Below are 60,948 nucleotides of genomic sequence, written 5' to 3' on the forward strand. Positions count from 1 at the left end.
AGGACGATGCTCCTCTCCTTTCTATCTCAATTCTTCCTGGTGTTTGAGTTTTACAAACAGAGAAGGAGGAAGGACAACTGGCGTCTCTGACTCTGAATCATGAGCCAGGCTGAAGCACTACCTCCACAGATGTTCTGCCAAGCGTTTACAGTTGCTTTCTTCTTGACCTTTGAGCTTCCTCACTGAAAAAATATCAGAGTTTCAGGTCATCCACTGCGATGGCCAAGAAAATCTTTATTTATAGGTGGCAGAGTAAAAACAGGGGTTCGCCGGGCGGTGGTGGCGCACACCTTTAATCCCAGCACTCGGGAGGCAGAGGCAGACGGATCTCTGTGAGTTCGAGACCAGCCTGGTCTACAAGAGCTAGCTCCAGGACAGGCTCCAAAGCCACAGAGAAACTCTGTCTCGAAAAACAAAAACAAAACAAAAAAAAAAAAAAAAACCAGGGGTTCGCACAAGGCAGATGCCATTATGGGAAGATGCGCAGTTAGGACTCCTCAAGCTCTTAGAGGTGTGTAGGGTGAAAAAAGGAATTCAAAACCACAGAAACTGAAGCTCTGTCCAGTCAGGAGATGACTGGTAATTCTTACTGGGCACACCTTTGGTTTAAACTACCTAGACCTTCCCTAAGCCGGCTGTGCACTGATTTTGGTGACGCTGAGGTGAGGTTTGCATTTGTGGTGCTTCTGAACCCTGTGCCATCCCTGCTCCAAACTTTGAAGAGCTTTCTTTTTGCGGAGGAGATACAGTGGTGACTCATTGCCTTTTCTTTCTGATTTTTTTCTTTTCTTTAATGCTTTCTTATGTAACCCAGGCTGGCCTCAAACTCACTATGTAGTCAAGGATGACTTTGAACTTCTGATCCTCAGCTTCGACTTCCTGCATATGCTGCCATGCCTGTTTTTAAAACAGGGGTGGGGGGAGCCAATGTATCATGCAGGCTAGTGCTACCAAATGAGCTTTGTCTCCAGACTACCTTCTCTCTAATGCCACAAAATAAGGCTTATTTCTGTAAGTCGGGGAAAGCAATCACACCAGCGTCCCAGGAATTTTGGAGGCTGATATGGGAAAATTCCTTGAGCCCGGAGTTCAAAACCAGTCTGGGACTATTGTGAGTCCCATATTAAAAATTAAATAACAAGCAGAAGTTTTAAAACCAATAGCTTTGTCTCTGTGTGTATGTGTTGTATGTGTGAATATGTATGTTGTGTTTGTTTGTATGTGTGTTGTTTGTAAGCATTGTGTTGGGTGTGTATGTGTTGTGTGTGAGAGCATGTGTATTGGGTGTGTGTGTGCGTGTGTTGGGTGTGAGCATGTGTGTTGGGTGTGTGTTTGTATGTGTGTTGTGTGTGAGCATTGTGTTGGGTATATGTGTTGTGTGTGAGATCATGTGTGTTGGGTGTGTGTGTGTTGGGTGTGAGCATGTGTGTTGGGTGTGTGTTTGTACGTGTGTTGGGTGTGAGCATTGTGTTGTGCGTGTGTTGTGTGTGAGAGCATATGTGTGTTGGGTGTGTGTTTATGTGTGTTGTGTGAGCATGTGTGTTGGATGTGTTTGTGTGTGTTCTGTGTGAGAGCATGTGTGTTGTATTGTGAGCGTGTGTGTGTGTGTGTGTGTGTGTGTGTGTACATGCATGCATACGTCAGCCAGAGAACCACTCTCAGGACTCAGTTCTCCCCTTTCGTCACGCAGGCTCTGGGACTGAACTAAGGCTGGCGGCACGTTCCTTTACCCACTGACCATCTCAACAGCACAACTTTATTGTTGTCGGTTTTTAGCTTGTTTGAGACAAGGTCTCAACATCAGCCCAGGCTGGCCTGGAATTCACTGTGAAGCCCACGTGAGCAAACCTGAGGTCCTCAAGGCTCAGCTTTATGGTGCTGAGATTACAGGTATACACCAACACTCTTGGCAACTTTGCGTTTATACATTTACTCCAAGATTCTAGAAAATAATTGTATTTTTCTTCTGTGACGATTTGGTCTTCCAAAACACCTGGTAGAGTCTTCCTATGATTTCTCAGCTGAGTTGCCATTAACTCTGGACTCACGTTGTAAACTAGGAAATAGAGAAGTGGGAGAGGGTGACTCTCTTTTAAGAGGCCTGTGCCCACCCTCCTGGTGTGTTGTCCTTCCTGAGAGTGTCTTTCTCTTGGTCCTACTGCTACAAGGCCTGGAGAGATGGTTCACTGCTTAAGAGAGGCTGCTCTTACAGAGGGACCGAGTCAGCCCCCAGTCCCCACAGCCACCCGTGAGTGCTGGGAATGGATCCCTGGTCCTCGGCAAGAACAACAAATGACCCCCACGGACTCATGTTTGAACACTCAGCTCCAGCTTGTGGCAGGTGCTGTTTTGGGAGACTGTGGGGCCTGGCTGATGGAAGGAGGCACTGAGGGCAGGTCTGAGATGCGGCCTGGCTCAGTGGCCATGTCATAAACAGCTACCTCAAGCTCCCGCCCCCTGCCTCTCCCATCATGATAGCTTAGATCCTCTCAGCCGTAATATAACAGAAGTCCTTTCTCCTCTGTCGTCAGGTGTTCTGCCAACCTACAAGAAACATAACTAATACAGATTTCTGTATTTATATTATAATTTACAATAAAGTTTAAAAAATAACCATATCCAAATGGTCTCAAATGGCTGCCCATGCTTAAGGGCCTCATCTCTCTTGACTGGGAAGGCAGCGTGCCTCGTGTCCATGATGAGAAAGGCCTGAGGATGAGAAGTTGGAAGAAGAGGGATGTCGCAGGGCTGAGGTTGTAGCCGTTGCCTCACACACTTAAGACCTTGGATTCAGTCCTAAGCATTACATAAAACCAGGTGCAGTGGCACAGGATTGAGGGTGCCAGAAACTCAAGGTCATCTTTTGTTACATAGCGAATTTGAGGCCAACCTGGGATACAGGAGACCCTGTCTCAAAAACAAAAAAAGGCCACAAATAACCCAAGACACATCCAGGAAGCTACAAATAACACATTCCTGGCCGATCTGTTCAGAAAAAAACTAGAGAGACTCTCTGTGGGCTTCCTAACAAAAGCTGTAGTTAGCTCCTGATGGGTTTTGCTGAGTGCTTACAGACAACATGGGCCCAGCTGGCCCTATAAATGCTGGTGAGTGACGATTGGGGGCAGGATAATTACTGGTTGTGCCTCATTAAGCCTGGTTGATACAGCCTTGGTAGTTCAGATCGCTCAACAACAACCTCTGTAGGTACTAGTAGGTCTACCATCTTGTGGTTTGGTTTGAATCTTAGACAAAAGCCGAAACACTGGCAGTGTCCTGGATATAACAGGGTTTGACTTTGTGAACGGCACAAAATGCTCTCAGGATGTGGCCACTTAGAACCCACACTATTCACCAGGGTGTTAGGCAGCATGCTCTCATCCCAGGGAAACTCCAAAGAGAACATTATGTTCTGACTCACAGTGCTGGAGTAGGAGTTAGCAGTTCCTGACTCGCTTTCTGAATGACAACCGTCATTCTGAGCCATCATTTCGATAATGACAACCCCCTGGCTGATGAAAATGTTTCACTGAAATGTTTGTGCCCACTGCTGTGTTGTACATGACATTCATGCTGTGAGCCTCTTCTTGCCGGTACCCAGCTCCCTATGTTTCATTTTTGCCTTTTCTTTTCCCCCTCTTTCAGAATCTCTTCAGAAAGCATACGATAAATTCAACCAACTAGAATGCTAAAGTCAGGGAAAGGTATTATTTTATCTAATGCTCCCTAAAAATGCCCGTCTCATAATTAACGCCTGGAAACTGAATGTATCAGGTTAGGTGGCAAGCCAGCTCAGACTGCAGCCAGGTATGGTGGCTCACATCTGTAATTCTCCTTGGGAGGCAGAGATGAGAAGATCTTGAACTTCAGGCTAGTCTGGGCTTCATAATAAGATCTCTGTGTAAAACAATGTTTGTTTTGTTTTGTTTTTGTTTTTTGAGACAGGGTTTCTCTGTGTAGTCCTCACTGTCCTGGAACTCCCTCTATAGACCAGGCTGGCCTCAAACTCATGGAGATCCACCTGCCTCTGCCTCCTGAGTGCTAGGATTAAAGCTGTGGCACCACCACCGCCCAGCCATAAAATAATTTTTTTTGAGACAGAGTTTCTCTGTGTAGCTTTGGAGCCTGTCCTGGAACTCACTCTGTAGACCAGGTTGGCCTCAAACTCACAGAGATCTACCTGTCTCTGACTCCTGAGTGCTGGGATTAAAGGTGTGGCACCACCACTGCCCAGCCATAAATAATTTTTTAAAGGTTGCTAACACTGACACAGTAAGTCACTAATATTTTTATTGTGTCTGTTTTGTTTTGAGACAGGGTCTCACTCTATGTTGCTGGCTAGCCTAGAACTTAAATCCAGAGAACCTGGCCAGCCATGGCCCCAGACTCATCACCGGCCAGGAATGGGATGCTATGTATGTCACAGGGGGAGGGAGCTAGAGATCAGCAGATCTGGTCTTTGAAAAGACTTTTCAGGGCTGGAGAGATGGCTCAGTGGTTAAGAGCACTGGCACCTCACCCTGGAGATCTGGGTTCAATTCCCAGCACCCAAATGGCAGCTCACAACTGTCTGTAATTCCAAAACCTGATACCCTCATATACACACTCAGGCAAAAACACCAATACACGTTAAATAAAAAAATAAATAAAAAGACTTCTCTGAGGCAGGAACTATGCTGAGTTTCTGTGACCTAAGAAACCACGCTGGTCTTCCACGAGTTTCAGACATTTTCTTTCTGACCTGGCTGTCCAGCCTCTGCCTCCGCCTCCTGAGTGCTGGGATTCAAGGACTCTGCTGCCGTCACCCAGAGAGTTTCAGGCAATATAGCAGGTGGTGGTGGTTTTGCACGTGTGACAGGGTGAGAGAGTTGTCTACCTCTTGCTGATTTGCACTTCGACTCCATCATATAAAAGCCCTCTCCTTTATAAGCTGCATCAGTCAGGTCAGGTTGCCATAGCAACATTCCAAGGACTAAACGATTGAAGTACTTTCTAAAGAACTGGAGGCTGGAAGAAATAGCCACTAAGTCCAGGTAAACAGTGAGGCATGGGGGTGGGGGTGCGGGTCTGTGGTGACTCGTAAAGACACTTTCCTACTGGACAAAGGCCTATATTAATTACTTCTAGAATATTTAACCCGTTTCAAATATATTGAGGGCTACAGCATCAATATTTGAATGTTGGGAAAACACAAACAGTCAGGGACATGATGGGACATATTGACATGAATTTGAAAACAAAGCCTATTATGTCTTTAAACAGCAAGTGCCCTAGATGTTTATTCTCCTGTTTCAGCTAAATGATCAAGAATAAAACCTGTGAGAAACGGCAACATTAAAACATTGAATAAAGACATCTTATATAAGTCATGGGTAAAATCATTTCTGCAAGTGTAAATGGGGCTTGCCTTCCCAAAGTAATAACGTTTTTAAAAAATGTTTATTTATTTCATGAGTACTCTATCTGCATGCACGCCTGTATGCCAGACAAGGGCATCAGATACCACTATAGATGGTTGTGAGCCACCATATGGTTTCTGGGAAATGAACACAGGACCTCTGGAAGAGCAGCCAGTGTTCTTAACCACTGAGCTACCTCTCCAGCACTCAATAATGGCTTTTTAATTCAAACACACTGAACCAGGGCACAGTGGCGCACACTTTAATCCCAGCACTTGGAGGCAGGGGCAGATGGATCTGAGTTCGAGGCCAGCAGGGTCTACAGAGTGAGTTCCAGGGCCGCTAGAGCTACACAGTGAAACCCTGTCTTGAAAAACAAATAACAACAACAACAACAAATCAAACACATTAAATGTAAGCATTAAATATTAATTAATGTCAAATACATATTTTGATTTATACTGCAGTGACTTGAAAATTGGGGCAACAGACAGAAATTTGTGTACTTTCTCAACCCTTCCTTCACATGCATCAGTGTAGCCGAAAGGATTTCTAAAGAAGCTGTAAACGAAATGGTCCCATCACACCCACTTTAAAATCTGTCAAGAACCTGCAGAAAGCATTGTCTGCAAAAATGATACTAAGGGCCGGGCGGTGATGGCACATGCCTTTAATCCCAGCACTTGGGAGGCAGAGGCAGGTGGATCTCTGTGAGTTCGAGACCAGCCTGGTCTACAAGAGCTAGTTCCAGGACAGGCTCCAAAGCTACAGAGAAGCCCTGTCCCGAAAAACCAAAAAAAAAAAACAAAAAAAAAGATACTACAGTACGCTGTGTACAGTGCAGTGACTGCAATTGCCCTACACTGTACACGCGTGTGCAGTGACTGCAATGACTCTACTGTACACTATACACGTGTGCAGTAGTACTGCAGTGACTCTACTGCACACTATACATGCGCGCAGCGCACACTATACATGTGTGCAGTGACTGCAATGACTCTACACTATACATGTGTGCAGTATTGTAAACTATACACGTATGCAGTGACTGGCCATTGAGAGTACTAAAAACTAGACTGGAGGCTGCTCTTAGGTCCAGCAGGAGACTCACTGTCATCTTGTGTAGAAGGAAGGAATTCCCAGTGAAGGTGGAGCTAAGCACCCACAGAATCCAGATGAGCTGGCAAAGGTGGGGAAAGTGACTGATTTGTCATCAGTGGCTCCACAAGGCAAACTGTAAAACACTAGTGGGCAATGCATTATCTTTCCAGCGTTAACTGTTCAATGTCCTTGAGGAAACAGTAAAATAGCCTACAATTAAAATGACAGATTTTAATGTTCTGTAATTTAGTTCATTGATTCAGACTGCTTCAACCCAGTTGGCTCAAACTTAAACAGTCTTCACCACCAATACAGTGACTTATTTATTTTTATTGAAAATACAAAAAAATTCAATAAATTTCAAACCAGTCCGCATCTCCTTACACTAACACCTTGAGTTTATTGAGCACGTTACCTTCCGCATGCATAAAGGCTCTACAGTGGTGATCCCGTGCGAATCCCAGTTTGCACTGTGCTTCTCTGACTGAGCACAGGCACATCACACTCCTACAGTCTTCCACATAGTGATTCTCATGGCTCTATACACCATCATTTCATTAGTACACTTTCTTTAACATAGATTTCTTCACATTGTTGCTACTCGTTATAATGCAGACATAAACATTCTCATGCATTTATATTTTCATCATTCTCTAGTTTAAAAATAACGGGAGATCACAGGGCAGAGAACACAGAATAAAAAATTCTAAATTCACTTCCATTGTGTGTGTGTGTGTGTGTGTGTGTGTGTGTGTGTGTGTACGTGCATACATGTGGCACACACAGCACACATGTGGAAGGCAGAGGACAGCTCTCGGGAGCCCATGCTCTCCTTCCACAGTGGGTTCTGAGAATCAGATGCAGGTCTCAGGCCTGCGGAGTGAGCACTCAGACCCCTCAGACCCACTGAGTCATCTCACTAGCCCCGTATGGTCACTTTTATGACTCTTTATAAAAAACCATATAGTTACCATATAGCAACTCCAAAGGGTTGTATCTATTTAAAATGCTATCTTAATGACATAAGTATTAAATAGTCTTCTTAAAAGTTTCTTTTAAATCAGAAGTAGTTTTATTTAAAGTAAAAAATAAGTATTATCTCTTAAAAAAAAAAAACAATAAACCCAACGTGCCGTGGGGCAGATGATCCCACAGCTCACTCAGGTTTGGGTGAAGTAGCGTTCCCCTCCCCTTAAGTTATGGCACATGTGGAGGCGCCGATAGGCACACAGAGGAAGCTGGAAAGGGGGATATCTGGTCCAGAGGTCACCCAGGGCTCATCTGGCTTCAAAGGTTGAGGGGCTCTTGATCTAGACAGATCTGTGTCTCAAAGTGCCAGTGTATATGGGCCAGGAAGCTCTAGTCACAGATGGGTTCAGAAAGTGAAGTCACAAAATCTGGTCAGGAGCAATGATGGCTAATGAACGCAAAATCTTCTTGTCAGTGCATTTTCTACTGCATCCCCACTGCTCCGCATGCTTTCTGGCTGTGGGATCCAACTTTATATGCAGACATTTAACAATAAAGAGGATTTTCCAGCATGCTTAAGCCAGACGCCTAAACTAGCAATTTATACCTAAGCTAAAAACTAAATACGGCCCTTAGCATCAGCAAATATTTGATTATTTTCTCTCAGTTTACAACTCTTTTAAATTGTGTTGTAAACTCTTTGAACAATCTTTTGTACAGTGTTTAGTACAGCTCTGATAGTAAATAGAATACTAGCAATAAATTATATACACCGCAAAGGGAAAAGACGGTAAGTAATCCGCACTCCGAGGAATTCTAAAGGGAAACATTTTAAAGTGTTAGCTTTGTAGAGGTAGAGAAGGTTCCCTCTTTACATTTCAAATTCCTGCCAGCTGGAGACCTGTACTATGCACAGGTACCTCATAGGCTTTTAAAGACAGGTTCTTACTGTACGTAGCCTTGGCTGATCTCGATCAGAGATCGGCCTGTCCCTGCCTCCCAAGTGCTGGGACTGAAGGCATGCGCCACCATACCAGCTATATGGTAGGTTCTTAACAGACATTCCTAACACTGTATGGATGATTCTGACTTATACCCAGTGTTGATGCTACCAGGAAGAGAAGATTCAGAATTACAAAGGTGTCCCACCTTTACCAAGTGTCAGATACCCCAGAGATTCTAGGAGGGGTTAGCTCTCTTAATTGAACTGTATACACACATACATAACATTTATCTTATGTTATTCCCATACATCACTGGGTCTGGGAATCGTGCAGGGTTAGAATTAAAAATTTCCAATGCCCTAGCATGTGCCAAACTGTAGTAACAAGGTACCCCAAACTCTGCACTCCTTTTACTGTGCCCCAAGTGATGACCTGGTTAGGCCCGCGGACTCAATCAGACATTATACACACAAACACATCCATGAGACCGCATAGCACTGGGGAGATTGCCCACTATTTCCCACTTATTAAGATCTGGGTCATATTTCTCAATGCTCTGGAGATACGTCCCCTTCGAGTAGGAGTACCCGCCGGTGACATAGATGCATCCGTTCATGATGACAGCCCCACACTCCATCCTCCTCTCCATCATGGGCGCGGTCTCTCGCCACTCGTTTTGTTCTGGGTCATAGCACTCTGTAATGGTAGTCTGCCCACCAACTAAATAGAGCTTGTTTTCAAACGGAACTGAGCACAATCCATATTCTTTTGGGAAGGAAAAAAAAAAAGAAGAGCAAAATTTTAATTCTGATAACAAAAGGGCTATCACACTTTGGGTATAATAACTCTGCAATTTAGAACACAAGAGTAGGGACATGATGACATTTTGATTCTGTCACCCTCTTTTGTACACTGAGGCTTAAAATTCAATCCCTGACAACTGACTCAGATGGCTGCTGGGCCATTAGGCCCCCCCCGGGGAATAATCACCATTGATGCTGATTCCTAAGATGGCTCTGCATGGTGACAAGAAGCCCACCCCTCACACCACCGGCTTTCCGGGAACTGTCCAGCATATGGAGCTCTTCGTTGACATCCATCGTCACTCTTGACAGCTGTCAGCTTTCTAGATGACAGCAGCAGTGTCCTCCTGACAGGACATGATACTAGGTAACTAGGTTTCCCAAGGTCTCCGCAACCCTGCGACCAAGGACAGACCGCCTGAAGTGTCAGCTACCACTCGCTTCAGAGGATGGCCAGGCTAGCTCCCCTCACGCTGCAGTCCAGCCAGGGGCACAGGAGAGAAAGGCAGACATCCAAGTTCATGACTATCATACTCGGCCACCACGAAAGACGTCCCCCAGCAGAAGGTTGCTGTGGGGCTCAGGGCCCTGTGGGACCTACCTCACCTAGACCGTCAGAGAGTTTTCATTTCCTTTCTCTCCTTCTGCTGACTCTTCTAAGTACCATGATATGAGACAGGCCAGGGGCAAGAAAAACAACATACAAGTGCTTCAGTCTGGGATGTGAGCAGAATTGGAAACACCATGGTGAGGTGGAAGGCATAAGCCTCAGCTAACCAGGACAGCTACTCCCTGGCTTTCATCACTGCTGCCAGGAGGGAATACTGTCACGCTGCCAGAACTTACAGAACTTACCACTTTTTTTTTTTTTTTTTTAAAAAAGGCCCCAAACCACGATTTTTGTTTGGAATCTTCTGAATTCTAAATTTTGGTAACAAGCCAATCAAAAATAGTTTAAGACCTGTGGCAGCCAAAAACATCATACTGTGCAAGGTGCTAATTAGTATCTTTAAAAATTATCTCATCAGGAAAAGTTTAATATAAATGAAAACTTCACAGCTACAACTGCACATTTCTATTGACTTGTACTATATGGGGGTCACTGAGTTTCAATTTCATGTGCCTTCTAACACTAGGCTTAAGTAATATTGCCTTTTAGACTCTTTTAAGTATATAATAAACCATATGCAACTCATTGACTTTATGGGACACTTATTTTTTTATTTTTTAAAATTAATTTTTACTTTATTGTCTATGTGTGTCTGCATCTATGTACATATGTGGACCTTGTGCATGGCTGGAGCCCACAGGGGCCAACACATGGGTACTAAACCTAGGTCCTCTGCAAGGGCAGGAAGCACTCTTACTCTCTGAGCCAGCTCTCCAGTCCTAGGACACTTATTTTTAAAGTGATCCCTGTTTGGTCGGAAGCATCACCCCAGCTCCCTAACACCCCTTTACACAAAGAGTCGGGATTGTTTGCCTGGGGGCTTCACCCCAACTCCATTTCAAGCCCCACTTCCCTTGGAGTTGCCTTAGTCCAAACTCCACCTCCGAGAAAGCCCAGCAAATGGTAGCCCTCCCCAGGGAAGGTCAAGACCTCTCCCACAGGCTACTTAAATTGCCCCCAGAGAATGACCACGTGGTCTCCCCCCCCCCTCTCCTTCCCTTTTCATGTTTTCCTGGTGCCACCTGGGAGCATCTTTAAACATGGGCATCTTTTATTTGGTTTAATTTGGTGTTATTGGAATTATTTGCATCAGTGGAGAGACTTATCTTAAGAAAAACTTTACAATCCCCCTGTTTCATGCACATTAAATATATTAATGTAAACAACTGTTTTCTAATTGTTTTGTTGTTGTTCATTCTATTTTTTTTCTAAATTGGGGGGTTCGTCTTATTTTGTTTTTTTCAAGACGGGGTTTCTTTTTGTAGCTCTGACTGTTTCCGAACTCTCTCTGTTGACCAGGCTAGGCTCGAACTCAGAGATTCACCAGCTTTAGCCTCCTGAGTGCTGGGATTAAAGGCTTGCACCACCACTGCCTGGCTGTCTTTTTTCTAAATTGTAAATCTGATTCTTCAAGTATTGAGTTTTGGAAGGATAAGTGTGACCACCAAATAAACAGATTAATATGGGACTCGGGATTTAACATGGTGTTCAAAACGGGGCAACGATGGAGAGCATGGGCCCTAGAGAGGCTACTTGGGCTAAACCTCATTTCTAACAAACATTAGATGGCTGACTTTGAGTAATGTATTTAATGTCACCACTTCAACCACCTGTTGAACCAGTAAGCAACAGGAGCACCCTAACTCACAGGGTTCCTATAAGGTTCAAATATGACAGTGTGCTGGGAATATGGCTTCGCAGGTGAAATGCTGACCATGTGTGGTGGTCTGAAAGAAAATGGCCCCCAAAGGGAGTGGCACTAGTAGGAGGAAGTGTGTCACTGTGGGGGCGGGCTTTGACGTGTCTTTTGATCAAACTTCCCTCAGTGGGACTGTCAGTCAGCTTCCTGTCGCCTGCAAGATGTAGGACTCTCAGCTTCAGCACCACGTCTGCCTGCACATCACCATGCTCCCTGCCATGATAATGGGCTGACCCTCCGAAACTGTAAGTGAGCCACCCTAATTAAATATTTTCCTTATAAGACTTGCTGTGGTCATGGTGTCTCTTCACAGCAATAAAAACCCTAACTAAGACACGATGTATGAGGACCAGAGTTCGGAACTCTAGAACCCCAAATACAACCCCTAAACCCTAACCCTGCAGGGGGCAGAGAGAAGGGGATCCCCAGCGTAAGCTATACTAACCTAAATAATGAGCTCTGGGTTCACTGGGAGACCCTACCTCAGTATATAGTGGAGAGCAGCCAAGGAGACAATATCCATCTCAGGCCTTCACATGCAAGTTCAGTGTGCTTGTGCACAATGTGGACACACATACCCCCCACACAAGCATGTACACCACACACACAGTGTGGACACACATACCCCACACACGAGCATGTACACCACACACAGTGTGGACACACATACCCCAAACACAGCGTGGACACACATACCCCACACACGAGCATGTACACCACACACAGTGTGGACACACATACCCCACACACGAACATGTACAACACACCACACACAGTAAATAAATAAATATATAGTGCTATGGTTTGAATATGGGTAGTATCCCCCAAAGGACTACACATAAAGACAGTCGCTAGGACACTGATATTGGGGGGCGCTATGGATTATAAGAAGGTGGGGCTGGATGAGGGTTCCTGAAGAGTACTCTTTGACTCTGGCTACCCCTCCCTCTGAGCTAACTACCCACTTTAACACGCTTTCATCAGAGACCAGACCAAAGAGGCACCCAGTCTTGGAAAAGAACCTCACACTGTGAACTAAACAAACCTTTTCTAACTAAGTTCGTTGCCTCAGGCATTTCATTGCAATATTGTAAAGTTGACACACATAAACAGATTAATACACGGGAAATGATTGAAATAGTGTGCCTAGCCAATACCGAGTAAACATTAGCCATTGCTCAGAATGCCCTAATATTATTACTTTCCACTATGATTTCATTGTTCGCAACAGAAAGTGATGGAGTATTATCTAGACTAGACAATATGTCTGGACTACTAAGATCAGTGTCAGAGCCAGGGCAGCCTGCAGCTGAAGTCTCCTCTCATGTGAAGATGTCAGCATCCACAGAAGCAGCACCAGACGCAGGAGAGGTGCGGGAGCAGCTACATGGGATGACAGCAAGAAAGGCTGCTCCACTAAGCTGAAGCTGGTTACTCAGTGATCACATCGCAGATGATGGACTTTGAGACGGGCAGAGTGCGGGTACTGGGCCACCACTTTCAAAATGTGATTGTGAAAAAGTTTTCTAAGTTACCAACCCCTCATTTCCAAATATGAGAATCAACGATAGACAATACCTGTGCACAGAATTTCAGTGAGAATGGAAGATAGTGACGCATGTGAAGGGCTTAGACACTCCCTAAGCTACATATTGTGCACTTAGTTAGTTAGCTCCTGCTGTTAGTCACAGATATCTCAAGCGTGCAGATTTTAATTTCCCTCTACAGTAACCCCCAGAAAGCCTGATGCTCTGCAGAAAAAAGTGGTTCAAAATAGTAAGGTGACGTGATGCAAGTTCATCCAAATGCAGACTCTTAAACACATGGCATAACTGTAACAGTCTGAAATATTCTCTTTTCCACAGTGGGGCTGAGCCAGGGCCTACCCCATGCTAACCGCAAGCAGAATCCCTGGACTGTACGCCACCCCCTGAAATAGGTTAAGAATAAAGACAGCAAAAAGGAGCCAAGGACCTAGCTCAGTGGATAAAGCACTTGACATCCAAGTGTGAGGCCCTGAGTTCAGACTCCAGCGCTCACATCAAATGCTGGGCTTAACAAGCATGCCTAAAATCCCAGGGAGGGAATATGGAGACAGGACAACCTAGGGACTTGCCAGACAGCTAGTCCAGCCAAGTAGGTAAGCTCCAGGTTCAGAGAGCAACCCTGTCTCAAAAGATAAGGTGGTGAGGCAACCGACCAATACACCTGAGGCCTTCTTCTAGCCTACACACACACACACACACACACACACACACACACACACACACACACACACATCACAGAAGCAAGGCATCTCCTTTGATAGACAACACTTTCCTATATGACTGTTAAGGAAGCACACAGACAGGGCTCTGCATATCTAGGAACAGGTGTTGGATAGTCCCAGAATGCAGAGCAAGCATGCTTCTAAAAGAGAAGAAACACTTGCCCAACCTTAAACTCTATGCACTGTTCCGACAATCCTAAAGACCAGAATTATATACTTGAAAAAGGATTCTTATTACCTGGGTGTGGGCTAGCGGTAATGAGGCTCCATTCATTGATGTCTGAGTTATAGCTCTGCACCTTGTCATAGGTGCAGCTTCCTCGGTAGCCACAGTGGCCGCCAATGACATAGATAACTTCATGCAGGACACAGGCAGTAGCATTTCCCACACCTGTAAGACAATTAAAAACCACATCTTAGATTGCTCATGCTTTTCTGAAATGAATACCAACCTTTTGTTATTGTCTTTGTTATTAGGGAAGATAAATGCAAAAGCACCGTGTTAGGTGCTGAGGGGTAGAAGTGAAAAAGGAAGACTTCTTGGGCTCTCTCGGGAGTACAAACAATTAGAAAATAGTTAGAGGAGGGGGGAAATACCATGAAGAGAGATACTAACATTTGTCAGGTCTAAGAGACATTGCTTTGGACTGGAGAAATGACAGCACGGGGGACATGATTTGCCCTGGGCCTGGTGGTTAGGACTCCGCAGCAGAGGAAGGCGGAGCTGCTGTGCACAGAGCAAAGCCCCACAGAGGCACATCTGGCAATGCCAAGTAGGCGAGCACAACGGGACATGAGAATTTAGGACAGAACGTAAGTTGACGCTACGTCTGGGCTACATTCGGCAGGACATTTCAGGCTTATAAACAGAGGCAGGAAGAGACTGAAAAGGAAGGAGAGGACTCAGAAAGATTCAGGTACCAGCTCACATAAGGACTAGCCGGTGCTTTGGGTGTGAAGGGAAGGGCAGGGGTGAGAGATGAGTCAAGCAGATAGGCTTCAATGACAAGACAAACCAGGCTGATTCTGAGTCCTGAACAGGGAAAACTGAGAGACTCTAAAGCCACAGAAAAATGAGGAGGCGAAAACAGGTTGGGCCAGGCAAGAAGGGAGGCTCATTTTCCTTAACAACACGCAGCTTTAAGTCTTTCAACCAACTTTGATTAACACTGTTAATGTGCCTGGTGCATCTCCTTGTTGATCTCTACTTCAGAGGAACAGTGGGTTTACAAGCAAGGTAGTTATGAAAAAGAAAGACCCAGGGGTCCCAAAGAAGCCAATTTCTGATCTGTATATCCCTAAATGCCCTTCCCTCCAAAGAAAATGAAACCGAAATTTGACTCTACTCAAATCCAGTTTACCTAACCAGAAAAGGTGTTACTTAACTTCAGAATGCAAGTAAAACCAACTGAGAAAACTTAATATTATTCTTTCTACTGGAAAATGGGAAAGTAAATTTTTGGCAATAGCCCACCCATAAGAATAGGTCAAACAAAGTTGCAGGAGCTGACGCTGAGTGATACCCTCCCCTGGGTCACCCAGGCAGAAACCAAGTTTTCAAATGGAAGTCAATACACCTCTGCTCCTGTCTGTGGCTCACACTCGTAATCCCAGCAGCTGCGAGGCTGAGGCCAGAAGACCGCGGACTTGAGGATAGCCTGGGCTACATAGCAAGACATTGTATCAAAAAAATAAAAGAATGAATCTCTGTGATTTCAAACACCAGCTGGCATTTGGGAGAAAATAGCAGAGTACGGAGATTTCCCACACCACCAAGGCTAGGGTAAAATCACAAGGCTTTCTTTCCCAATAGCTACAGAGGGCTAGTATTCCACCCCACCTTCATCAAGCAGTTTCAAATATAACTCTTAAGATTTTCAACAGAGTAACAAATTTTCATCCCCAAAGATATATTATCTATAAAACCTGTCAGTTGCTACCATTAAGAAATAAAAACAGTAACACCTGCAGGTTTAAAACTGCTGCTATGTACTTGAACCTGGCTTGTTTCTTCTGTGGCAGAGGAGTCTGAATGGTCAAGATCGGCCTCTCAATCAGTAAACCCTAGGCACATTCACGTAAAGCCAAAGCCTATACAGGGGCAGGCTCTCTGCTATCTTCTCCTCCCCCCCCCCCCGCCCCCACACACATGCAGCTGCCTGTGAAAAGCAAGCCCGGTACCAAGGCTTCCCGAGTGCAGCCCTCTGCTCGCAGTGGGCTATATGAACATGGACCTTCAGCTTTCTCAAGAACCCCAGCTAGCTGATGCTGCTCTCCCTGTCAGACAGATGGCAAACCTGGCCAGAGGGGCCGAATCACTCGCCCAAGTTCAGCAGAGGAAGTCAGAGCTGGGACCCAGGCAGTCTGACTTCAGAGGCAGTGTGTGATGACAGGACCATCTGCCTTTAAGCTTCCGGCTTGTCATCCAAGAATCACATCAGGTCAATTTCTGGTTCGGGTCACATTCCCACACCCTCACCAGTGTTAAAAAAGCAACAGAAAGGCCTGGGAAGAAACATTCGGGACAAAATGACACCAGCTTGTTAAGAATCTACCAGCTGATTTTTTTGTTTGTTTTTTGTTTCTTTTTGTTTCTTTTCCCCCCAGCCCTGGAGGGAAGAAGAGCTAGGCTAACTAATCTCAAAAATACAGTGTTTATCAGGCAGACCCTGGGATTCAGTGTGCTTGGCTCTGTGGCCACAGGAAGTAAGACTACTTTGTCTCTGTTCTTTCTTTATTTGGAAACAAGCCTGCATCCCAAAAGCACGGTTGTCTGTCTCTGGTTCTCAGGAGAACGAACAATGTTACATTCTGAAGGCATTAGCCTTACATAGTAAGAGACCTCATAGATCTCTTCTAAGAGAGAAAAGCTGGCTATTGAAAAGTGGATCGATACCAGATGTGGCGGTGCACACCTTTAATCCCAGCACTTGGGACAAAGAGGCAGGATCTCTGAATCTGAGGCCAGCTTGGTGTATATAGCAAGTTCTAGGCCAGCCATGGCTACATAGTGAGACCTTGTCTCAAAAAATAAGATAAAATAAAAACAAAGCAGAATTGAAAAAAAACATTTTAAGAGCAAATAAAAAGGAAAACCATGAATTAACAAAACTAGTCAGGTCAGTCTGAACTGGATATAAATTAGGACTGGGGTAAGATCTAGAAGGATGACGTAAGGAGCAGCTTGAATTATACTATTTCCTTACACTAAAACGCTTTATGCCATTTCATTAAAAAAATTTTAAAGATAGAGTCTTACATAGAACTCACTACCTAGGACTTCTCATTGTCTTGTCTCTGCTTCCTGAGTGCTGGGACCATAGGCGTGAGCCACCAGACCAGTTTAAATGGTGCTGGGGATGAAACCCAGACTCAGCGTGTGGAAGGCAGGCACTCTACTGACAGTTTTTTGTGCAGCTTTCTTTAAGTCCAGACAAGCTGGTGACTGTTTTTACCCAGACAATGCTGGGCCGAATTGCTTGTGTAATCTCCTGCTGTAGTTCCTCCGGATTCTCTCGGTGTGCTGTGTTCTTCCTAAGATTGCTTCCCAAGGAGAGCAGATGGCGGCCTGACCTCGAGCGTGTAAAACCATGGGACCGGTCAAAGCTACACTTACCTTTAATCATGTTTGCGATAGGAAGCCACTTCTCTTTCAGCGGATCATAGAACTCGGCTTCTTCTGCGGGAGCCCCTTTTCTGTAGCCACCCAGAGCATAGACGCAGCCCCCCAGGGTGACTGCACAGTGGTAATACCTGGCATTGAGCATGGGCACGCCTTCGGTCCACTCGTCACCCTCGCTGTTATAGATCCACACTGTGTCAAGAGCATCTATGTTGTCTGTCCTGTACCCTCCAGTTACATAAATGTTGGGTCCTAAGCATGTGACACCGTAACTCTCCCTGGTATAATCTGGTATTTCTGCTCCCTGAATCCAAACATTTGTCAGAGGATCCCATATGTGGACCTCTGATAAAGGATGCCAGTAGTAGCCTCCAATAATATACATGGTGGCTGTGGACCTCTGGGAAATCTCTCTATGCATGGGGTTCAAGGCATTGTAGATGAGGGAGCGTATCTTATTCTCAGTTAGCAGGCAGCTTCTCTGAAGGCCTAAAGCTGTCTTTAAGTACACGGGGTCTACATCTATGTTGATGTAGCTCAGCAGATCGCACAGGCATTCGATTCGACTCTCTACATCATGAGCAGTCCACTTAATGACCGGCTCTATGACAGCTTCTTCCTTCCAGACGTTGAGATTCTTTCTGGACAAGATAAAGAGAAACTTTTCAAGGCTGATTTCCAGAAATTCTTCTTGCTGCCACACTTCCTTAAACCGCGAGCACAGGATTCTTCGGGATTCCTTCTCTAGTTCTGAACACACGTGAAATTCTGCAAAGGAGTGCATCCCGATACAGTTATCAATATCCAGGTGCCTAACCAAGAACTGCTCGCAAGCCTTCTTGACCGAAAGGAACTGCAGCAGATCGGCTGCTTCAAGAAGGCTTTGTACATTTCTTTTAGTTATCTCAATTTGGGAAGTATATGCATAATTTACAAGGCCTTCCAAGATGTCATGGTGGATGCCAAACAGTTTGATTTTACTTTTAAATTTTTCTTTCATGTCAGCTGTGAACATGGCCTTAAAATAATTGCTGCAGGCAGCTAAAACGACTCGGTGACAGTGGAAGATTATGCCTGAAGGGCACTGAAGGGTAATATCAGTAAACAATCCATCCAAATAAAATGTTCTGAATGCATCCAGAAAATCGACTGGATGTGCCGAATCCTTGAAGAGATAAATGTAATCTTCTTGTCCTTTCAGAGCCATGGCTGCAATGGACATAAACAAAAACATTTTCAGTCTTGTGTGGCACCACTAATAATTAACGTTAAATATTCCAATCATCAGACATTGATGACATCAGGCGTATTCCAAAACCAGACTGCAGTCACCCAAATACCATATGCAAAATGTGCTGAACTATTTATACGATGGTCTATTTAAATTCAGGATAGCTCGGAGCCCTAAATGAGGCCCCTGGATTTTTCAGTTGTCCATTTGCTAAGACATCCTTACTGCCCCCGGTTGCCCAATATCTGCAATCTGTCCCAGTCTGGCAGTTCCTCAGAGTTCACACTCCGCAGGCCAAGTGTCCGAGGGGGTCACCCCGCAGCAGCTCGGCCCCAACCCACCGCTTCTCTCTCGATTTCAAAGCACACCGAGATGCCACCAAGATTGAGAGACTCTCAGAAAAGGGATCCCTGCGCCCCGCCGCTGGCTGACAGCAGAAGAGCCGCTCGGCCCCGAGCTCGGTTCTCCAGCCCGCGCTAGCCTGGGCCCGGGCCGCGTTCCCGCCGGGAGAACGCCCCGCCCCGGGGCCCCGCGCGAAGGTTCGACTCCGGGGCGTCGCGCGTCCCCGTTGGCCGCTTTCCGCGGCCTCGTCCAGGACGGGAGCGCAGGTGTGGACGACCTCCCCACCCCCGGGACCCACGCGCCCGCCCTCCCACCCGGCCCCGCACGGCCATTGTCTGCGCTCCGCTGCGCGCGGGCTCGAGGGCGGCCTGGTCTCCCACGCGGCCCGCTCGTCCCTCCGGCCGGCCCCTCCCGAGCTGCTGGGCTCCGACCTACCTCGCCGGCGGCAGGGGAGACGCGGACCCGGGCTAGCGGCCGGCGGGGGTGGGGACGCCTCCCGACCCTCTGACCATCTTTGGAAACGCGCGGCGGGGCGCGGCGGAGGCCGCCTGCTAGTGCAGCTCCAGCCCACAAGGCGCTCCCGCTTCGGCGGCCCGCGGCTCCCCGCCTCCGCCCGCAGCCCCCCGCAGCCCCCACGCCGGCTCCCGCAGCAGGTGGGCCGCGTCCCCGGGTCAGCCCCGCTCGGCTCGCGCGCTCACGCCCATCGCACCGCCCGCTCCGGGATAAACCCCGAGTCCCCAGTTGACGCCGGCGGGGAGTGGGCACGGGTACCTTCTCTCTCCCTGGAGACCTCCTACCAGCCCAGGTCCGAGGGCACGGTGCGGGGGTGGGGGAGAGAGCGCAGAGAAGGCGGCGAAACTAGGGTCTGGGATTAGGGCTGCCTTCAGATGCCACAAGTAGCCGCTTTCGCACAAACTCCATGCTGCCTCCAACAGAGCGCGCAGGAAGGAGCCTTGGGGCTGCTCAGCACACCAAGAGTTAACCTGGAAGCTTCCAGGAAAAGTGGGGGTAGCCTGGGTCAAGGCTTGAGTCCAGACACTAAGATTCAAGCGGCTGTAAGGGGCAACCGCCAGCCTTCTGTTGATGTCCATTGTGCTACACTCGAAAGTCCACTTTCTTATCGCAACAAAAGCTGAGAATCACGTTTTTATCAGCAAGATTTTGAAGAATTTAGGAGCATCTCATAAGGCTGGGAACTGGTAATCGGGTATGAAAAGATAGTCCACGGCTGTCACCCTGGAAGGTCAGGGTGAACTAGAGAACTGAGAGAACGCGAGAACTAAGGTGGTTCTTAGAGTATTGCAAGAATGAAAGCGTGTACAGACATATAGTGGCCATACCTTACATGATGGGAGAACTCTGAACACTTAAGCGCAGAAAACCGAGCCACAACCTCTGCTGAAATTGCACCAGAACAGCCAGGAAGCCAACTTCTGTTTCTACCCCCACTTCCACTTCTGGACCAACCCGGGAAATATAAATATGTCAAAACGGACCACAGGCGTTTGTAGCCCACCCCCAGCTTTCCCAGCCAACTCCCTCCAATCAGACTTCTAGGGTGGCAGAGGTGGAGGCAGCTCTTGCCCCGCCTCCTTGCTTCTTCCTCTCCTTTTTCTTCTATTTTTATACACCCTTCTCATGTCCCTGCCTGCTTTGAGCCTCTGGGAGGGACAAGTGATGATGATTGGCCCTCTTGCCAAGCAAGCTCTGAACAAATGCATGCTTGTTCTCCTTTGAGTGGTTTTAGTTTAATTCCACATCCTAGTGTTGATGCCGGGTACTGGCTGTGTAGGACCTCACAACCTCCACTCCAGATTTCGGAAATCTTCATTCTGTTGAAGAGCACCACGTGATATTTAGAAAAAATAAATTGGCCAGAGTCTGGCCAATGATTTAATACCACAGTAAGAAAGCAAAGGAGGCTTTGATAAGGGGTCTAAAGTTCACTGTCACTTACCTAACACAGCCTCGAGCAAGCACGTGCATACGCGCGCGCATGCGCTCACACACGCATACACTTGGGGAGGCGTATAATTTTTTTTTTAATCTACTCACCTTTGCAGTGGTCTCTCTGGTTTTTATCTGTGATTTTGCCCTGCTGGGAAATGAACCAGCAGTCTCTTCGATAAAGCACCAAGTGAAGAGTAACTACTCTTGCAATATGCCCCAGGGTTTGTGTTTCTCTATGCAACAGACAGCCTTGGCTATCCTGGAACTCGCTCTGTAGACCAAGCTAGCCTCGAACTCACAGAGATCCACCTGCCCCTGCCTCCCAAGTGCTGGGACCAAAGGCGTGAGCCACCACCACCTGGCTGAGGGGGGGGGTGAGTGGGTGTGTGTATACATCACGTGTGTGCAGAACCTACAGAAACCAGAAGAGAGACATTGTTGGATCCCCTATCACTAGAGTTACAAGACCGTGAGCTGCCATGAGAATACTGAGAACCAAACCCTGACCCTCTGCAATTGCAACCAGTTCTCTAATGCATGAACCATCTCTCCAGCATCCCACAGAAATACATCATAAGAAAATGCGTATTAATAGGTTCTATACCTAACTGGTAGAATCATAACAGTATACGATAGATAACTCTTGAGTAGAGAGGGTCACTATACTGCTATGTGTGCAAAATTTTTGCAGATTGTTAAATTAGAACTTTTGCTTCCAAGCTATCGGCGATGCCTCGCTCCTCTCATCTGAGCAGAGTCGGCTAATGCGAGAGGATTCTGAGTTTGAGGCCACCCTACAGAAAACAAAAAGACCCTGTCTCAAAACGAAACAAAACTTTTGCTTATTGTGTCTAATGCTCCCTAGTTCTGAATTATTGCTTAAAAATATGTTGCCTGAGACTAGGGATAAAGCCCGATGGCTAAGGTGCTTGCTGCACAAACACGAACACTCGAGTTCAACTCTCACAACCCACTTAGACAGCTGGGCACAGAGACCTGTGCTTGTAATTCCAGCACTCAGAATGCAGAGACAGATGGACTCATAGGACACAGGACAAGCCAGTGCAACCTCAGCCAGGAGCTGCGGGCCCCAGTGGGAGACACGGTCTCAAAAATCAAGGTATAGAGTTCCTAACTAACGACGCCAGGGGTTGACCTCTGGTATCTATGCACACACATCACATGTTAATCAGCCTCACCTTGCCAAGAGAAGCCTGGGGCATATTGCAAGAGCAGTTATTCTTCACCTGATGCTTTATCAAAGAGACTACAGGTTCATTTCCCAGCAGAGAAAGACCACACCAAACAAAAACCAAAGAGACCCCTGCAAAGGTGAGTAGATCTGAAGCCTTCCAGACCTGTGAGTAGCATCCATAAAGAAAACAATGTCAGGAAACAGACCACCCAGGTTCCAAGTCCTAATGAAATATGGGCCCAACCAGAGATGAGACTAAAGGATTCTCAGCAGATATAGAGCTTGGCATGGAGTTGACAATGAGTCCACATCATATTTCACCTTTCGAAGAGCTCCTGGCTTCTAAACATTATTTTTACTTCATTAAAACATCACTAAGTAAAGCCCTTCCATTAAATGCTAGATATACTAATTGTGGTATCCTTATCAGCATGAGTAGGTGGTAGGCAAAGAGAAATTTTTATAGACTTCATTTACATATCAGTCATTACTGATAAAAATGGTAGGTATAATTTTATAAGGCTGATGCATACATGTATTAAATTGTACACTACTTCCAGCTCAAACTACCCAAGGAAAGTTCAAAGTGCATGCTTTGTACAGTCCACAGAGGTGTATCTGTCTGGCTGTCCCCAGGAGCTGACATGTCTTGGCAAGTTCTCTGAAAGTTGTAGTGGTATTTCATTTGTATTTTAATAAATAAAGCTTGCCTGAAGGTCAGTGCAAAGCAGCTATACTAGCCAGCCATACAGGCCAGGCAGTGGTTGCATACGCCTTTAATCCCAGCAGCCACATTAGTTAGCCTTAGAGGCCGGGCAGTGGTGGTACACGCCTTTAATCCTAGCACTAGAGAAGAATATAAGGCAGGATGACGCCGTCTTTCAGTCTGAAGATTTCAAAGAGGTAAGAGCTCTCTTCTAGTGGCTTGGCTGCTTTGCTTTTCTGACCTTCACGTTGAACCCCAGTGTCTGTCTCTGGGTTTTTATTATTCGTGCTACAGGAATTCTTCCTATAAAGTAAGGAAGTGATCCAGGCAGTGGTGGCGCACTTCTTTAATCCCAGCATTCGGGAGGCAGAGGCAAGTGAATCTCTTGATCGGAGGTCAGCCTGGTCTACATAGTGAGTTCTAGGACAACTAAGACTACACAGAGAAACCCTGTCTTGAGAAACCAAAATAAAATAAAAAGTGAACTTTATGGGGTTGAAAAGATGGCTGAGTACAATGTTCGTGGCACAAGCATCATGCCCTGAGTTCAGATTCTCAGCATGAAGAACCAGGCACAGCTAGGCACCGTGACACACACCTTTAATGCCAGCAGTGGGCAAAGGTGGGGGATGGTAGGAGGATCTCAGTGAGTTCAAGGCCACCTGATCTTCATAGCAAGTTCAAGAAGAGCAGGGCTCTGTAGAGAGATCCTGTCTCATAAAAACAAAACAAACAAAAACAAAACAACAGGCACAAGGCCAGCACTGGAGAGGCAAAGATAGCCTAGCCAAATTGGGGAACTCTAGGTCCACAAAGACCTGGTTTCAAAAATAGGGTGGAGAACAATTACGGACACACCTGACATCAGCCATCAGTCTCCACACACAGGCCAGTCAGGTGCACACATTCCAACACACCTGCAATGACCCCCACAGACAAAGACATTCTAATGACAAATATTTTTCAAGTCAGAAGGTGTGGCGTTTTGTCTTTGGTTGCCAACTCTCCAAAGCCTAGAATCAGGTGGGAAGGGAGGTTTTTTAGTTTCTGTCATGTTTGCTTTTGAATGTTTAGGTAGGGTCTCACTAGATCAGGCTGTCCTGGAACTCACAGAGATCTGCCTGCCTCAGCCTCCTGAGTGCTGGGATTAAAGGCGTGCATCACTATGCCTAGTTCCGTGTAATTATTTTTATTTCAATGAATAACATGATGAAACACTACTTACTATTATACAGTACACATATGTATGTCAGTTCTCTTCAAACTTAAAATTCTCTAGAGGGAGCTGGAAAGATGACTCAGCAGCACTGGCTGCTCTTCCAGAAGACTTGGGTTCAGTTCCCAACACCCACATGGTTGTTCACAATCATTCATAACTCCATTTCCAGGGAATATCATGCCCATTTCTGAACTCTCTGGGTACAAGCATACACATAGTACACTTACATACATGTAGGTAAAAACACTCATACACAAAAGAACTAAAATAAACCTTTTTTAAAAAATCTTCTGCAAGGCATTCATCTTCATGAGATATCTGACACTCAGACTCTGGTATTGTTTGGTAGGTATCCCGGAAGTATTTGGTAATTAACACCCAAAACTGTGCAATAAGGGTATTATCTGGATTTAAACATGCAAGGAACCATCAATAGTTTTCTCGGGGAATATACTTTTGTACTGAATTTGATTGTAATCCCAACACTGAGGGCAGAAGAATCTTGAGTTCCAGGTCAGCCTGGATGACAAACTAAGATCCTGTTTCAAAATTTTTAAACATGTGTGGGGTCAGGGAGATGGCTCAGTAGATAAGCCATCTTACCTACTGCCTGTGTGCCTGAGTTCAAATCCCCAGCACCCACGTAAAGCTAGGCAAGGCTGCAGGCTCCTATAATGCCAACATAGGGTTGGGAAGGCAGGCACACCCCAATAGCTCATTGGCCAGCCAGCCTAGCTCAAACAGCAAGCTTTCAGTTCATTGAGGGATTGTCTCAAGGCAAGAAGGCAGACTATGGTGAAACAGAAGACTCATACCGTGTTCTGACTTCTGCATGGGTTCATGTGTGCCCCACATATTCATGTGCATGCACCACACATACACGCACCCCCCCACGCACACAGTGTATGTTCATATTGAATTGAAGATAAAATATTGTTTGAAACTGGTGAAAAGAATGTGACTTTCATATTGCAACAAAATCGAGAATATGAGCCATCAAGATGCCTCTGCCATCAGAGGCCCTTGCCACTATTTCTGATGGCCTGTTAAAGCCCCAGGACTCACAGTGTGGAAGGAGACAACCAACTCCCTCAAGCCATTCTCTGACCTCCCCCCCCCACACACTGTGACATGAACACACACAATTATATAAATAACTATAAATGTTTAAAAATGCCAGACTATGACTGTAGAGTATTAGAAAAAGGTGAATGAAAGCTAGGTGGCAGTGGCAGCACGTGCCTTTAATCCCAGCAATTGGGAAGCAGAGGCAGGAGGATCTCTGTGAGTTCGAGCAGCTTGGTCTACAAAGCGGGTTCCAGACAACCAGGGCTACACAGAGAAACCCTATCTTAAAAAAGAAAAAAGAAAAAAGAAAAAAGAAAAAAGGAAGGAAGAAAAGAAGGTGAACAAGCAAGTTTTTTTTCTGCATTGGTTATAAAACCCTATGTAGCAACCAGTATTCAGTTTTATAAATATTTTTGATAGCTGCTTACATATACAATTGAAAACCTGTCACTTAAAAGTAAAAGAGAAACTAATTTTTTTTCTAAGTAACATTTTCCATAAACAATGAGAGTCTCCAAGAATTCCTGTTAGGAAAACATGACTTGTTTCCATATGAACCATCATCACATAGACACCACTCTGCATAACATGAACAAGAATAGATTTAGCTCTTGGCTCCGAATAATTATCCCAGAAACCCTCACAAAACACATCTGAAAATGCCCACAGCGGAGCTAGCACAGCCGCGAGGGCAGATTAAATGTGGGTAGGAGAGTTTGCTCGGTTCATCCCTCTGCGGCTGCATGTCCTCTCCCTTTATTAGTGCACGGAGGACCCCTTCTCCCGTGCTCTAAAGACAGTCTGTCCTGCGCTGGGTCGGGAAGTTACTCTCACCCCCAGACCTACTCACACCATTAACAGAAAATGCTGTACCCATCCAATGGCTCCCTGCAGGTAGCTTACTGTTCTTTCTTTCTTACCTTGAAACAGTGTATGAGATGTTAAAGGGAAATCTCTAACTATCCCCTAGAGCTGCTTTCAACAAGGAGATAAAAATTTACATACTGTAAAAATAATGAATACGTGGGTGGAACAGAAATAGTATTGGGAAAAGTACACCAGAGGTGTAATTATAGCTCGCAATACAAATGGCCTTTAAAGGCATAGTTTTGATTTTATTTATTTATTTTTTTTAAAAATTGGGTTAAGGGGCTGGAGAGATGGCTCAGCAATTAAGGGTGATGGTTTCTTTTCCAGAACATTCAGGTTGAATCCCCAATATCCACATTGTGGTTCACAACTGCCTGCAAATCCAGTTCCAATGTGTCTGATGTCTCACCTGGCCTCTGAGAGCACTAGACATGCGCAAAGAGAAATCACACATAAGCACTAAAAAATTAAATGTAATAAAAAAAACCCCTGGGTATACGGATGCATGCCTGTAATCTTAGCACTCAGGAGGTAGAAGCAGGTGGATCAGAAGTTCAAGATCATTTCTGTCATAGCCGGGTGGTGGTGGCACATGCCTTTAGTCCCAGCCCTTGGGAGGCAGAGGCAGGAAGATTTTTAGGAAACCAGTCTTGTCTACAGATTGAGTTCCAAGACAGCCAGGGCTACACAGAGAAATCTTATCTCAAAACAAACAAACAAACAAACAAACAAACTACCTCTGTCATAAGAAGTAGGTGACTGAATTATGTTGTAGGATATTATTTTAAGGTGTGTTACTTTTGTTTATGCTGTGAAACATTTGTTTAATGAGATAAAGATGTATCGCTTTTACTTATACTGCATTTGTTTGACTCCGTGAACCTATGATTCTTTACCTGTCTAAAACACCTGATGGTCTAATAAATATAATAATGTCTAATAAAGAGCTGAACAGCCAGTAGCGAGGCAGGAGAAAGGCTAGGTGGGGCTGGCAGGCAGGAGAGTAAATATAGAAGGAGAACTCTGGAGAAATGGGGAGGAGTAAGAACAGGGAAAGGAGGATGGCAAGGGCCAACCACCCAGTCACTCAGCCAGCCATGGAGAAAGAGGGAAAGTAAGACATACAGAAGTAAGAGAAGGAAAAAGCCCAGAGGCAAAATGTAGATGGGATAAGTTAAGAAAAGCTGGTGAGAAACAAGCCAAGCTAAAGCCAGGCATTTATAAGTAATAGTTAAGCCTGTGTGTGATTTATTTGGGAACTGGGTGGTGGCCCCCCCCCCCCAGGAATAAAAAAAAAAATAAAAGCCAAAAAAATCAAAGACCTGGAGTAAAAAAAAAAAGTAAAACAATCAACATCAGAACTATGTCTCAATTTATTTTTAAATTTTTACTATGTATATATAGGTTTGTCTGTGTGTGTTCAGCTTCTCTTGGAACTGAAAGAAGGATTTAGGTCTGTGGAAGATGAGGCTATAGTTGAGATACCCAATGTGGGTACCAGGAACCCAACTCATTTTATATTCAAGAGTACCAAGCCTTCTCTCCAACCCAAAATATTAAATACTCACGTGAAGACTGCCATATCATGGCAAAGATATAGACAATATGATAAGGAATTTTGTTATTGTTTTTTGAGACAGGGCTTCTTTGTGTAGCCTTGGTTATCCTGGAACTCACTCTGTAGACCAGGCTGGCCTTGAACTCACAGAGATCCACTTGTCTCTGCCTCCCAAGTGCTGGAATTAAAGACCTGTGCCACCACTGCCCAGCTAAAAATTTTCTTAATGTATAAATATTATTCCAAAATTTGTAAGATGAATATATAAATGTATTTAAACTTCCTGTCATGATATTAATGGTCATATAAAGTACTAACTGATTCTAGAATAGGTTTCATTTATCTTCCTGTACATGATTTCAGGATTGAGTCTGAATCAGGTAAGGAAGAATTAAATTTGTGTACCCCGGATGTATTTAATAGATTGTGGTTCTTTAATCTCTCTGAGATCTACTGCTTATGACATTTAAAATGTTTAAGTTTTCTCAAGTGAACTGTGACCATTTCTAACAGCAGCCTCTGGAGTCTCTGAAAGGATGATGAAGCCCCACAATGATTCCACTTGGATTGTGGGAAAGCCATTGTGTCGACAAACACCACCCAAAGGTCTACCTCGGACTAAAAACCGCTCAGAGCATTTTCAAGGTGGTTAACTGAGATGGTTCAGCCTCACAGACCCCTCCAACCAGGGCTTCAGATAAGACCTGCCCTTTCCTATCACACCGAGACTGGACAACAGCCAGCTCTTCCAGGCTTGACCATTATCTCAATTTTCTTAGGGTCCCCTAAGGATGCTGTTGCCCCCAGACAACAGGATTCTTAGGGTGCCCTGAGAATGCTGCTGCTGCCAGACAACAGGAAGTAATTTTAAGAACATGACACCCATAGTCCCAAGAGTTGGGGTGGGTGGTGCTTGTGCAATCAATTATGGATGTTTGTCATTGTTTACGGGGGATTGGCTACATGTTGTTATTGGTCATGGTCAGGGAAGAAACTAAGAAAAGGAGATTAGATTCAAGGATTTTTATTCTGAAAATAAAATAGGGGGCCTATAAGAATATAGGTATATAGGGATAACAGGATAGATTACTGAATCTTCTTTAGCCCTAAAAAAGCAACTACTAGTCTTAAATATTTTACATTCATTTAGATTTTTGTACATTGGTACAAGTTTAAGGTTATTTTTGTTATACTATATACATACCTATGTGTGTGTATATATATGTATGTATATGTACATATACATATATATGTACATATACATACATATATATATACATATATTTCTACTCTTTTTGGGAGGATTTCGAGAAAGGTTTTCTCTGGGTATCTTTGGCTGTCCTGAAACTCACTCTGTAGACCAGGCTGCTCTCGAGCTTGCAGAGATCCACCTTCCTCTGCCTCCTCAGTACTGGGATTAAAGGTTGTGTCACCATGCCTGGCTTATAGTTCTACTCTTGTTTAAGGTATTGTTACCTATTCAGCTCATTTAACAAACTATTATTACAAACTATTTAGAATAGTTAAGAGATATAGCTTAGTGTTAGTCATCTAACAATCAACCTTGTTGCAATGTTAGGTATGTTTCCAAGGTCAAACAGAGATATTTTCAATAGATAGAAGTTCTTTAAACACGTCAGAGATCTACAGAATACAGGATTTAAGATGTTTTAATAACATAAGGCCTCTGTGAGTTCGAGGCCAGCCTGGTCTACAAGAGCTAGTTCCAGGACAGGCTCTAGAAACTACAGGGAAACCCTGTCTCGAAAAACCAAAAAAAAAAAAAAATATCATAAGGCTTTTCATGACTGTGCTCCTGGTGGTACCAATCTACTTCATAGAAGATGATGGGCATCGAAGAACCTCCATATGGAGTTGGCTTTCTTTGTGGCAAAAGTTAGCCACTGGGCAAGAAACTGCCTTGCCTTGACTGCTGACAGTATGATGTACAAAATGAGTAAGCAGGACACACAAAAAGGTGACTGCCAAACTTTGCCAAGACAAGATAGGTCAGCCCTTCAAAATTCCTGCTTCATAGTAAAGTCTGTCAGATATTCTAGGCATGTAGGCCAAAGACAGATGTCCCAACATTACAGAGGAACCTTGGGTGATTGTCAAGACGGCCAGATGTCTCTGTTATTTCTATAGCTTTGGAAGTTGTTTGGTCGCACTTCCTGTTTACTCAGGTAATATGTCTTTCTTTGATCTCTGTTGGAGCTGAAGACAAGATAGTTACAGTTACAGTTTTTCTTGTTACCAAATCCAGAAAAGAAACAAAGAGATGTAAAGTGTATAAGGTTGAGAGACATAAAATCTTACTTGTTTATCTAAGAAAATGCTTTGAGTTCTAAAAAGATTGCTTTGGGTTGTTAATACAACCCAAATATAATGTTAATATAGGAAAGGAAATCAGGTACAAAACTTTTGACTCACCAAGATAGGATAGATAATGGAATATTTTCTCTGATTTTGCCAAATGCAAATGGACTGGACATTGTGAATCTAATTCTTACATGATAATTATTCTTATTTTAAAACTTTTGCTGCATTAGAGTTAAAACTGTCCCTTTTTATTTAGACAAAATGGGAAAATGTTGTGAGATATTTTGATCACACTCTTATTCCCAAGACTACCAATATACTTTACTTTGAACCAGGGGGAGGAGCTAGCTACCAACTGACCAAAACTAGCCATAGAAGTTTTGGGTGACCAAGGACATATGGAGAGACACAAGAAGAAGTAGGAAAGCATTTAGGATGATTCTTGGCCCTTTTTGGATTAAGAAAGGAGAGAGAGAGGAGGTCACTGGTCACTTCACCACCACTTCTCTCTGGTCATTAAGTTCTTATCCTGATACCTGACTTGTGAGCTCTTATTGATAAAGAATAGACAGCTGGGCAGTGGTGGTGCACACCTTTAATCCCAGCACTTGGGAGGCAGAGGCAGGCGGATCTCTGTGAGTTCAAGGCCAGCCTGGTCTACAAGAGCTAGTTCCAGGACAGGCTCCCAAGCTACAAAGAAACCTTGTCTCAAAAAACAGTTAAAAAAAAAAGAAAGAAAAAAGAATGATTAGATAAACACTTCAGAAGTGTGTCACTAGGAGTGTGCTTTGAAGTTTCAAAAGCCATACCAAGCCCAGAATCCCTCTCTCTCCCTACTGATCATGAAGTCACTCTCAGTTACTGATCCAGCACCTGCATTCCACCTTGCTCCCTAACATGATGATAATGGACTAAACCTCTGAAGCTGTAAGCAAGCCCCAGTGAAACGTTTTCTTTTCTACGAGCTGTGTGCTCATGCTGTCTCTTCACACTGACCAAGCTTTAACAAATACAGAAGTACCAAAGCAATCTCTCGTATCAAATCAAACCATAATGGAATAAAAGTAAAATCCAATAGCAAGAAAAACTATATACAAATACATGGAACTGATCGGTCTTGAATAATCAGCAGGCTACAGATCAGTGCAAAGTGAAACAGATAACGAATTGGAGAATAAAAGTACAACAGCCGCAGGGGGGAAAAGCGATTAAATGAACAACTGGTTCCCTGGAAAGATAAACAAGACCAACAAACCCTTAACTAGGTTAACCATAAGACAGAGAAGGCCTATATTAATAAAATTAAAGATGACAAGACTGGAAAAATGGCTCAGCTATTTAGGATGCATACTACTCTTCCAAAGGTCCAAAGTTCTGTTATCAGCATCTATATGGGTGACTCACAGCCAGTTGTAAATTCAGCTCCAGGGGATCTTGTGCCCTCTTTGGCTTCTTTGGCATCTGTACTCACATTGCACACATTCACACAAACAGCATATACAGAAGATAAATCTTCAAAAGAATTCAGAATTAGAGACAAAAAAGGAGACCTTTCAACAGAGATCAATGAAATCTAGAGGCTCATTCAAAACACTTTTACATCTTTTTATTCTAGTTGAAAATATATAAAAGAAATATATAAATTTCTAGACACATATGACTGACCAAACTTAAATTAAGAGGATATAAACTAAATAGACCTATAATGAAAAATGAGCTTGAGGCAATAATACAGTATCTCCCAACCAAGGATTCCTGTGCAACCCTTAAAGAACCAACAGTGTCTCTCAAACTATTCTATAAAATAAAAAGACAAGGTGTGCTATCAACTCAGTCTAAAAATCCAGTATTAGCCTCATAATAACTGTTCTAAAACCTAGTTTGATATCAGATGTAGGTAAGGAGGGACAGAGAGGTGGCTCAGCAGGTAAAGGTGCTTGTTGCCAACTCTGAAGACCTGCATTTCCTACAGTAAGACCCTCTTTCCAAACACAAAACAACAGAACAACACAAAACCCCCAATCCAAACCAAAACATAAAAAAATTACATTATATCTACTGAGTATTTATGATTAATTATGAACCTATGGATTAGCATGCATTTATAAAAATGTGTAGATCAGCAGATATTTGGCTAATATTCCTACATCAAAGTCTCTTTACTGTTGAGTATTTATACAAGTTCATACTTTTCACAACTGAATTGCCAAATATATAGTACACTATTTAAACTGGCAAGCTGAAGCCAGGCATGGTTGTATACATCTGTAATCCCAACACCTGCATACAAGCAGGCAGGACTGAGAGCCTGAGGTCTGTCTGGTTTACACAGCAAGACCCTGTTTTGAAACAACAAAAATAACAGCATATCATAGTAATTATCTATGATGCTATGATGCAAACATAAAACATGAAGAAAATATGTATTTCAATTTAAAAGGAAATTCTGATTGATGAAAACTTCCAACAAGAAATACTACATTGGGGCTGGGGAGATGGCTCAGTGGTTAAGAGCACTGGCTGCTCTCCCAGAGGTCCTGAGTTCAATTCCCTGCAACCACATAGTTGCTCACACTGTCTGATGGGATCTGATGCCCTCTTCTGACATAAAGTCTAAAGAACAATCATATACATAAATAAATCTTTTTTAAAAATTACATAATGGGATGGTTAGATGGCTCAGCAGTTAAGGACACTTGTCACCAACAGTGATGACCTGAGTTCAATTCCTGGGACCCACATGGTGGAACAAGAACCAACTCCCATAGGCTGTCTTCTGACCTCCAAAACATGCACCATGGCGTGCCTCAACCCACACGAATAAATAAAACCTAAAGTACTGTACCCTTATTTTAAAAATATAGATTTCAGAGGATATTATATACATTTGAAAGCCTTTTATTCTTTTTTAAAAAGATTTATTTATTATGTATACAGTGTTTGGATGCCTGCAGGCCAGAAGGCACCACATCTCATTACAAATGGTTGTGAGCCACCATGTGGTTGTTGGGAATTGAACTCAGGACCTTAGGAAGAGCAGGCGGTGCTCTTAACCTACTGAGCCATCTCTCCAGCTCCCAAAACCCTTTTATTCTCATGTGAATAAAGTATCCAGGTTTCCTTGGTGGGGGTGGGGGATGGAGAGAAAATAAGCTGATATTTCTTGCATTTCAAGGACTCTTCAATGGCATCTTTAACACGCTGCAAACAGTTTATGTGGTTCCCTCTCCTGCTTTCAGAGATGCCTAAAAATGCTCCTAGTTTGTCATCAACCCTAATTAGGTGATCTTCATGCTCAGCACAAAGCTCTCCACTGACTGGACGCACATTGGCTCATCACAACTGGGTTCAAGCATGCATGTGCCTAAGGCCTTGGGCTCTGTGTAATTCCCATGTTGGGCCACCTTGGATGAGTGTTACTGGGATGGGGGGGGGGTGAGGACGTGAGTCAAAGAATCTCAAGCTAACTCCAAAAGATTTTAATTATATTTTTTTATTATAAGGGGCAAACTCACGGAACAGGAATGAGAAGTCCAACCTCAGGTGTGTAATACAGGAATGAGAGAGAGGGGGAGGGAGGGGAAGGGGAGGGGAAGAGGGAGAGGGAGGAAGAGGGGGAGAGAGAGAGAGGAGAGAGAGGGGAGAGAGAGAGAGAGAGAGAGAGAGAGAGAGAGAGAGAGAGAGAGAGAGAGAGAGAGAGAGAGAGAACGCACCCTGGGCAGGCCAGCGGTTTTTCTCTGGGTACCCAAAAGGTCATGCCCTAACCTGGTCCAGCCTCTTAAAGGTTATTGGCTGAAGAAGGTTTCCCATCAGATGAGGGCAGTTTGCAGCACCTCTTGCAAGGCAGTGTTAGCACCCATCACACCTCCAGCACTAATGCCTTCCTCAGCAGTGGGTTATGGGTGAAGCTCAACCTTGAACACACACATCTCTATGACTTGCTCAGCAGAGGATGAGCGCATCAGGCTGTATTCAACATTTCTAATTACTGGAAATAATTTATTTATTATGTATACTGTTGTCTGCATGTATATCTGCAGGCCAGAAGAGGGCACCAGATCTCATTACAGATGGGTGTGAGGCACCATGTGGTTGCTGGGAATTCAACTCAGGACCTCTGGAAGAACAGCCAGTGCTCTTAACCTCTGAGACATCTCTACAACCCCTGGGTATATTTTTTAAATAAATGAGCAAAACAAGGCCACCTTTTCCAGGAATAAGTTAAAAAAAAATACAATTCACTAACCATCCTTAGTATAGACCACAAGTTCCATCTACTTCAGTTATGTATTTTTTTCCACCTTTTCCTAGGCACACGGCCACCTGGAATGAATGTTGTATTTTGCAGTTAGGGAAGGCACTGACTAGTTTTTGGCCAATGGTATTTAAACAGAACTGCTTGGTACAATTGGAAACTATCCTTAAACAAAGGGTTACAACCCCCACTGCCCTGGTTTTCGCTGGCCAGAATGTTTGCTGTGAGGACACTGACTGGAGCCAAAAGCTCCAGGTTGGTTAAGCAACAAAGTGCCCTAAATATACCAGAATTCCTTAAAGAGGAAAACCTCCCTCATTTCTACAGGTACTAATATTGGGGGTTTAGTTTTATGTTAGTGAGCCCAATCTTAACTAATACACATTTCAATGGTTGGCACATTACTCCTTTATTAGAAATTGTAAATGAGAAATTATTTCAACACCTGAAGACCAAACTACAACAGCAGATTCCATAGGCTCAAGATTTTGAGACATTCTGGCAAGAGTCCTATGTAGAGTGTAACCTTTCCGTGGCATGGCAACATCATTTTTCCTTAAAAAGGTAACTGGACAGACATCATTTCCACCATCTCCTATATAAACAATCCGTGCATATCTCACTCCCTTCTCTAACTGTTTATCTATAAAGTCTACCAAAACTGCATTTTTGCAAAGGTTCTTTGGACACCTATTGCAAGAATGAGCATGGCAATTTTTCACTGTGAGGCGACCACTGTTATCAAAAGCTGCTGGATTAGTAAACACGTTATCAAAGACATCGTGAAAATCAGCAGCTTCTAAAACCCAATCTATGAAGACTGAGTTTGAATCTGAAATAATGATGCAATCAAATTTATCCTTATTCATCCTTAGAAAGCTGAAAAGCTCCACCATCCCCGAAGTGAACGGCATGGATACCACTGTTCTTTTCATTTCATCCTCTTTCACCCCTTCATCTCCCAGATACTTAAAGACTCTGCCCATAAATTCTGTCCAGAACCCCTTCTGGTAAGAATCTTGCAGTTCCATGGGAAGCTTTTTGTCTGGAGCACACTGTACAATCCGGGTGTCACTATTGTCATCTATGATTGTATTGTCGAAGTCAAACACCAGCAAAACTTTCATGGTTCCAGTAACAGATTTGGGTTACCCTGCAGAAGAAGAAATATTATCCCTAACCATACTGTGTTTATCTATCTATTACACTTATTTAGGATCTGAAGGAAACGTTAACCTGCTAAGAGCTAGGTCTGGTAGTACATGCTGTCATCTCAGCACTTAGGAGGCTGTTTTAGGACTACCATTTATTTTCCTAAGATAAGTGCCACACTTTATTAGCTTATAATATTTGTAATAGTCCTCATATCAAGTAACAGGCCATAATATGTTATGAATATTCTATATACTAACAAAAGTTCTGAACAAATTTAAGTTCATGTAACTTTATAAAGTAGAAAATAATTTTTAAATGGCGTTCAGATTGAACTCAGTGTCAGAGTTTGACTAAATGATTGGCTAATGCTGCACCTGAAATTCTAAAACAGTTATCTGATATATGGAAGTCAACTCAATTCTCCAAAATTAGTATGACTTCTGTTAAAGGTTTTGATACATTTATTTGCATTTTCTCTAAATCATTTAGTCTTGAGGTACCAAATGTTAACTTGAGTAAACACACCACATATAACAGGACAGATGTCTTTGTTTTCATTAGAATGGAAGTGATTAACTTATAAATCTCCAAAAGAAATGGAAATACATAATAACAGTTATTATGGGTGAAAAACTATCACACTAAAAAAACAGTAATCATAGAAAATTCCAAGAAAAAGATAAAATTGGTACATGTAAACAAACAAAAAAGAGATGATATATTTTTGAAAGATCACTCAAACATCTCATCTAATTTCAATACCCTACTACGTAGAACTGCTGTCACTCTCATCTTAAAGATCGATAAAGCAATTATTAAAGAGTGGAATTGTGGTCTCAGGTCAGCGTGGTTCCAGTTTTAGGTTTTTGAGTACAGTATTCTAGGTTTGGTTAGTGGCAATGCCTTTAGTCTTGGCAGGCAGGGGCAGGAGTGTCTTTGTAAGCTCGAGGCTAGCCTGGTTTACATAGCCAGTTTCAGAACCCAAAAAATATAAAACCAAACACAATTAATTAAATACAACGGTTTAATGCCTAAGAAATAAGATATTAAAGCTATTTATTAATTTATTTCTTTGAGACAGGGTCTCACCATGTAGAAGTCTGCTTGGAGCTAATAGCGATTCACCTGCCTCTTAAGTGCTGGGATTAAGCATGTGCCACAATATTTATTCATTGCTTTAAAATAACCACCAAGTAGGTAATTTTTGTTTGTTTTGCGTATCCCTGACTGTCTTGGTAGAGGAGGGTGGCCTTGCACTCCACCTGCCTCTGCCTCTAGAGTGCTGGGTACCACCCCTGCTCTCTTAACTTTTAAAAGAACACAAGAGTGAAATAAACACACATTCAAGGTTGATCTAAGAGTATTTTTTCTCAATTTTAGAATTTCCCATCTTTTTAATATATTTTTTATTAAAATGACTTACCTAAGATGGCACTTGCAGTCCAATTAATCTTATTTCAGCACAGAGCTTAGTCATTAAAATCTTTAATTTGCCAGCTGTCTTTACACATTACTCCATTTCTGTATGCAGAGAAACTACTCTGATGTACAGCGAAGGAATGGAGACTTCTTAACTCCTAAAATTAATAAAGTATTTTAAAAGCTTAAATTTTACACTTCCTAATTGACTCCCTTTTCCTCATATAAAAAAAAAAAAAAACCCATGTACTGGCAATGAAGAAACAAAATTTGATCATACACATAAATTTGAAATAAATACAAAAAAGAGACTATCATAAGGAAATATTTGATCTAGTTAATAAAATCACAAGTGTTAAGTCAATTGAATTTCATCATTTCAGGTTTTCTTGTTAAAAGGGAAACACATACTTTATTATCAATAAATATAGAGATACTGGTAACATTGAAAATAAAAATCTACAAAAATTAGGGAGGTGCACAGACTGGCTTTTAACAATGTGAATTTACGTGGAAACTCTTTTTTTTAATATCTGAAACACAGACCGGGCGTAGTTGCTCATACCAGCAATCCCAGTGTTCAGGACCTGGAGCAGGTATTAAGTTGTGTGCTGGAGCCCAGTTTAAGTGACAACGTGAAGAGGCCAGCGAGATGACGCAGGTGGTGAAATACTTGCTGACAAGCCTGACAAGCCACGTGTGACCCCTGCAAGCCACTCTTGAAGGAGACAAACCCACAGTGGGCAGAGAGGATTCCTAACGGTTGTCCTCTGACCACAGTACTGCTGTGTTCACTTGGCACACGCACATAAAGTTTTGTTGAAAAAAGAAAACCAAAGCTGGGCAGTGTGGTGCACGCCTTTAATCCCTGTACTCAGGAGGCAGAGACAGGCGAATCTCTGTGAGTTCAGGGCCAGCCTGGTCTACAAAACAAGTTCTGGGACAGCCAGGGTTGTTATACAGAGAAACCCTGTTTCAAAAAAACAAACCAACCAACCCACCCTACTCTCAGGACTGAACATATCACTGGTTAGAGTGTATACTGCTCTGGCAGAGGACCCAAGTTCAGCTCTCAAGACCCCTGTCTGGTGGTGCAACTTCAGTTCTAGGGACTTTAACGCCTCACAACTCCACGGTATCCACACACACACTAGATAAATAGGCAAACAAATAAATAAGGGGCTGGAGAGGAGGTTCAGCTGTGAAGGCCCAAATCTGAGTGGCTAACCATCACCTGCAACTCCAGCTCCAGAGCGGTCTGACAGCTCTGGCCTCTTCAGGCACCTTCACTCATGTGCACGCACCCTCCCACACACACATATACAAACACACACATAGTTAACTATAATAAACATAGCTTATGTGAGAACGGCAGGGTCTTATCAAGTGGTTCGATGGTTAGTTTTCCTTGTGACCTTGTGTTTAAAATGTCTACATATTAACTTAAATTCTGCTTCCAATTAGGATACAAATGCTACCTTCTTTCAATTTACCTCAACAAAACTCAGGGCAATGAGGCAGAAAGCAAGTAACCAACTCTAGATCAGCTTGTATGTAAAGACTGGAGGTTGGAGGAGCAACTAGGAGTTTAAAGTCAAATATCAGACCTTTTCAAATTATAAAATTACTGACACTTGATGAAGTCCAGCAATTGCAACTACTTTAGTTAAAGTACTGAGGGTTTTCATCGACGGACATGGCCTCTACTGCTTCTGTCTTCTCTGTAATGTACTCCATGCCCCACTGCTTCAAGGATGCTCCGACAGGGAACAACATTAAAAGGCATGCATGCTGTCACTCATCCTGTCCTATAACGCAACACACATCACATTTACGTGACTTCCTGCCAACTCTGCATCACCCTATGGGGACAGGGGCTCAGAAAAATTAAGGCACAATCTGCTGAGGATGCAGCTACCGCTGTAATTCATTGATCCCTCACTAGGCGTCGCGGAGCTCAAGCACAACTATGCAAGCTGCTGGTTGCCTGTGTTACAGTAAAAGCCCCGACCTTTAAGCTATGACGCTTTTGACGCTTTAAGCTATGCTTCCAAATCACTCGTATGCACACAAAGTTCTAGTAATCCTTCCGTACTTACCAGCATTATTACAGTGGAATATCTGACAGAAAACCTGAAGCGAGACAGCACAACTGTGTGTTAGAACTTTCATTATTGAAAATCTTACTTGTTTTCATTGTGAGGGGCAGCAAATGTTGCTTAATTGATAGTCCAACTATTCAGGAATGAAATCATTTGTACATCGGTGGGTCAGAAAAGCCCCTTTAGAGATCCATTGCCAGCCTACTTGAACTTATTCTGGTGTCATGAGAGACTGGTTCCCAGGCACACTGATTATAATTTACCAAGCAGTTTAATATCTATTAAAGGTCTTAACGTGAATTTCCTGGGGACATTTCACGCTTTAATAGTTTTATGTAATAACAATAGAGAGGGTCTCATCTAGTCCTGGCCAGGCCGTACAAACCAAATAATTTAAAAACAGCTTTTATGTTCCTTAATCCCTGGGGGTTCTGTGGTCAAGCGGGTTCTGTCCTTCACCTCAGCCCGCGAGGACTCGCACCGAGCCTTGGCCTCGACTCGCACACCAGCCGACTCCTCACTAGCGCAGCGGGTGCGGAAGGGGACACCGGCCTGGCGGAACCGAGGGCTCCTCACTGACCCAGGCCCAGGTCGCAGCCCGCAGGCAACATCCGTTCCAGCATCCGCCGGTTGGTCCTCGAGCCAGACGGAAACGCGGGATCGCGACAGCCGATTCAGCCCAGCCGCTCTGCACCGCGCAGGCGCCGCGCCTGACCCGCCGCTCTGCACCGCGCAGGCGCACTTCCCGCGTTTAGCTTCTCCCGGCCGCGGACTGGGCACCTTCCTGATTCCGTGATGGCAAAACGTCACTTCCGGCGTGGTTGCCAAACAACCAAACGGTTTGGCAACAGTTCCTCTGCTGAAGTTGGCGTGGCGACAGTCTCCTCACCCGGTCTGCCCTCGCGGAGCTCAGCTAGTTAGAGATGCAAGTGCGCTTTGGGCGGCGCTCCGGACAGACAAAGGGGAGCACAGGTGAGCTGCCGTGGCCCCTTCCGGAGCTGGGATTGTTTCTCGAACCCCTATCTAGGGTGACAAGTGAGGGCTTCGGTTGCCTTTTGAAATGGGCTTTGCCAAGTCGAAAGCATTCCCAGCAAGTATCCTTGGAAGTTAGTCAGGTTTGGCCTTCGGAGGAATGAGTGGACTGAGGACTGAGGCGTGCGTAGTAGACTATTCACAGGAATGGGGGTAGAAAAAGCAGAAAGTTAGATGCCCTCCCAACCCCCAAACTGCCCGGCAGGTCCGATACGGGAGTCTGAGTTCTTAAGCTCTGTTATTCGTTGAGTAAATTTTGGAATGCCGTTTGGAAATGTTATTGACCTACTAAGTCGCCATTCTGTTGCAGACCTGCAGAGTAGCTCAAGGGATTAACTCTTTCCACTCTAAAGTTAAAACCCACCCCAAGTCAAATGCTTTGGTAGTGTAAAAAATATGGTACGTAAAGTAAGGTGACATAAGATTTGATTTTATCATACATGTGGACAAGTAGGATTCTTTTAAAAAAAATCTTTTATCAACTCCAACCACAACAGTTTAATTGTCATGGTAACTGTTATGTTAGGTCCTTGGAAATTTGAACCTTCTTCATGTTTTGCCTGAAGCTCTGTAGCAATGGCGCTGCCCCCACTCCAGAGGACCTGAGTGACTACCTGTTCAGTGAGACTATTACATATCTTTCCCAAGTTTACACGTGAAGGAAATCACCAAAGATTCCATCAATTTCCTCTGATTTCGTAAAGCCTTGTGTTCCCCTCAGCCATCCTTAAGCCACACATGTGAGGTAGTTTCCAGACACCACTCCACTACAGACATATCTGAGAAAAAAAAAGCACGTGAACTCTTCCTGGACAAACGTTTAACCTACTGTTTAATGCGACAGGAATGAAGAACTCTGAAAACGAAGAAATTCCCTATCCACCTCTCCTGCCTAGCAAGGTAGATCTCCAGCAGGTCACCATAATCCCCCATGCCGAGTGGGAAAGGATTCGGGATAGCCTCGGCAGGCTGACGAGAGAAGCGGCAGCCCTTCGTGCGGAAAGAACAGCAAAGAAGAAAATGCATGTCCAGTCCCAGGAACTGGTAAAACACTGGACCAACACGTACGCAGTAAGTATCAGCCCCCCTCGAAGACGCATGCTTTGAACACTACCTGTGGCTTCTTAGTAGTGTCTTGTACCTTTTTTGAATCATTTGATGTTCAAACTTCATAAATACAATGGCACACGGTTTCAAGATCTTTAAGTCACATACTGTAAATGACACAATTAGGGTCAACGTTTTGTTAAAATTTGGTGCATTTATGCCTCTAAAACCACCATTACAGTTAGCATAATGAACATATTCATTGCCTAAAACTTCCCACGGCCTGTTTAAATCCTTGTCACTCCTCATAAATTATAGGTCACCACGCATCTACTATTTATTATTAGAGATTTTATTCAACAGAATCTGAGACTTCATTATGTGTTAAATATACTCTTTGTATTGCTGAGTAGTAGTCTAGCGTTTAATACAGTAAGTTTATTTATCTGGTCACTTGATGGCATGGAATCAACCAAATGTTGACATCTGAGTGTCTCCATCTTTTGACTGTTATGTAAACAGCTGTCCACCTAAAAAATTAAATTAAAAATTAATTCAGGGGTGGAGAGATGGCTAATAGTTAAGAATATTGACGTCTCTTCCACCTGGGTTTGAGTCCCCGCACACACAGTGGTTCACAGTGTTCTGTAACTATAGCCCCAGAGCATCTAGCCATCTCTTCTGACCTCCTCGGGTCAGAAGCATGTGATGCACAGATGTGCATTCAGACAAAACACCCATGTACACAAAACAAAGAAACAAATTCAAAGTGTAAGTTCATGTTACTAATGAAGTATGCCAGCACAAAAATTCATAATGAAATTCAAATGCTCTTATAGTGATAATAACTTTTTGGTCAATCAAATTGATACATAAAAGCAAAATACTGCTTTTGGGTTAGAGTAACCACAAAGCCTGGGTTTGATCTCCAACACTATTTAAAAAAAGAGAGAGAGAGCCAGGCGATGGTGGCGCACGCCTTTAATCCCAGCACTCGGGAGGCAGAGGCAGGCGGATCTCTGTGAGTTCGAGGCCAGCCTGGTCTACAAGAGCTAGTTCCAGGACAGGCTCTAGAGCTACAGTGAAACCCTGTTTTGAAAAAACAAAAAAAAAATGAGAGAGAGAGAGAGAGAGAGAGAGAGAGAGAGAGAGAGAGAAAGATTGATTATTTTGTCTTTTCACAGGGAATGAAAGAACAGAAACTTAAAGCCAAGCAAAAGCGTGACGAAGAGATTGAGGCTGAAAGACAAATTCTTGATTTGGAAGAAGAGATATACAAACAAGGAGAACGGAAAAAGGCCATTGAAAACGCAAAGCAGTATCAGTTTTCCCAGACAGAAAGAGTGAAAAGCTTTCATGTACTGTCCAGCTTCTCTCCTATCTATAAATATGTATATTTAGCGTGCATAGTTAACAGTTTTCTCTAATTATATACTTTTTTTAAAATAGTGCAATTTTTTTGTAGTCAGGACTTCTTCTCAGTAGAGTTATGAAGGAGCGCGATGCCCAGATTCAGTTTAAAAAGAATTCAGTCAAATCAGACAAGAAATGGGAGGAACAGGTGAGACTCAACGTGGAAAAAGCTATTAAAGAAGAGCAAGAGAAAGAAGAAAAACAGCGCAGAGAAAGATGTGCCCTTGCTGAAGACCATCTGAAGCAGTATGTATATGTGAGCTTTTACGTGTCTTTCTCATAATGGGTATAGCTTTTCCCCTGATTTTGAAATTAATGTATGTCAAAATACATGATAGAAAAAATACAAATAAAAAGATTAAAACTAGGGCTGGAGAGATAGCTCAGAGGTTAAGAGCACTGCCTGCTCTTCCAGAGGTCCTGAGTTCAATTCCCAGCGACCACATGGTGGCTCACAACCATCTATAATGAGATCTGGTGCCCTCTTCTGGTCTGGTGGCATACATGCAGACAGAACACTGTATACATAATAAATAAATAAATCTTAAAAAAAAAAAAAGATTAAAACTAACAACTAGAGTAAAGTATGGTGATACATCCTGTAACCATAGCACTTGGGAGGCTGCAGCAGGAGAATCAAGAATTGGAAGCAAGTCTGGTTTATGTAACAAAGACTACTGAGATGCTCAGTGGGTAAAAGCATCTGCCACACAAGCCTGACATGTGAGTTCAGTCCCAGGAAGGAAAGAACTAACTCCACAAAGTTCTCTGACCTTCACAAGTGTACAACTCCACATACTTCATACAGGCACACACTCTTATTTACACATACCCACTACATTTCTCTTAAAAAGACAAAACGAGGGGCTGGAGTGATGACTCAGTGGTCAAGGGCACTGGCCACTCTTGCAGAGGTCCTGGGTTTGAGTTCCAGTATCCACATGGTGACTCACAACCATCCAATTCCAGGGGATTTGACCCCTAGATGTAGTGCACAGACATACATGAAGACAAAATACCCATACATACAAATCAAATTAAATTTAAAAAAAAATACAGAAAAACAGGGCAGTGGTGACATACACCTTTGATCCCAGCACAGATAGGCAGAGATAGACAGATCTCAGTGAGTTCAAGGTCAGCCTGGTCTACAGAGTGATTTCCAGGACAGGCAGAACTGTTACACAGAAACCCTGTCTCAAAAAAGACAGAAAATAAAGAGAGCTCAGTAATAGAGTGCTTGCCCAGCATACATGAGGTCCTAGGTTCAATTCCCAGCACTGTAAATAAAGAAAAAACAAAACCTTAACTAATTCTGACATTCCTAATATATTAATTAGTTTATTTTAAAAATATGATGCTCATTTTTTAAATAGTCATTATTCTAATCATGAAATATAAAGTACATTTTTTTTCTTTAGAAGTTCCTAATCTGGGAGAGTAAGGTACAGAATGCATAAACAAATTAGGGTATGATAAATACTTTGGAAAATATATGGAGAAAGGTGTGTGTAAAAACAATGGATGCCTGATTTAGTCTAGAGTAGGTTGGCAGGAGAAGTGGCTTCCACTTTAATTCTGGACACTGAGTAGAGTAAGCCATGAAGAGTTGGGTAGACTCTGAACAGATGAGATGGGGTGGGAAACGGCCCATAAGTGAGGAGAACCAGGTGGATTAGGGAGCTTGTGTAGGTAGAATGGCTATAATATAGAGGATTAAGGGAACATTGTAAAGATGAAGTTATAGCTGGGCAGTGGTGGCGCACACCTTTATTCCCGGCACTTGGGAAGCAGAGGCAGATGGATCCCTGTGAGTTCGAGGCCATCCTGGTCTACAAGAGCTAGTTCCAGGACAGGCTCCAAAGCTACACAGAGAAACACTTTCTTGAAAAAAACAAACAAACAAAAAGTGTTAATAAAAATAAGCAAAAATAAAAAACCTTCTGACCCCATGCCTAGAAAAGTAAGACATAGAGCAGCATTGTAAACAGTGTCTAGGCACCAGACCTGGGCAGGCTAATCTGTGGCGCTGGAGCCAGTTTGAGAGTGTATCCTAAAGACAGGGGAAATAAGAAATCGTGGAGACACCAATGCCCAAATAGAGATTTTAACCAAGAAATTAATACCTATTGCAAAGAAACATAGCCAAGTATCTATTGACAATACATATTTCTTGTTCCTTTGTAGGTAGTTAATCTTTTCTATAGAAAGAGCCTCATTGACCTTGCTTAAGAAAGTTTTACTGTTGGGATTTGTGGTGCATACTTTTAATCTCAGTATTTGGGAGGTAGAGGCAGGCAGATCTCTGAGTTTGAGTTCAACCTGATCTAAATAGTGAGTTCCAGGCCTGCTAAGGCTGTAGATACAAGTTTCTGTCCCTTCATTCCCAAAGAGACACATAGAGGGTTATACTAATTATAAACTGTTTGGCCTATTAGCTCAGACTTTTATTAATTAGTTCTTACAACTTAAATCAATCCATAATTCTTATCTATGTTTAGCCATGTGGCCTGGTACCTTTTCTAAGTAAGGTGTTCTCATCTTGCTTCCTCTGTGTTTGTCTTGTGATTGTATCTCTGCCTTCCATCTTCCTAGAATTCTCCTAGTCTGGTTGGTTGCCCTGCCTATACTTTCTGCCTGGCTACTAGCCAGTCGGTGTTTTATTAAAACCAATACAAGTGACAAATCTTTACAGGGTACAAGAGCATTATCCCCCACACAAGGCTCCATAGTAAGGCCTTGTCTTAATTTTTTTTTTGCCTAATGACTGCCTGTGAATTCTATTGGGCTTGCTTTACTTTCCTCTGGATAAGTTTATGAAAAAGGACAGAAAGAGAGAAGAGGGTCAAAGTGATTTTACCCATCTTAGAGCTCTCAGTCACTCAGCTGACTGCATCGTAAGACTTTTTTTAGTATTGGTGATGGTAAATCTTGACTCTCAATTTGATTAGATTAAAAAAACATTATATTTATGTATATGTATACATGTCTGTGTGTATAAACCACACAGTATGTTCCTACAAAGGCCAGAAGAGGGCATCAGACGCCATCGTTCTGTGTAATTACAGGGAGTTGTAAGCCTGACACAGGATGTGCTCTTAACCAACAAGTCGATTTCTCCAGCCCAAAAGCTGCAACTTTAGGTATTTTTTTGTTTTGTCCTAAACTTAAAAAATAAACAATTTTTTTGCAAAATTAGATATTTTTCTACTATTCTCTAGATCTTTGTTGTCTACTTGTGAATCTGCATCTTCAGTGTGATTAGTAAACATAAAATATAACAAAATCAGCCAGTACAATTTTGAAAACTTCATTTAGGACCATCGTTAACCTGGTGTGACAAGGGCAGCACCGCCCTTAGTTTCCCTAGTTCCTCCTAAAGAGAATGCCCTGACCACGATGTGACTTTGTGTGTGTGTGCTAAATTTCTTGGCCTACTTCTCTGGTAGTCATCTATGGCCTAGTAGAAGGGAGTTTTCCTCAGCTGTTGCAAAAGACTCCAGAAATGTTTGCTTGATGATGTGTATAGGGAAGTCCAGCTCATTCTTTAGCCGTCTGCTCAGACTGTTGACTTACCCTGAGCTATCTGTTTAGAATGAAAAACAGTCAGTCAGACTAATAATGCATGGGCTTTCCATGCCAGATTTGTTGGACGTGAACAGTCTTGCTGCGTGCTTGGGTACCCGTCAGGTGAGGGACCCCAGGGATCCAGGTCTGATGGGAACTCTTGGTAATGATAGTGATGGGGTTTGGGGAGTGAACTGAAGAGGTGGTGTAAGAGAGAAACCTTCCAAGATCAGGCTGTGCTGTTATGCCGACCTTCGATATCCCTGAAGAACCCATCCATGAGCCCTGCGAGTCAGCAAGCATTTAGAGCTCACCACTCAGAAGGCATCAGTAGCCAACTAGCAGGGAGCACCAGACCTAGGCAGGCTAATGTGTGCTACTGGGGCCAACTTGAGAATGTATCTTGTACTAGCATGTTTAATTTCTTGGTTAAAGTCTCTGTTTGGGGATTTGTGTCTCCATGATTTCTGCACTGGAGCCCACGAACTTTCCCAATTCTCTTAGTCAGCTATCAGTCCTGTCTAAAGACAAAGAGCACTTGTGTCTGCTATCTGGCTTCTTTTCTTCCAAGCAGTCGGGTTTGGAGCCAGACAGTACGGGCAGTCCTGGGTTGCTCAGATTGTCTTTGCAACTGCCATTTCATGTTCTTTTCCAGAAGAGAATTCGATGTCCTCTCACCCCCAGCTTCAAACCTGATTCTTCTCTCTGAAATGTGACCTACTTGTCTGTCTGCTCTTACTTACACTTACTTTAGAATAAAGCAACATGAAGAGGAAGAAGAAAAAAGGAAAAAAAATGAAGAAAAAGATGCTGAGGAGATAAAGCGGCAGAATTTGCTGTATGAAATAGAAATGAAAAAGAAACTAAGCAAGAAACAGGAAGAGATCAATGAAAGCAGGAAACTGTTCTTTGTAAGTTGAAGACGCCATAGTGGATCAGTTATACAGGCAGATGCCTCATTTAGGAAACAAGTCTCCAGCGAGCTGTGTTCCTGAGAGACCCCATGCTAGGAGTGATTGTGTTCAGTACAGTTCTGTGTGGGTGTGATTTCATGCAGGAAAGAAAATAAGACGTATTGAAATGAGTTTCCTTAAAACAAAAGCTTTGAGGAATGAATGGGGGTGATGTATGTTTAATTTCTGTTGTGATTCTTATGGATGTAATTTATTTGATTTCATGTTTTTATACTTTTCTTTAGCATTTTACAAAGGTCTTATGTGTGTGGGTGTTTTGCCTTCATGTATGTCTGTGCACCACATGTGTGTTGTGCCTGCAGAGGTCAGAAGAGGGCGTTGGGTCCACTGGAACTGGAGATGCAGATGGTTGTGAGCCTCCATGTGGGTGCCAAACCCACCAGGGTCCTCTGCAAGAGCAGCTACTGCTTTTAAACACTGAGCCATCTCGCTAGTACCAATGTTTTTTTTTTTAATTTTTTTTTTTTTTTTTGGTTTTTCGAGACAGGGTTTCTCTGCAGCTTTTTTAGAGCCTGTCCTGGAACTAGCTCTTGTAGACCAGGCTGGCCTCGAACTCACAGAGATCCGCCTGCCTCTGCCTCCCGAGTGCTGGGATTAAAGGCGTTAATTTTTAAGTAATACATATACAAAGTCAACACATTAAACTCCTAGAGGCAAGCGTTATCAGATTTGTTTAACTTTTTCTTTTGTTGCGCAAAGGTATTACGTATTATTTTATTTTGTCATTATTTGTATTACATTCACTTATATATGTGTATTTGTCTGTATGTGTGTTTATGGTGCATGGGCATAGCACAGGGGTGACTTTTGGGAGTCACTTTTCTCCTACCATATGAGTCCTCAGGACTCAGACTGTAAGGCTCAGGTGCCCTGGCTTCTTGAGCCATCTTGCCAGTCCCTATATTTAGTTTTTATGTTAGTTAGTGCCAGCCATTCTCTGCCCCTTGTCCTGGCTGAGGAGCGTTTGGCTCTCGTCCTTTGTAATGCATTTCCATCTCCTCCTCAGTAGTCACCACACTTATGCCATCATCAGGATTGTGTAATTCTTTGTCTCTGCAGATCCAAGCTATACACCTCAATGGCCCTAGTTCTTTCATTACATGAATTTTCATTTTGTCTTAAGACAGGGGCCCCTATGCAACCCTGATTGGCCCCAAATTTATGATTCTCCTACCTTAGCCCCTCCCTCTATCACACAGATCACAGGTATGCATCACTATGCCTACCGTTACAAATGCTTACTTTTCTACCTTGATTTTAATTTGTTTAGTGACTACATTTTTGACCTTTTTAAAATTTTATTTTGATGACTTTTTTCTATATAACCAATAAATTTTGCCAAATGTTTACTGATGCTAGTTTTCAATATTTGACTAAAGAGTAAACAGTCACCTGTGTTCTTTTCTTAGAGCTTATCCACAGAGACCCCTCCATCTCCTCTCCTTCAGGGCTGCTTGTTCCCTGGGCCTGCCTGCTGCCTAGCTGTCGTCCTGGGGCTTTCCTGGCCCCTCTGTGGGCACAGGTCTTACTCCTGACTCTGATGTCTTCTGTTTCCTGTTTAATCTCTCTTGCTGAAGACTATCCTCAAGCATCTTCCTAAAGAAGGGTGCTGGGGAAGTCAGTGGCCTTTTAGTTATTTAGCTAAGTTCTAAAGATTCACGTCACTGAGATTACAATTTACTTAACCATTTCTGCATTATTGACTACTTATAGATTGTTTCCAATACTTTTGTGTTATTAATGTAAATAAACTTGATATACAGTGTGTGGACATAAACATCTATTCAAGCTTCTGGTTATAGGGATAAATTTTCAGGAGAGAAATGACTGGGTGAGAAGCCATGACCATTTGACAGGCTGTCGGTTGATGTGTTGGGAAGCGTGCTGTTACAAGCCATGTTTCTTCCTCCAGGATCATATGCATGACAAAAACATCATCCAAGCTGTAGAGCAGCAGCAGCAGGAGGAGGAGGAGGAGAAGATCAGAAAGTTTATCAAAGCCAAGAAACGCCTCATACAGATGAGGCAGGACAAGGAAGCTGAAACCAACAGGTAGGATTTAAAAACACTTTTTTGGATTTCTTTACCTTATGAATATGAATGTTTTGCCTGCACGCTACATCCATGTGTGTGCCTGTTGCATTCCTTGGAACTGAGGTTGTGGATTGTGGTGAGCCCTCATATGGGTGCTAGGAATCTAACCCGGGTCCTCCTCAAGAGCAATATGTGTTCTGAACTGAGCTGTCTGCCCAGCCCCAGAGGTAGGATTTTAACATAACATGATTACTAAAGTGCTATCTGAGATTGGTTTTCTTTGGGAATTGAAGTCTCATAGATGACTAGGGTTTTTAATTACATGATAGTTTCAGTTTGGGGCATGAGAGTTGAGCTGTACTCATGGAATGTTCCAGAACTCTCTGTGGTAGACTGTTGAAAACACTGGTATCTTCTAGAAGAAATGCTGAGCTGGAGGAGGCTCTAGGAGATGTTGGGCTATACATTTCCTTTTCTCATTGCCGTTCTCAGCTGAACACCTGACAAAAGACAGCCGAATGGAGGAAGAGTTCATGTTAACTCACAGTTTAGGATATAAATAGCCCATTATGGCAGAAAGTCATAGTGGCCAGTGATGGAGGACTCTCATTGGTTAATAAAGAAACTGCCTTGGCTTTTTGATGAGGCAGGATTTAGATAGGTGGAGTAAACAGAACAGGATGCTGGGTAGAAGGCAGTGAGGCAGATGCCTCAGATGCCATGCCTCTCCTCAGTGAGACAGTCGCCATGAAGCCAGCCACCAGGTCAGACATGCTGAATCTTTCCTGGTAAGACACCACCTCGTGTTGCTACACATATTACTAAATATGGGTTAAAGCAAGATGTGAGAATTAGCTAATAAGAGGCTGAAACTAATGAGCCAGGCAATGTTTAAATGAATACAATTTGTGTGTTGTTATTTCGGGGCATAAGCTAGCCATGTGGCCGAGAGCCGGGCGGGATGAAAAACAGGCCTGCTTGCCTCCTCGCTACAGGCCAGATCTGCTCATGGCTGTGGAGGCAGAAGGATGAGGCTGTTTGTTCACATCTACATGGCCCAGAAAGCAGAGAGAGCTGAATGCTGGTACATGGCTCAGTTCATTTTCTCTCTTACTCTCTTTATCCTGTCCAGTACCCCAGCCCGTGTGGGCCTTCCTCTCTCAACCCCATCTGGAAATGATGTACGGATGAGCCCAAATATGTGCCTCACCAGTGTCCTGGGTCTGTCTTCTGCCTTCCTTTCTTTCTTCTTATTTTCTTCCCTCCCTTCCTCCCTGTCCTTCCTTTTCTTGTTTTGTTTTTTTATTTTTTTGAGACAAGATCTTTCTACATAGCCCCAACTGTCCTGGATTCTACTTTGTAGACCAGGCTGGCCGCTAACTCACAGAGATCTTCCTGCCTCTGTCTACCAAGTGCTGAGATTAAAGGCGTGCGCCACCATAGCCCAGAACTCTTAGATCTTTATAAGTATCACATTTCCATTGAGAATTTTCAAGATCACCTCAATTAAAAATTGTATCTTCTAGAATAAAACCCAAAAATACAAAGTGGAAATAAAGAAAAACTGCACACTTTGTTAGTCAGCTTTCCGGTATTGTAGACACTCCTGCTGCTTTAGCCCAAAGAGAGGAAAGTTTTATTTGGATCCCAGAGTTGGAGGCTTCTGTTCATAGGCAGTTGGCCTTATTGCTTTTGAAACTATGGCTGAGCAGTACACCAGGAAGGCAGTGCGTACCGGGGCCAGCTGACCACCTCCCATCAGGAAACTGGTGCCGTCATTGAGATGTGCTGACGAAGGTGGAGTATGATGGAAAAAGTTTGTTACTGGAGACGTGCCCCGGGGCTATAGCTTTTGCTAAGCCTTTCCTTTTTCTGCTTTTTTTTTTTTGTTTTTTTTTTTTGTTTTTTTTTTTGTTTGTTTTCGAGACAGGGTTTCCCTGTAGTTTCTAGAGCCTGTCCTGGAACTAGCTCTTGTAGACCAGGCTGGCCTCAAACTCAGAGATCCGCCTGCCTCTGCCTCCCGAGTGCTGGGATTAAAGGCATGCGCCACCACTGCCCGGCCTTTTTCTGTTTTTAATTCTTAAAATTAGATTATTTATTTTATTTTATGTGTGAGTGCTTTGCCTGCATATATGCCTACATACCACATATGTACTTGGTTCCCGCAGAGGTCAGAAGTCAGGGATGGTCGTGAGCCACCATGTGGGGCCTCTGGAAGAGCAAGAAGTACTCAACAACTGAACTGTCTTTTCACACACCCCTGCTTTTTCTTTATACTTCTTCCTGGCTGCCATTTTCCTGTCCTGTTCTGCTATTCTAGTCCCTCCGTGAGCTGGCACTTCTGAAAACACGGGCTGAAGTAAACGATCCGTCCTTTCAAGTTCCTTCCATTAGGCATTCTGTTATAGCAGCGAGAAGACTCCTTCTCATGGCCTGGGCTGCCACCTTCCACATGTGTTTGCACGCATGTCTCTTTTCCACTTCAGACTCTACTTTCTTTCACCCATTCACAGTATCTTCTTCATAATTTCTCATACAAAGTTTCACAGCCTCTCAAAAAATTAGTGGACTTGTCATAACTAATTAAAGTATTTCTGTTTAAGTCTCCTTCCCTCAGTCCTCTAATAAAATGCACTTACTGTGTATGATGCACCAGACACATACTTGGCCCTGGACTAGAAAGAGAATTATCCAGCCCTGACCTCAGAAACTTCACAGGGCCAGGGACATATAAACAGATGAAATCAGCATGTCTATGAACAGATGAAGTCAGCATGTCTATGATTTGGCTCTGGGTGGGATGTAGTGGTAGTGTGAGTTGTTTAGTACTTGGCTAACATGTTAGTTATTTCCAAGGTTTTATTTAAAGAAAGGGGTTTTATAGTGTAAATCCCAGTGCTACAGCAAGCAGAATAGTCCAACAAAGTATTCCAAAGTCTGTTCTGGGCCTCACGAGCTTTTGGTGGTGCAGCCAACCCCAGTGCCGTGGAGGGAAATAAGTAGATTCTGAAGGATCGCTAGCCAGGCGGTCTAGGCAAAATGTTGAGTTTAAATTCAGAAAAGAGATCTATTCCCCTCCTCCCCCCACCAAAAAAAGCTAGGCATGACGATGCTCACCTTTCATCCCAGCTCTTGGGAAACAGGTGGGAAAAGTCTCTGTAAATTTGAGGTCTGCCAAGTCCACAGCAGTTCCAGGCTAGCCAGGGCTGCATAGTGAAACCTTGTCTCAAAAAATAAAAATGCTGGGGCTAGAGAAATGGCTCAGCAGTTAAAAGCACTGGCTGCTCTTGCAGAATTCCTAAGTTCAATTTCCAGCATCCACATGGTGGTTCACAATCATCTCTATTGGGATCTGATGCCCTCTTCTGGCATAAAGGTGTCCATGTAGGTAGAGCACTCATATACATTACAAATACATCTTTAAAAAAATAAAATAAAAATGCTGAGAGCTACAGGGAAGACACTGCAAAATCATCCTCTGGTCTCCACTGTACCCACCCGTACACTCATGACCACAGGCATGCATGCACCACACATACACACAAGAACAATATTTTCCTGTGTTATGGAGAATCTTAACACCTTTTTCTTACACAAGTATACATGCACACACACATGTGATTATATTGTACACATTAATCACTTGGAAAATTTTAGAATATATGCTACTTTGTAGTTATGAGATTAATTTCCTTATTTAGCTCAATATTAAAACTTTAAAATTAATTTACACACACACACACACACACACACACACATATATATATATATATATATATATATATATAAGTTTTGTAGATGACTATATAACACCTCAGATTCCCTGCTGAGAGTGTTTTAGCTCCATTACAGTGCTGTTCTGGATGAATTGGCAAATGTGGTTCTTCTGTTATAGGCTGATGGAAGAGCGGAGAGAAAGAATAAATAACTTCCTAAGTGAACTAATGAAAGAGAAACTTGATACTGAAGATTTGATTATTGCTAGAGATATTGCTGAAGCTGAGGCTGAACTGGAGAGAAGAGAAAAAGAAAAATACGAAAAAAATCAAGCAGAGCTGAAAGCAATTGCAGATCATAGAGCCTCTGTGGTAAACAATTCGGTTCCAGTGCATAGTGTTGAGACTTCCCTGCTGTGGCTACTATCTCTTTGCCTCTCTCAAAACAAGCAGAGATTTGAGAGACAGTTTGCAAATTGTATTCCTATGTTCTTGAAACATTTTTTTATTTATAAGCTTTATTTAAAAAAAAAACTTTGCAAATAAACAGATCCTACACTGAAGTTAACCAGATGCAAAATCCATTCATCCTGATGAATTTCTATACATTTGTCATGACCATTAGGAGAAGATATGTAGCTCTAAACTGGAGTTTTACACTTTGATACTGAATTGATTTGTATGCGCTTATCCTCCACCAAAAGTGAAACTCCATGGCAGAGTTGGCACTGAATGAACAGTTGGCTTTGTATTTTCTTCATGACTCATTAATTGTACCCAGTCCTTCCTTGTCTCCTGTTTAGCTTTTCTTGTTCTCTTTCCTATATGACACACATGTACATTTATTTATACATATACAAATATTCTTTGCTGTGTTCACATATAAAGGAAAATGTGAAACTTTATTTCTTTGGAGATTGTGTATCCTCACTTGAAGTTGTACATTCTAAGCACCTCCCACTCCTCACAGATATTCAGGTTGCAGTTGTCTTAGACTAAATGCAGCAGATTTCATCATCCACTCATCTGCCGATGGAGATTAGGTTGAGTCCAATTTCTCTAAAGATTTATTTATTATGTATACATGTGTCTACACGTATGTCTGCAGACCAGAAGGGGGCACCTTCTGCTTATTTACATTTCGTTTGCTTGGTAATTTGTTTTCCATCCTTTGATATTAAGTTTTAGTGTATTTTTCTAACTAAATGTGATTCTTGGAGACAACATAGTTTGTTGTTATTTTTTTTTAATCCAGTCCATTAGTCTGAGTATTTTTAGTGATGAGTTGAGGCTTAAGGATTTATCATAGAAAGGGTTTGTTATTTTTTTAGGTTTATTTATTTATTTATTTATTTATCTATTATGTATACAACATTCTGCCTGCATATATGCCCGCACGCCAGAAGAGGGCACCAGATCTCATTACAGATAGTTGTGAGCCACCATATGGTTGCTGGGAATTGAACTCAGGACCTCTGGAAGAGCAGTCAGTGCTCTTAACCGTTGAGCCATCTCTCCAGCCCAGGGTTTGTTATTTTGTATAAATATTGGATGACATTCTGTTTTGCTGAGTTGCTGGTGGTTTTCTTTCTCCCATATTAACTCTGAGGGTTTACTTAATTGCTATGTTGGACGTGTTGTTTCTTTCCCTAGTCTGGTTCATCTGTGGTCAGGCTCTTTCATCTTTTCTCCTGTGAGGTGCTCTACTGAGAACTTTCTATAGTGCTGCCTTGGTTGTCATGAATTGTCTTCATTTCTGTTTGTCTTAAAATACCTTTATTTGGCTCTCATAGTTCCTGATGAAGAGTTTGGAGTAAGACTGGTATTTCTACCTTTCTGTGAGTTGATGTATTTCTCATCCTGCTTTTAGGAATATTTCTATACTTTGTATTTTTGACATCCTGACTATAATACATCATGGGGTTTCTTCTCTGGTCATGTGTAAGTGGAGTGCCATATGCCTTCTGTTTGGGTGCTTTATCTGGAAAGTTTTCTGCTATGATTTTATTAATTAATCCGTCTATTCCATTTGGTTCTTAACCTCCGCTCCTTCTACACCATGTATTCTCAGGTGTGGCCTCTTGAATGTATCCCAGACATCTTGGAAATAGTTTATGCTCATTAATTTTTTCCCTGAATATATTAATGTTCAGATTGTCTCAGCTTTGTCCTCTAGCCTTGAAATTAGTTTTTCTGCATGTGCATATTCCTGTCTGTTAATGATGATATCTGTTGTTGTATTTATTTAATTGACCATCCTTCATCTTAAGTATTTCTGTTTGATTGTTTTTTTTTTTAATATTTCAATCTCCTTGCCAAATTTTTCTTCTACATGTTGAATGTTTGCCTCTAATATAGTTATGTTGACTTTGGAGATTGTCTTGTCAAAGTATTGAATAGATTTCCTTAAGTCATACAACTTTTTATTTGACTTTTTACATGGTCATTAATTCTTTTGAACAGTAAGACTAATTTTTTTCTCAGACATTTCAGCACTCTCTGTAATTTTTGATTCCCTCATTGAAAATGGAAGCTGTTCATTCATTTTCCAGCCACCCAGACCCAAATAATTACACAGAAACTATATTAATTTCAACACTGTTTGGCCAATGACTCAGGCATATTTCTAGCCAGCTCTTACATCTTGAATTAACCCAACCCATTTCTATTAATCTGTGTATCGCCACGAGGCTGTTCTTACTGGGTAAGGTTCTGGCTGGCATTTTTCTCCTTTGGCAACTACATGGTGTCTCCTGACTCTGCCTATTCTCTCTATATATCTCTGTTCAGATTTCCTGCCTGGCTATACCCTGCTAAGTCATTGGCCAAAACAGCTTTATTCATTATCTGGTAAAAGCAACATATATACAGAAGTACATCCCACATCACCTTATCAGTTGGTAGGTAATGGGGTATGTGTGGCATATCCCACTGTCGATTTGTGTGTGTGTGTGTGTGTGTGTGTGTGTGTGTGTGTGTGTTATACATTGGTTGACATGGATTTGTTTTTGACTTCATTCTCTTCTGAACCTATTAGGGTATTCTGTTTTCTGTGAGTTATATCTCATAAAGCTCAGCTAGGGGGACTGGTGAAACTTGCTGTGGAATATCAACTGAGTTGGTGAAGTGACTGACCCTTCCTGTCTTGGCTATGTGACAGCAGGACCAAGGGTAGGGCTGTGTACTAAGCAGCACAGTGACCAGCTAGAATCAAAACTTTGGTTGTCCCTTGGATTTTGTGAACATGCTGAAGGCAGGGTACCAAATCAGACTCGGTGAAGCTTGTCTCCTATATTGTGATGTGGTTATAACCACAGGCCCAAAGTAACTTCTGGGACCACATCAACATAGACTCCAGACTCTGCAGTGGAATCCAGTACCACTGAAACCATGGAAAATCAGAATTCTGCAACCATAATGACCTCAGAGACTCATAGAACCAAGACTCCAGTCTCTCAAGGGACCCTGGGCATATTGGAGCTGACCTCTTTGATTAATAGTTACAGGATACTCTCTGGTCTGCAGACACTGGAGGCCTAGTTGGCCAGTGTGCTCTGGTTGCAGAAAAACAACGCTTATTTTTAGAAGATAGTAAGATCATCAGTGACACACAAGTTGTTTTTTAAAGGCTATTTATTTAGTTTACATGTATGGGCTTTTACCTGCATGTACATCTGTGCACCATGTGTGTACCTGAGTGCCCATGAAAGCCAGAAATAGGGCATTGGACCCCCTGGAACTGGATGGCCTATGAGATGGCTATGAGCCACCGTGTGGGTGCTGGGTGCTCGTCCTCTGGAAGGGCAGCCACTGCTCTTAACTGCTGAGCCATTTCTCCAGGGCCCCCCACCCTGCAGGCTATTTAAGGATGCAAAGTTCTTTTTCAGAACCATCTTAAATGACAGGATTGTCTTTTATACTTAGTTAAATGTTTTAAGAGAAGCCACATAAATTACCTGGTTGCATTTCTGTATTTCTTTTTTTTTTTTTTTTTTTTTTTTTTTTTTTTTTTTTGGTTTTTCGAGACAGGGTTTCCCTGTAGTTTCTAGAGCCTGTCTTGGAACTAGCTCTTGTAGACCAGGCTGGCCTCAAACTCAGAGATCCGCCTGCCTCTGCCTCCTGAGTGCTGGGATTAAAGGCGTGCGCCACCACCACCTGGCATTTCTGTATTTCTTAATCTTAGAAATGGATCCCCACATTATTCCCTATATGTCATCCTAATATTCAAATTACATGGCTCAAACATTGTAGCAGTTAACATATCAGTATTTCTGTACTCCAAGATCTTGCTTTTCTTGTTCCTTCTTCCTACTCCTGCTCTTCCAATCCTCCTGCCACGCGGTTTCACTACTGAGCCCAGGCTCCTCTTGAATTCATCATCTTCCTGCCTCAGTGTCCCATTGTACTGCTGGGTTATAGACGTGCACTGCCATATGCAGTGATTGTTGTCTTTAACCAAAGAGATTGGTTTATGTGACTCTCCTTACATTTTCATTAAGTCTATCTCTCATATTCAAGAGAATAAAACAAAGCAACCCAGCCACAGGCAGTTTCCTGGCCTATGTTGCTCCTGGCTCTTTACTTGAAGCATTCTGAGTTCATTTCTTTTTAATGAGAACTGTTGGCTAAAACTGATTACATTTTTTTCCTTTGTCATTAAACATCTAGATGAAAAATAAAGAGGAAGAAGAAAGGCAAAGACAAATAGAGTCTAAAGAACAGTTGCTGGCTGTCATGAAGGCAGACAAGATTTTCCAGGATCTTGAAAAGGAGAAAAAGCTCAAAACCAGCAAAAAGAAACGAGAAATTCAAGATGCTCACGTTCAGCAAATGGTAACTATTCCTACTTTTACAGGAATTATAAAAGTAAATATCTTGGGGAATTTAAGAATGACCCATGTCGCTGTCTCTCTGTCTTAGCTCCTTTACGGTCAAAAAATTCAAAGAAAACACAATAATACAAAGAATCCAGACTCTATGTGAGTTTCATTTTTACGTGGTTTATTTTTATTCTATCACTTTATTTCATTCTGTCTCTTTAAAGACTTTACCCCCCTTTTTTTGGCATTAATTTGGGACCTCCAATTGCCAGTTCCCGATATCTTTTTTTTTCCAGTTTATTTATTTTTTATTAAAAATTGCCATCTCCTCCCCTCCTCCTCCCCCTTCCCTCCCCTCCCCTCCACCCACACCCCCACTCCCTCCCTCTTGAGGCCAAACAGCCATCAGGGTTCTCTACCCTATGTTGAGTCCAAGGTCCTCCCAACTCCCCCCAGGTCCAGGAAGGTGAGCAACCAAACTGACAAGGCTCACACAGAGCCCGTCCATGTCGTAGAGACCAAGCCCATCGCCATTGTCCTTGGCTCCTCGGTCAGACTCCACCATCAGCCACCCTCAGAGAGTCCGATTTGGTCGCATGTTCCATCAGTCCCATTCCAAGTGGACTTGGTGGTCTCCCATTAGTTCTGTCCTGCCGTCTCAGTGGGTGAATGCATCCCTCATGGTTCTGACTTTCTTTCTCATGATCTCTCTCCATCCGCTCCTCATCAGAACTTTGGGAGCTCAGTCCGGTGCTCCTATGTGGGGCTCTGTCATTTTCTCCATCCAATGCCAGGTGAAGGTTCTATGGTGATATGCAAGATATTCATGAGTATGGCAATAGGATCTGGACATTTCTGGCACCCTCTCCTCAGCTGCCCAAGGACCTAGCTGGGGGCATCTTCCTGGACACCTGGGAACCCCTCTAGAGTCAAGCCTCTGCCAACCCTAGAATGGCTCCCATAAGTAAGATATATAATTCCTTGTTCCCATATCCACCCTTCCTATAGCCCAACCATCCTATTCCCCCAAGCTCTTCCCATCCTCCACACTTTTCTCGCCCCATCCCCCCTCCCCCCATCCCTCCCCACCCCTATGTTCCCATTTTTTGTCCGGCAATCTTGTCTACTTCCAGTTTCCAGGAGGATAACTATATGTTTTTCTTTGGGTTCACCTTCTTATATAGCTTCTCTAGGATTTTTACGAATTATAGGCTCGATGTCCTTTATTTATGGCTAGAACCCAATTATGAGTGAGTACATCCCATGTTCATCTTTTTGGGCCTGGGTTACCTCACTCAGGATGGTGTTTCCTATTTCCCTCCATTTGCATGCAAAATTCAAGATGTCATTGCCTGGGACCTCCAATTGTCTTTTCGAGCTCTGTGCGCTTGAACCCAGTTCGCAAGCTTCGGGCAAGAGGCTAGAGGTTAAAATACACAAACACATACAGACAGAGAGACAGCGACACGGGTCATCCTTAAATTCCCCAAGGTAAATATTTAATAGAGACTTCACTTTGGTTTTCTTTCTTTTACTTATGCTTAATGCGCCCCAGATTTGCAGCATGCACCACGTGAGCCGTTATAACCTCTCCTCTTTCCTGTTGTCGTTGTCTTAAGTTTCACTTTATTCTCCCTGGCCCCTCAGTGTCTTTCTGGAAACCATTACCAAACAAGGGATCTCATAGTAGCTTATTACCTTTGGTGAGATTGCTTTAACTTCTGACTTCCAGTCTTACTGAATACTATTTTTTAAGACTAGATATTTTTGTCATCAATTCAACAAACAGAACTTAAACCTTACTTTTAGAACCCAGTAATCATGTGCCTTTCCCTCATAGTTTCAGCGAGTAGAAATGACTGGATCTCATGTTGAAGTTGTAGCTCATCAAGATACTTCCATGGATGTTAATGTATAAACATGCAGAAAACAACTTATATTTAGAAATTCAGCATTTATTAAATGTTACAACTATAAAGTAAAATCTGTCAATCAAAATTTCACAGAAAATCCATTTAAAAGATCATAACATTATAAGACAAAGACTTTCTAAAGTAAAGTATTTAGGAGACTGCCTGTAGTACTTCCTCAGTTCTGAATAAATTTTCATAGATTAATGTCACTCATTGTTCTGACTCCACATTCCTGGGAAATAGAGTGATCAGTTGCATAAAACTTAGGTAGTTTAGTTTTATGTTGACTGACAGGAACAATAATTATTTTTATGCTGTTTAACCTACTGGATACCACATATGTAAATAATTGAAAAAAAATTGTAAATTTAGTTGCCTGATTTTTATCTAAATTTTATGCTTATAATGATTTTGCTTTGTTGTGTGACTATATGAGCTAAACATGTTTGATTGATCCATATTTTGAGTATATTCTTAGCATAGAAGAATTCATGAGTTATTAGCATAATTGTAAAATACTGAGTTTATAAAATTACAACTACATCTTAAAATTATATGGATTTTTGGAAAACTGATGTTTTGACCAATATTAAAATGTATTTTTCTTCCCAATAGGCCATAAATAAATTTAATGCAAAACTATCAAAAGAAGAAGAATTAGATTACTGGAGACTTACTGAAGCCCTTGCAGCTGAGAAGGAGAAAGAATTTCAAAATTACGCCAGAGAAGTAATTGAATCTGAATCCGAATCAACAAAGAAATACACTTACCCTCTGGTAAGAGCTGTACAGGAAGGCGTGGGAGGTGGACGTGGACCGCCCTTCGTAGGCAGGGGTGGGATACGACCAAGCTATCAGGCAAACGATGCCACTGGTGTCCAGCTCCCCTTTTATAGCTGTCGAGGATCAAAGTATAATGATTTTCAGAAGTCGAAGAGGAGGCTGGGTTTTACATGGTAAAGAAGTTTATTTTTATGATTGATAAAATTTATTGTAGCAAGTATAAGCTACAAATATAATGGAATTTCTGATAATAAAGCCACTCATCTCTATAAAATGTGTTGCCTGATTTGATTCTTTGCAGTTTTTCCACTAAGAACACATATAAGATCCAGCATCTGTGCATGTGTGTGTACAGATTCCAGGGACAACCTTCCATGTTTTTTTTTTTCATTGCATCCAATGTTTTTAGAAGACTGCATCTCTTACCGGTCTGAGACTCAACAAGCAGGCTCAGTTAGTTCCATGTCCACCTCCTCAGCAGCGGGCTTACAAGTGTGCACTACCACACTGGAGTTTTCTTTAATGTGGACTCCAGAGATCAGAGTCAGGACTCATTGTGTTGAGTGAGTTACCTCAGCCACACAATGTCAGCCTCATTTAGGACACGTTCATTAGGAATGAAAACTCTGTCTACAAGGAAATGTGAAGTGCATCTGCAGGATTGTAAAACTGTGACCTTGTACCTACTGAGCAGCACCTCCCCATGTCTCCTGCTCACAGCCTCTGCTTTGTCTGTCTACCCTAGTTCTGTAAATACAGCCCTGCTGTGGACGTCAGTGGA

General features: G+C 43.0%; 3 protein-coding genes across 6 annotated transcripts; 1 reads left to right on the top strand and 2 right to left on the bottom strand.

Annotated features, from left to right (window-relative positions):
• Window positions 1–7,410: 7,410 nt before the first annotated feature.
• Klhl23 (kelch like family member 23) lies at window positions 7,411–20,597 on the bottom strand. Of its 3 annotated transcripts, none has more exons than XM_038337781.1 (4): window positions 20,390–20,597; window positions 17,471–18,685; window positions 14,093–14,245; window positions 7,411–9,178 (listed from the first exon to the last, which is right to left on the bottom strand). In XM_038337781.1, exons 2-4 carry the CDS (start codon window positions 18,681–18,683, stop codon window positions 8,868–8,870), a joined length of 1,677 nt encoding a protein of 558 aa, XP_038193709.1. In that variant the 5' UTR covers window positions 18,684–18,685; window positions 20,390–20,597; the 3' UTR covers window positions 7,411–8,867. The 3 variants fall into 3 exon arrangements, with proteins under 3 accessions (XP_038193709.1, XP_038193710.1, XP_038193711.1); XM_038337782.1 differs by lacking the exon at window positions 20,390–20,597 and adding an exon at window positions 19,821–19,976; XM_038337783.1 differs by lacking the exon at window positions 20,390–20,597 and adding an exon at window positions 19,485–19,557.
• Window positions 20,598–34,576: 13,979 nt separating this feature from the next.
• On the bottom strand, window positions 34,577–39,624 carry Phospho2 (phosphatase, orphan 2). 2 transcript variants are annotated; one of them, XM_038337465.1, is made up of 4 exons: window positions 39,449–39,624; window positions 38,866–38,899; window positions 36,771–36,924; window positions 34,577–35,345 (listed from the first exon to the last, which is right to left on the bottom strand). In XM_038337465.1, exon 4 carries the CDS (start codon window positions 35,317–35,319, stop codon window positions 34,594–34,596), a length of 726 nt encoding a protein of 241 aa, XP_038193393.1. In that variant the 5' UTR covers window positions 35,320–35,345; window positions 36,771–36,924; window positions 38,866–38,899; window positions 39,449–39,624; the 3' UTR covers window positions 34,577–34,593. The 2 variants fall into 2 exon arrangements, with proteins under 2 accessions (XP_038193393.1, XP_038193392.1); XM_038337464.1 differs by having other exon boundaries at window positions 39,328–39,624.
• A 79-nt stretch (window positions 39,625–39,703) lies between these two features.
• Ccdc173 (coiled-coil domain containing 173) lies at window positions 39,704–60,441 on the top strand. The gene is made up of 9 exons (XM_038337462.1): window positions 39,704–39,840; window positions 40,745–40,971; window positions 42,132–42,305; window positions 42,413–42,606; window positions 46,682–46,838; window positions 48,814–48,953; window positions 52,831–53,023; window positions 57,320–57,484; window positions 60,000–60,441. Exons 1-9 carry the CDS (start codon window positions 39,792–39,794, stop codon window positions 60,342–60,344), a joined length of 1,644 nt encoding a protein of 547 aa, XP_038193390.1. The 5' UTR covers window positions 39,704–39,791; the 3' UTR covers window positions 60,345–60,441.
• Window positions 60,442–60,948: the final 507 nt, after the last annotated feature.

Source organism: Arvicola amphibius, chromosome 7 (genome assembly GCF_903992535.2).
Source record: "Arvicola amphibius chromosome 7, mArvAmp1.2, whole genome shotgun sequence".
Classification (NCBI taxonomy): domain Eukaryota; kingdom Metazoa; phylum Chordata; class Mammalia; order Rodentia; family Cricetidae; genus Arvicola; species Arvicola amphibius.

Coding starts and splice junctions, on each gene's coding strand:
- Klhl23 (XM_038337781.1), bottom strand. CDS start 18,683: ATGGCTCTGAAAGGACAAGAAGATTACATTTATCTCTTCAAGGATTCG. Junction 14,246..17,470: donor TATCGCAAACATGATTAAAG/GTAAGTGTAGCT, acceptor ATTGTCTTACAG/GTGTGGGAAATGCTACTGCC. Junction 9,179..14,092: donor TACCGCTAGCCCACACCCAG/GTAATAAGAATC, acceptor CCTTCCCAAAAG/AATATGGATTGTGCTCAGTT.
- Phospho2 (XM_038337465.1), bottom strand. CDS start 35,319: ATGAAAGTTTTGCTGGTGTTTGACTTCGACAATACAATCATAGATGAC.
- Ccdc173 (XM_038337462.1), top strand. CDS start 39,792: ATGCAAGTGCGCTTTGGGCGGCGCTCCGGACAGACAAAGGGGAGCACA. Junction 40,972..42,131: donor ACTGGACCAACACGTACGCA/GTAAGTATCAGC, acceptor GTCTTTTCACAG/GGAATGAAAGAACAGAAACT. Junction 53,024..57,319: donor CAGATCATAGAGCCTCTGTG/GTAAACAATTCG, acceptor TTAAACATCTAG/ATGAAAAATAAAGAGGAAGA.